Genomic DNA, 71101 nt, shown 5'->3' on the forward strand with positions numbered 1-71101 from the left:
TCTCTGGCCACCAGAAGACCCACATTTCAGAGAAATGGGCTTTACCAAGTTAAATGAAGATAAATTCGATAATATGACGGATGACATGTGGCTTATCCCCAATGGCTACAGGATTAAATATATCCCCAGTTGTTATCCCTTGCACAAGTGTTAGGCCCTGCATTTGAGAAGGCACCTCCAGCAACCCTATCCTTTATAACCCTTACCACCAGTAAGCCCTACTTCCTGTCCACCTAAAATAACTATAGCAATAATGATAGTAATACAAAGCACCAGGGCTATTTGATCTAAAAATGCTGCTGGCTAATCTTTCTAAGCTCAACTCCTCTCTCTGAAAGGCAAGGATGAGAATAGCTATTTCTGATACTTCAAGGTGGTGAAGTAACAAAATGAGCAGGGACCGGCAGCAGACTGGTTATCCCAGATTCTCTGGAGGCTGAGGCCGGAGGAGCATAAACGTTCAAGGCCACCCTGGGCAACTTAGTGCCAGACACAGACTTGAAATAACAAGGGGAAAGAGTTTGCTGGGATGTAACTCAGCTACAGAACTTGCCTAGTATTCAAGAGTCTCTTTTTCAATAACCTCAACCAGGAAGAAAAGTGAACGGCAAGGGTAGGGTGAATTATTTATTTAAAGATAAGTAAAATAAAAATCCCTGGAGGCTTCGACGGCAGTGAAGTTGCTGTGGCCTTTTTAAATCTATCCTTAAGTCAGAGAAGGCTTGTCCTCCAGCACCAGGGAGGCTTGAGTCTCTCTTTCCCTCATTCATCATCTTCCCCTGGGGATGTGGAGGGCAGGGAACGGAGTATGACCAGGGAGAAAGGAATGCCATTTCTGTCTGGTCTCAGACTCTGTGAGTCTCAGCGGGAATGTGCACTCTGTCCATTTCAATGACAACATCACCAATCACGATACTTTGCAGGAATTTGTTAGCTCAACGAGTATTTGTTGGATGCTAATCCCTCATCCTTCCTCTCTCCCTCTGTCTTTACCATCTGCCATTTTTTTCCCAGCCAAAATCTGAATATCCCCAATCTGGGCATGTCGAAAGTCAAACAAGGAAAACTCTGTGAACAACACTTAGTTTTGAGCCCAATCCCGTTGATGTCACCATCCTTCAGAAACCAAGTTCACACCTTGTCTGTTTCTTCCTTCTCATTACTATTCCCACCTCAAAGAGCAGCGGGTCTCAACCTGGGGGTCAAATGACCCTTTCACAGGGGTCGCCTAAGACTGTCAGAAAACACAGATATTTACATTACGATTCATAACACTAGCAAAAGTTACAGTTATGAAGTAGCAACAAAAATAATTTTGTGGTTGGGGGTCACCACTACATGAGGAACTGTATTAAAGGGTCACAGCATTCGGAAGATTGAGAACCACTGCTTTAGAGAGACAAAAGGACCTATGGGAAGACCAGAATCTTCTAGGAACACAAATTCCTATATGGAACTTCTTGAACTTCTTGTACCACTGGACTTGGATGCTACGTAGTGATTGTGTGACCTGTATCATGTCAACTGGGGTGTGGGCTCTTGAAGATAATGCATACTTTTAATTACTCAGTGAGTAACCTACAGAAGGCCTCACAGACCCTTGTTAGTCTGGAAGCAAAGATCCAGTTTTACGGCTAGTGTCCTTCCCCTCCCCTCTCAGAACACACACACACACACACACACACACACACACACACACCACACACACACACACACACACACACACACACACACACACACCACACCTTACATACAATGACCACTGCAGGTTTCACAGGACTTAGTTACAACAGAGAGGTCACTGTTGAAAGCTATAAAGGCATAAGTATGTTGAAAAAGAAACTTTCCTAAAACAATGAACTAGCTACATTGGAAACAAACAGAGAAGGGGCAGGTGTGATATGGTGTGGTGGAGGTAATGAGTCAAGTTTCAGCATCATCAACAAAAGTGAGAAAAGTAGGAGAGAGCGCTGTCAGAGCAAGGGGAACAAATAGCTTTGGTAAGGGGAGAGTAGCCAGTGTTCAGTGCCGCTGGCAAGCCTACCACTTTCTCAGGCTGAGCACTGCAAGGCTACCTCCGTGATGTGATGAATGACTATGAGCTCTTCCTTAGGGGGAGGAGAGTGGGAAGCTTTTTTTCCCCCACTGGAACGGTCCAAGGGTACAAATGTGAAGGGGCAGCATTTTGTGCAACTAATTTAGATGGATAGTCAACAGATCCACCAGGACTCCTGGGAAGTAAACAACCTATTGGTTTGTCAGCAGCTCTACCCCTCAAACTGAACCAGCCATCCTATCCCTGTGACTAAAGGGCTCTAGAGGAAGGATTACAGTGTTCTTAGAAGAGAACAGTTCTTTACCCAGACTAAAGCCCTCACTCAAATGTCCCTACTTATGCAGGTTTGAAATGTGAGATGACAAATGGAATGATTGTGTGTGTATGTGCGTATTACCTATGGACAGGGTCTTGCTAGGTAGCCCACATTGGCTTTGAACTCCGCACGCTCCTGCCCCAGCCTCCTGGGTGGTGCTACTGACAGATTAGTTTTCAAGTTGTCTAAGGAGAACCCTTAGGACTTGTCCTTTCCTGGACTGATTCACCATCCCCTTCATACCATCCTTTGGAAAGTGCAGCTTTTCCCCACTCAGTTTTATGTTGCCCTACCTCTACTTTCCCGCAGGGTTCCGAGCCCCACAAATCTATGGGAACACAGGGAAGACTCATAGACCTTGCCAGGCTGGAAGTGGAGTCCCTTTCTGGCCACCACTGTCCTTCCCTGCCCAAACACACATTCCATGGGATGTGTCACTGGACTGAGAAAGCTGAATTCTAACGTTGAGTGAGGGTAAGACAGAAAGTCCAGAATGTTCCTAATTCAGGGTTTCACATATCTAATTCATGAAGTTTATTTTGTATCTCTCAATTCAATTAATTTTCTTGAAAAGAAGCCTGGGCGGAGGCCAACAGTGGAGGAAAGGGATGTCACCGGGCTAGGATCTGGGAATGATCAGCTCCTTATGGTTTTAGGGACAAGATGCCAAGACTTTAAGGATCCAGACTTTAGGAAAGCAGTCCAGTTCTTTTCTTTAACGTGCCCCGGCTGAATCCTGACTGGGTAGCACAGTGGTTCTCAACCTTCTTAATGTTGTGACCCTTAAATACAGTTTCATGTTGTAGCGACCCCCAACAACGAAATTATTTTCGTTTGTACCACATAACTGTAGCTTTGCTCTGTTTTCCGATGGTCTTAGGTGACCCCCGTGAAAAGGTCGTTCGACCTCCGAAGGGATCAGACTCACAGGTTGAGAACCTCTGGGTTAGAGAGGGGAGGGGGAAAAGTTGGTAGATCGACTAGAGTACTTGCCTAGCATGTAGGGAGGCTTTATGGCAGAGCCTTGACACACTAGAGAGACAATCAAAACAACAAACTCGGTTTGGTACACGCCTGAAGCTGAGGAATGAGAATCACCGTGAGTGGTCCAGGTGAGTTCCAGGCCACGCTGGGTGTCAGAGTGTGTCCCCATCTCAATCTCCCCTCATGGAAGACCATCTACTAGAGGGGGGGGGGAGTCTACTTAAAGAGAACCCATCACAAACTTAATTTCTAAAGAAAAGGCCGCTCGCACCGCGCTCACAGGACAGTGAGCCGGTGCATGCAGCACACATCTGCAGGACCGCGGCTCTGCCACTGGTGCCCGGTGGGTCAGCCATCAGCCACGCACCATTCCCGCCCAGCAGTGTCCAGGGACGCAGAGAGCACGCCTCCTCCAGTCCTGGGGTCTGAGTAGGGGCCCCTGCTGCTGCTCCGGTGGCAGGAAGTCCCCGTGAACTACAAATCGAGGCATGCTGGGAACATTCTCCCGCTCCTCCCAGGAAATGTCCTTTGTCCAGCCCCACAGGAAGCCCCAGCGAGGAGGCAGCGGGCAGCTAGCCCGAGTGCCAGCCCGCGGCCGCACCGCCGCTGCACCCGGCAGACGCGCGGGCGCCAGGCTCCGGCATTGCGCTCGGAGCCGCCCGGCGCATCGCAGGTAGGAGCGCCGCTAGGCTGGGCGCGCCCCTTCGGGGATGGGGAGCTGGGCACTGGAACTGACCACCTTGGGGTTGGGGTGTATGCTGTGGCTGAGCTGCCGCGCGAAGCTGTGTCCCACACATCAGGTCGTGGTCTGCCATCCCGTGGGCTCAGGAACCGTGGACGCGTGGGGAGCCCTCGCGTCCCTGAAGCAGAGCAGAGCTCCCTTTGGGCTCAGGGATGAGGGGCGGGGAGGAAGAAGCTGAGACTGCGCTGCTAGAGCGAGTCGGACCGTCCCACGGACCACCGAAGGGGGCATCAGAGACCCTAGGAGACCAAACCCAGGGAGGAGCTTCCAAGGCGAGCAGAAGGTGAAGGGCTTTGTGTGCAGCGGGGCACAAGCTTCGATCACGCTCCCTTTGCCTGCTCAGTCAGCGCCCCTAACCCCACCATGAGGAAAAGGGATGGGGGGTGGGACTTTGCGAGGAGCAGCAGGTTAATTTGGGTCCTCGGGAAATGTGTGTCTGTTCCTCCCCTCTCATCTGTCTGCCCGACTCGGATTACCGTTTAGGGGCTGCGACCACACGGGGCAAAAGGCACAATAAGGACCTGCGGATGGAAGAAGGCTGGGCTAGGCAGCGGCTGGTGGCCCAAGAGGGGTCGTTGTCTGGCGTTGCTAGAATTCCCATTCACAAATGTCCACGTTGGCTTGTCCCAGCCAGAGGGCTTATTGAGACTCAGGTGGCCTGGGGTGAGGCTTATGTTGGGATAAGGGAGGGTGAAGAGGAGCCTTGCCACAGGGGCCCTGGGTCTATCTTACAGCCAGAGTAAACAATAGCAGGACTCTCGAATGGTTACGACTTCCTCTGGGACTTTCCATGATTAACCATTTTCTTACCCCACCTCCCATCCCCCAGTGAATCGGCTGCCCCTCCACATGAGTCTGAGGCATACTTTAATTTGGTGGTGCTGTAACCCTGCCTGTTGAGTCAGGCATAGTTAGTTGGCTGTCAGCATTCCCATACACTGGGTCTCTTCCCAAGAGACTGCTGTGGTAAATGCGGTGAGGCAAAGGCTAGCAAGCTGGTGGTCTTGGAGAGCTGTGGTGGACAAATGGGCAAGTTTGAACACAGCTGGAGTGTGACTCTGTTGCCTTTCTGCTCTTCCACGTCTATCCAAATGTATCCCTTCCCTTAAGGAAACGCATGGTTGTTACTTAATGTACAACACACTTTAAAGCCAAGTGAATGTCTCTTGTGTAAGAGAAGGGTTTACCTAAAGTTCACAGGAGGAAGGATGCTCTGGACCCCAGGTAAATGGCTTGGAGGGGGAGAAAGGTTTTCCACTGGAGCTGCTAGTTAGATGAAACATGCGGACTAAGTTGGAGTGAACTAACTGGCGTTGTCCAGGCAGCTAGTATTAGAATACGAAATGAAGAAAATGTTCAAATGGAATGCATTGAAAAAAAGTCTCCAGTTGCACACACTGGCTGTGTGTGTAGGAGGTAGGGTCCTTGGAGGAAATTGATGGCCTGAGAGACAGCGAGATAATCTGAGATTGAACCAAGGGAAAGTCAGGCTGCCTTCTAGGTCATGCAGGAGACACACGATGGTGTTCAAAAGCTACAGGAACGAAGGAGTGAGTGACAAGAAATCAGAAAACTCAGAGGATGCAGCTAGATGGAAGGAACCAGGCTGACCTCACTGGAGGCTGCCTGTCTGAGGCTGATGGATTTGCATAACATTTCCTCTTCCTTCTTCTGCCAAAAGCTCTTTGGATTTCTCCAGAACCTACTTATCTGCCTAATTTTTTAGTGTCCTGGGAAAGGAAGGAGAAAGTGTAAAAGTTGGTTACTAAAAAGGATGCAGTCAGACAAGAAAGAACTCGTCTACTTCCAAAGCAAGAACACAGAAAGCCTCATGAAGAAGTCCAGATGGCAGCTGTGTGGGTGCCTAGAGCACCGTTTGAGAAGTTCTCTCTAGGACATTGTTTGTCCTTTCTTTGCCTCTTGGCAGCTTTCTGAGTATACCACGTGCTATTTAGTGTTAATGTAATTGACAAAGGTTAAAAACTTAAATTTGACATTCAGAGTTCTTGACATAGTCTCTATTGTATCTACGTTATCTACTGGGCCTTGCGACAAACAGCTTTCATCCCAAGATACAACACACATTCTTGAGCATTGGTTACTTAGGTCACACAACATGCCTGTAGCACATTCCTGTGCTGCCTCTCATTATTGTTGTTCCAATCCATAACTCCCTCATGGGAGCCTTTCAAGAATTCCTAGTTGGTATTCGTCTTATCCTCATGGCACGTTGTATTTTGGTGACATTTCTCCCAGTCTGTCATGAGAGCTGTTCATCTTGTTCTCCCTCTAAATTGCAAACCCTTCGAGGACAATGATTTTTTCCCCCTGCCTGATGCTTTATAACTAACTAGCAGATGCACAAAGGATGTTTGATTTGAAGTTCATAAATAAATGAAAACAATGATTAATTACACGCATCTTGTATTTATTTATAGATCAGGTCTCATGTAGCCCAGGCTGGCTTCCACCTCACTGTGTAGCCAAGGATGCCTGAACAGCTCCGTGGCTCCCATCCCTTTTGCCTCCATCTCCTGAATGCTGCAGACAGAGGTGTGTTTCAGGACACCTAATTTTATGCTGTCCTGGGGATCCAACCCAGGCCTTGGTGAAAACTTGGCAAACACTTTACCAACTGAGCTCCATCCCCAGCCCACGTACAGATTATTTTATCTCTTACTTGGTTTCTATAGTAAAGCCATGGAATCTTTCTCATAGACTTGGGAGAACTCATTGCGGTGGAAAATAAAGCCTCTAGTTCATGGCATACCGAAACTTTTCCTTTTTCCGGTTTTACAAGACCTTAAAAGCATTTGTAACGGTGTCTAGTAAAAGACGTTCATGGGAACCATGTTACTGAGCCTCTTTGCCAACCTGGATTTCAAACTCTAGCAACATATGGGATGGATTAATGCAAGTGCATAGTCAGTTATTTTATAGGTCTACACTGAAGAAGGTGATTTCCTTCTCAGTAGTAAAGTGTTTATGAGAAGGCAAGACGCCAAGGACTATCCTGCTCTTTGCAACCAAGTCGGGCATCGAACATGCCTCTTCCTTTTTACAGACTAAGCTGACTACTAGGGCCAAAATATAGCAGTAGAAGAACAGGGTAGATGAACTCCTCAAACTTTTGTTTCCTTCCAATTCAGTTTTTGTCCCCACTGGTAAATAATTGAATATTTTTCTTGCTTTCTTTTTATGTGATTTATAACCATTACCATTTACTGAATACATTATTGAATATATCAGTGATGACATTTGGGGCTGGGGACACACGTGCCTTACCTGGTATAGTGCTTGCTTTGCAGGTACAAGGACATTTGATCCCCAGAACCCATGTTAAAAAAGCCAGGCATGGTGGCAATGTGCCTTGGGGATACAGAGACAGGAGGATCCCTGAAGCCAGCCAGCCTAGCCTACTTGGTGAGTTTCAGTTTACTGAGAGATTTGGCTCATAAAAAGATGGGTAGCACCTGGGTAATGACACCCAAGGCTGTCCTGTGGCCTCCATATTCACCTGTGTCCATGTGTACCTCTGCACGTACACAGAATAAATTAGACAGTTTACATGAGTTGCCTCATTTCATCTGATAACTGAATTCTCTCCATTCTAAAATGAGGAAACCAGAGGTCAGAGAGACGTCAAGAAACTTGCCTGGAGCCCCAGATTCTGAACTGGAGATGCATTGGAATGTAGGTCTGTTGATTGGCACAACTTCAGAACTGCTTTCTGTGGGATGGACGTGTTCCATATTTGCAGGTTTCCTGCCAGGAGCATCATTGGGCTTCTAAAATCATCCGACTGGTCCTCATTCTGAGAAGTGAAGTTTTTTCTTTACAAACAAAACAACAACAATAATAAACCACATTTTTTCAAGCCTTTAATTTCCTATGGCCATCAGTCAGAAAGACCAAATTTAGAATCCGTAAGGCCTTTGGGTACAGAACTTTGCCCCGAATTCTTCTTCTTCTTCTTCTTTTTTTTTTTATGTTTACTTCCAGCCTATCTGATTTTTTTTTTTTTTTTTTTTTTCTGTTCTCCCCAGGCTAAGTCTCTTTCTTTCTGGGTTGTCTTGGTCATGCCAGGCCATCCTTAGCCTCCCTCTCCTTCAGTCTCTGGCATTGCCTGAAATACCTGGGTTTCATTGACTTCTTCATGAAAATTCAACTGCACACATGGCAAGGACTGCCTGTCCAGAACACAGCATGGCATTTGGTGGACTTTCAGAACTCTGTTCATGATGAATCATTAGTCATGGGTAAATGCAGACGTGGAGGCATGAAACATCTTAATGCTGACAATTGGCTTCTATTGTAGAAGGAAGACAAGAAAGAAACTGGTTTTCTTAGTATTGTTCACGTTTTTTCAGTGGGACTGACTGCTAAGCTCCAGCTGGAAGATGCAGAGCTGCACCTCGGTGCTTTCCTGTATTTGTGCTAGCATCCTTGCTGAATGGTGGTGGAGGGTAATGACTTCAGGTTGTGTGGGTGGGGCCACTGCCTCAGCTATGTCCTTGCTGGCCTGTCCACCCTCACTGGAACAAGAGAAAGCCTCTTTAATGTACGTCTAAGAAAATCATAGAGGTTTATTGGTGAAATTATTAAGGCCACTCCACGTAGTTAAAAGGGAGGTTTATTTTGTGGGGTAACTTACAAATGAAGGGGTAGGTTGCAGGGTCTGGCAAAGGTATAGCGCAGTTCAGCGGTGTTCTCTGGAGAACTCTGCTCGGTCTACCTCCAGCGTCCAGCGTCCCAGAACCAAGAGAGAGACCTCCTCTCGATCCTCGGTCTTCCGCTCCCTCCTCTGTCCCGCCTTGTGGGCGTGATCATTACCGAAGCCTCAATGGGGGTTGGAACTTCCAGGCCAATGCTGGGATGGCTACCCACTACAGAGGTTCCCTGAGTGTCAGTAGGGAGGGGAAAAAAAAAAGAGAAAGTCTGGGATGAGGAAGCATTTCTGCTAAAACCCCTGAGAGGGTTAAGAGGGCTTTGGGCTTTACTTCAGCAAGTATGGAGGGCGGAGCAGCCTCTCCTTGAGTGGACAGGACTGTCAGCTGTCTTGAGGTCGAACCTGTCTTCCGACAGGCCGTTTATGGGATAGCTGTGTGTATCTACACAGCAGGTCATGTTCTGTGCATCTGTCTCCCAAGCTAGGCATGGGCATTCTTCAAGGAGGCATATTATATCCCTGTGGCCTTCTGAGACCTTTATCAGGATCCTGCCATAAATTACAAGGCAGCAACTGTTACTTCTGGGTCTTATTTCTAGGAAATGTCGCAGTTCGGGTTCATTGCCGTACACTGCCGTGTGGTTAGCACATTTTGCTTGATGCTTGATGAAGGGCATTACTGAAAAGTTTCCCCTTCCCAATAGACTGTTTTGCTTTTCTGTCGTACTTGGGATCCTTCTCTCTACGCCTTTGGTAACCCCTCAGCAGATATGAATAAAGATTTTTGACAATGGTAGGTGGTTTTGAAAACTGAACTGAAATATAAATCCGTTAGACATCATCTCTAGCAACACAGAACCTAGACGAATGGTAGCTTATGGCACGTTTAATAGATATTTTTGATTGTACGTTTATTAAACACACAGCATATTTTTAAATATTTCATTTTTCTTCTTGCCTAGTATGACGGTCCTACCAACTTTCTACAAGGCAATGTGGGGAAGAACAAATGATTTATAACCTGAGCTAGAATATAGCCATATATGCAACCATACAGAGTTAAAAACTGGACATTTGTAGAGCAGTTTCTAGGTCCGTGGGAGAGTAGAGCAGAAGGTACGGAATCTCCGTGTGCCTCCTTCTCCACCACTCACAACGTCCTGTACCAGCATGGCGCGTTTGTTACGTTTGGGAAGCCCCTGTTACTGCCTCATCACCTAAGGTCTCCTGTTCACTTCTGGCTTCCTCTTGGTGGTGTGCACTCTATGAACAGACACGTGTATAATGACTTGTGTACCACTGTGGTAGTGTACAGAACAGTGTGACGCTCCTGACATCTCCGGCGCTCTAATCATTTGCCCATCGCTCCCTTGAAATCCTTGGCAACCACTGGTTTGTTTTTTGGTTTGTTCCAACTCTCCCCGTAGTTTTGCCTTTCCCAGACTCATAGAGATGGAACTGAAGTGTGTAGTCGTTTTCATATTGTCTTCTTTCAGTAATATACATGCTTTTTTTTTTTTTTATAGATTGGTAGATGTGTTTGTGTGAGTGTGTATGTGTGCCTGTGTACTTGCATGTGTGTGTAACATTTCACTGGAATGTCACAGTTTATCTATTCACTTCTTGAAAGACATTTTAGTTGTTTCCAAGTTTAAGATCAAAGCTGCTGTAAGGGATTTATGTGCAGTTTTTTTTGTTTGTTTTTGTTTTTTGACAGGCTTTCATCTGGTTTGGATAAATACCAAGGCGTGTAAATGCGGATCTTATGGTAAGACTATGCTTAGTTTTGTAAAGAATGTACTGTGTTTTCCCCCAGAATGCAGTTCTCTGCTGCTCTGTTTACATCAGCACCAGGTGCAGGGACTTATAGGTTTGAACATCCCTGAAGGTGGGAGCAGTGTTTTATAGCTGGGTTGCCATTTCCCAAAGCCTATGATATTGAACATTTTTTTTATATGTACATCTGGCATCAGCTTGGTTTTTTTTTTTTTTTTTTTGATAGATGTCTCTTCAGATATTTTGTCCATTTTTAATCCATGTTGGTAATTGAGTGTGTGTGTGTGTGTGTGTGTGTGTGTGTGTGTGTGTGTACACTTGTGCAGAGGCCAGAGGTGGATGCTGGGTGTCTTCCTTAATTGTTCTCTATCTGATTTATTTTCTTAAACAAATGTCAGTGATGGCTTAAAATTTATTTATTGATTTTATGTGTATGGATATTTTATCTGTATGTCTGAGGCCTTAGGACTGGACTTGCAAATGATTGTGAGCCACCATGTGGGTGTTGGGAATAGAACCTAGGTCCCCTGAAAGAGCAACCACTGAGCAGTCTCCCTTGTCTCTTCCACCTTAATTTTTGAGACAGGATCTTTCACTGGAGCTCACTGATCTGGCTAGGGTGGCTGGCCAGAGTCCCAGGGATCCTTCTGTCTGTTAGATTATCTAAAAGATTATTCTGCTGGACAGAGACAGAAGGCAAAAAAGGAGGCTTGGTCTTACCTTAGGTGGGACCATGTTTACTTAGGGCAAGTGGGTGTCTTTGTCATCCCTATGTGAAGATGGCCAAAATGCCCTCAGGGGAAGATGGGATGCGGGCAGAAAGACTTCAGTAGTCCATAAGGGGAGCTGGGAAGTGCATTTCTTCAGCAGAAAACTAGCATTCCTGGCTCTGAGAGGATATAAACAAAATACAGGGTAGGGATACTACAGTTGTGTTCTGCTGAGGAGGGTCTTTGTTGGAGGGGTAGTTCTGGGTCCATCCACTGCACTGCATCATGCTGTTGTTGACCTGCATTCCCGTAGAGATGCAGGAAATAATTACTAGAGGGCTGGAAACAGATGGTTTGGTTACAGAGTAAAACTGAGAGATTTTTCTGGAAAGGCTAAGGGATAGGGAGGAGTAGAGGTGGGTCAGTGAGAGAAAGTGGGCAGAGAGTTGATTCAGGGTGACAGTGACGAGCCCCATTGTCACCAAAAGGAGCCAGCAAGAAGGAGCATCAAAGGAAGGGAACAGGAGGAAGTAGAAGAGTCATGTAACAAATAGTATCTGGCTTGGGGTGAAAGGATGAAGGGCCCTTTTACCCAGAGTTTCTCCACAGCATTTAAAAGGTCTTTTTGCAGACGTACCAGAACAAATGGAGCTGTTGTAGGGAGAGAGCTATTGTGAGAGCTTATGTAGGACATTTTGTTTGGGTAGAGGATGAGGTCCCATAAGTAAAACATTTTAGAGACAGTGTAAAAACATAAGTATGGGGTTAATAGGAGGGAAAGAAGTGATCAGGGGAGGAGCCAGGGTGGGAGGGGACCAGGAGCCCTTACATAGGAGGGAGTTTGTGGTTGATTTTTTTTCTGGTTCCCAGCTCTCTGCTCATCTCAGACCAGTTAGGATTTGTTGGTGTGGAAGCAACATCTTTTGTGGAGATGGCACAGATGGCACCTCAGTGGTCAGATCTAGTCCTTTTTAATCTTAAGAGTACTGCAGCAGGCATGGAGTCAGCTGGTCCTGAAGGCTCCTAAGCTGATCTGAGCTGGTGAGACTGGGGGGCTCATTGATGAAGGGAGGCTCCAGTCCAGCCGCTTTAGTTCTGAGTTCCCCAAACAATGTCCAGAGTGGCAAGAAGAGAAATGAGTTGGGTGGCCCATGGCCTATTAGCCCCCTTTTAGAGGTCACCTAAACTGCTTTTACGGATTTGGGGGTGTCGATCTCTAAGTAAGGCTGATGGAAGGGCATCGAGGGGAAGAGCAGTTAGAGTGTCCATCCAAGGGGCCATGAGAAAACTTTAACAGTTGGCAAAGATCCAGAACGTAAGCCGGGAGGTAGTAACTGTGCAACTTTGTGGGAGAACATTAAGAGACAAAGTTACCTGAGGAAAACTTTTGCATCAGGAGTTAAAAGGCATTTGTATAACTGGCCGGGCCATGCACCAGAGCTCTACCGAAGGACAAGGCGACTGTAATCAGCTGTTTGTCATGTCTGACTTCTGCCTAAGCAACAAGCACTTGGAAGATGTGTATAAGAAGTCAGTTAGCCAGGAGGTGGTGGAGCACGCCTTTAATCCCAGCACTCAGGAGGCAGAGCCAGGCGGATCTCTGTGAGTTTGAGGCCAGCCTGGGCTACAGAGCGAGAATCCAGGAAAGGCGCAAAGCTACACAGAGAAACCCTGTCTCGAAAAAAGAAAAAAAAAACAAAAACAAAAAACAACCAAACAAAAAAGAAGTCAGTTAAAGTCGGCATCCAAGGAATGAATCTGAACAGAATGTGTCTAAGAGATATTCCTTGCTTTTTTTTTTTATACATATTATAAACTTGGTATATTTGTTTTCAGTATTAACAATACCAGCCATTATTTAATGAACAAAAATAGTATCTTAAGTAAAACAAGTTTTGGTTAGAAACAATTTGATAAAGGTAAAATTTTTAAGAATTGGGACTGTTACCTTAAGTGGCCCTAGCTAGTATCTGAAACCATGATGATACATATCTTTGTTAACATCAGATTGTGAGACCTAGAGATAATTTAATTGTAATTTGTATTTCCCCCAAAGAAATGATTTTTAATTTCCAATTTAAACATACTTTCAGAGACAATGACTGCCTTGCTCTATCCTCAGCAGGCACTTCTTTAGAACAGTCGTTCTCAACCTTCCTAATGCTATGACCCTTTAGTACATTCCTCATGTTGTGGTGACCAGCGACCATTAATATTTTTTTTTGTTGCTCCTTCATAACTGTAAGTCTGTTATTGTTCTGAATCATAATGTGACTATCTGATATGCAGGATATCTTATATGTGACCCCCAAAGGGGTCGGGACCTACAGTTGAGAACCACTCTTGTAGAAAGCATCCTAAGTTACCACCCAAGTAGTGACTGCTGGGTCAGTAAATGATTCACTTTACAAAGTTTTCTAAAACTAACCCTATTAACAGAACAGTTAAAAACTCTACCTTCTCATTCCATACACTCAACCAGCAGATGAAAGATGAAAGCAGTCAGTCATGTCAAATCTGTAAGAAATAATTTACATCATAGACTGAATTAGCCATGAAGGCTAAAGCCAGCTCTTTGCTCCTTCTCCAGGTCACCACACACTGACCGCAGTAAGCATATTTCTTAACACAATTCTATTTAAAAATAGATTGGTTATTTAGAGGTATAATTTATAAAGCCAGATAACCAAATTAAATGAGCTATAGTAGATACTGGCTTTGGGAATTTCTTAGAAAACATCCACAGGCTTCACTGTCAAAGCCTGTGTGTGCCCTGTAGGCTTCAGGTTGCAGGCACTGGCTGTGGAGTTCTCTGTGTAGAGACTGGATTATAGTCTCAAAGCACCACAGATGAGCCCAGGTTGGAGCGAATCCACTCATCTAAATTATCTCCTCCTGAAGAATCTAAAGGCTTGGAATATCATTCACTAGAATCATTTGTTGACTCTACAGCTATAAAACCACTGTCAAAGACTCTGCCAGAATATTCTGAATAACTTTCCAAAGTTGTGAGTTTGATAACAGAGTATCTGGCAGCTTCTTTTAATGAGGGAACATGAGTGCTTAGGGTGTAGATGCTGGAATTAGCTTTTGCTAAGAATTAAATGCCAGGGTAAATGGTATGACCAGCTGAATTAGCACACAGGTGCTTGCCGGATAGTAGACTTAGGTACAAAGTTCTCCTGTTCACAGCATCCTCGTAAGTCAGTTTGGGAGATGTTGAAGGCAGAGCGATCATTATTTGCCTCTCTGAGACATTTTGGATGTAGGTGCTGACTCTAAGATCCTGAGCCCTTTACAATGTACTGCACCATATGTTAAATTATCAAGAGGTAGCTGTAGAGGGATGGAAAGGGGAAGAAAGAGAGGCTTGATTTGACCTTAGGCTTGACCATATTTATTCACAGCAAGGGGGTAACTTTGTCACCCATGTGTGCTGATGGCCAAAATGTATACAGAGAAATATGGGGTGCGGCCCCTTATGGGGTGGAAATGGCTTATGTAGTCCACAGGGAAGCTGGGAAATGTAGTCTTTCAGCGGGAAACTATCTGGGCTCTGCCTCTACAGAGTGGTTATGGGAGCATTCCAGCCTCTGGCTTTCATATGTTGTGCTGGGTACTAAACACAAGCCCTTGTGTTTGTGGAGCAAGGATGTTACTGACTGAGCTGTCTCCTCAGACCTACAGTTGAGAACTCTGTATATTTTGGGTGATGGTCCTTTATCAGGTACATCTTTGCAAATATTCTCTCCAAGTATAAAGCTTATCTTCTCTTTGTTTTGATACATCTGTACCTGCATCTATATTTGTATCTGAACGTTCCTCATCTTTTTCTTCTCTGAGGGTGTAGGTGTGCCCGATACCAAACCTGCTTTATTCTAGAAACAAGAGACAAAAAACTATGAGCTAGATATTGGTGAAATTATTAAGGCCACTCCACGTAGTTAAAAGGGAGGTTTATTTTGTAGGGTAACTTACAAATGAAGGGGTAGGTTGCAGGGTCTGGCAAAGGTATAGCACAGTCCGGCGGTGTTCTCTGGAGAACTCTGCTCGGTCTGCCTCCTGCGTCCAGCGTCCCCGAACCAAGAGAGCGACCTCCTCTTGATCCTCGGTCTTCCGCTCCCTCCTCTGCCCCGCCTTGTGGGCGTGATCATTACTGAAGCCTCAATGGGGGTTGGAACTTCCAGGCCAATGCTGGGATGGCTATCCACTACAGCTAGACTTGGAGAAATACCTGCTCCTTACTCATTTTTGGTTTTTTAATGATGGTCTGGAAGGATGACTCAGCAATTAAGAGCAGTTAGTGCTCTTGCAGAATACCCAGATTCAATTCTTGTTGGCTCACAACCACTTGTAACTCCAGTTCGGGGAGATCCAGTACCCTCCTCTGGCCTTCCAGGGCACCATGCAAGCACATGGTGCACATACATATATGCAGACAAAATGCTCAGACATGTAAAATAAAATAAGAAAGAACAATACCAGTGGATTGTAACCAGCCAGTGGTTACCATAGGAACCTTTTGTTTCCATGTCCCTACTTCCTAAGTGGCCCTTGGGCTTATTGATTGAGTCTGTAGTTTGTTGGCTATTTCCAGTCACCACCTCCTCTGTGGCATGTAATCTTTTCACACTTTGAGAGCTTGTGGTTGCTGCCCCATCCCTGCTATCATCAACATCAGTGAGACTCCGAGCATCTGCATCGCCACGGGCACGTCTGGCGTCAGCTTAATTCTAGACTCTTGGGAAAAGGATGTTCTTGGTTGGCAATTGGTCATAGGAATGTGAGAAATTAGGACATCCATACCTTTCTAATTGTAGTAAGACGAACAAAACAGAACTGTCAGAGAATTGCTTCCCTTCACACAGACACTCCACATGAAACACGGGTGCCTCCTGGTGTTTGCATGGTGCCTGGTCCTCTTCCTTGCCCAGCAACTTTTTACTTTCACTGTTACTCCGGAATGGTTGTGTGTTGGTCTTTTCTCACTCATCATCTCATTGCTGCTGTTGCTTGTCCTACCTGTTGATGAGAGAGAAGCAGCTGAGTTGTCAGGCCTGGGGAGTATTTGGGTGCTTTGCATGATGAGCAGAGGAAGTACCTATGCTGGGCCATTTGATATAGGCAAGAGTTGATGATACTGGACCAATGATGCAGAATTCCTTTTAGAGATAATTCTGTCATTTTTTTTTTTTTAAGTTTAGACTACCAATCTCTGTAGTGACTGCCTCCATAGTGGGTAATTTGGAATGTTTGGCTCCTGGTGCTGATGGGTTATTGGATCTGGTTAAGAATACCAAGTTAGCTGGGCATAGTGGCACACACCTTTAATCTCAACACTTGGGAGGCAGAGGCAGGTGGATCTCTGTGAGTCTGAGGCCAGCCTGGTTTATATAATCAGTTCGAGGACAGCCAGAGCTACATAGTGAGACTCTGTCTCAAAAAACAAACATAAAGAGCTTTTGGAAAGAAAAAGAAAGAAAGAAAAACAGTTGTTTTCATGGTTCTAGCTTACTTGATGTGATCTTGGTGAGGTCACTGGATTTCCTAGCTTTTTTTTTTTTTTTTCTTTTCTTAATTTTTCCTTTTAAGGCAGAGGCAATGAAATAATTATACCAAATTTTATATGTTTCAACAAACACTTGTGAACTCCTGTGGAGGAATCACCAAAGTGAATAAAACCAAACTTGTTTACCCAAAGAACTTAGAGCCAGTTGAAAAGTGGTAGGGAAAGGAAGAGCCAGCAGGTGGATATGAATCATTATACATTCATTATATATACACATTCACATATATTTGCTGTTTTGTAGTGGCACTGAGTGTCAGTCCCCAGTGCCCCTTGCCTGCTAGCCAACTGTGCTGCTACTAAACTACATCCCTAGTCAATTACAAATATGACCATGATTAACAACAAATGTTAGGCAGAAAAGACGAGGAAAGGGGCCTCAAAGAGCTGGGGTCTACGATGTGAAGTTAGCATTCTACAGAAATTAGCAGCCATGCTGGTCTAGAAACATTAAACATTGTTTTCTATTTGTACAGTGGTAACGCCACTTTATGCAAGGTCTTAACTACGTGGGTTTGGTTACAGAAATAATAAGGTCTTCCCTAAATAAAACAAGAATTAGTCATGTGAAATAATTCTGTCTGAACCATTACCAATAATCCTATAGGGTAAGTTAAATTTATTTTTCCTGATTTATAAATGAAACAAACAGAGACTCAGAGAGCTCCAGCAGGGCTGGCTGGAGATGCGGCTCAGTGGTTGAGTGCCTGCCTACCAACCTGCCTAAGACTGGCATTAGAGGCCAGATTCCCGCGAGCAGTCTGGCTGCAGAGGTGGAGCTCTGACCACTACAGGTGGGAAGAAAGAGAGAGACATCTCTGTGTTTCCTGCAAAGGACAGCATGTGCCAGCACACAGTGAGTACCTTTTGTGGGATTCTGAGCAGGGGTAGAGTCTTGAGTTCATTCACTGAGCCCTAGAGTCTGTGCTCTGCTACGCCGTTTAGGGGTTTCTGAGCCAGAGAATAAACAGTGGCAAGTGTCTTTCGGATTGATTCTGCAGACTTGTTGGCGTGTGTATCTAGCGGGAGTGTCCCTTGCCATGACAGTGGCACCAAAAAAGAGGAGAAAGGTCAAAGAAAGGAAATGGCAACTGATTTGATTGAAAGGCGTTAGGGATGGTGAGAGTTGGCTCCAGGTTTTGAGGTAGCCTGGTGAGAACAAAGGCAGCTTTAACAGAACTAGCTCTGTCAGGAGGAGCCGGCTACCAAGGCTTCCAGAAGTGCTTTCTGATACGACCCAGCCTAGATATGTGAATTACAAAATGGAAATTAATTTAGTCTTTATAACCACTTTTCAAGGTGACTATTTTTCATTAAAACATTTATACAATATATTTTGATTACAATCTTTCTTTCTCTTCCCCCAAATCTGCCCAGCTCCTCTCTACCTCCCTAGTTTCTTTTCTTTTCTTTCTTTCTTTTTTTTTTTTTTTTTTGTTTTTCGAGACAGGGTTTCTCTGTAGCTTTGGAGCCTGTCTTGGACTAGCTCTGTAGACCAGGCTGGCCTCGAACTCACAGAGATCCACCTGCTTCTGCCTCCCAAGTGCTGGGATTACAGGTGTGTGCCACCACCGCCTGGCCCTCCCTAGTCTCTTAACTTCTTTCCCTCAAAAGAAAAACAAAAAACAAAAACAAAAACCTATGGAAAAAAACCAAAAACCCCAACAAACCATAACAACCACACACATATATATGCACACACAAAAGAAAAAAAAAAAGCACATAGGAAAAAAGTCTGTTTTGTGTTGGTTATCTACTTCTGGGCAAGGGGGCCTGCCTTGGACTATGGTCAACATATCCAGTAGATATGTCCATTTGAGAAAACTGGGTTTCCCTTTCCCAGTAGGTATCAATTTCAAATGACTTCTTGGTTAGGGATGGGAATTTGTAGCACCTCTCCTTCTCAGTGCTGGGATTTTGTCTGGTTTCAACCTATGCAGGTCTTGTGCATGCCATCACTGTCTCTGTGACTTCATGTTTATTGGCACTGTTGTATCTAGAGACACCATTTCATTGGAGTAATCCACCACCCCTGGCTCATACACACTTTCTAACTCTGCTTCTCAATAGATCACTGAGCCTTGAGGGGAGGCATTTGATAAAGACATCCCATTTAGAGCTGAGTGCTCACTCTGCACATTGCTCAGTTATGGGTTTCTGTGTTAATGCTCATCTACTGCAAGAAGAACCTTCTCTAATAAGCACCAAGTGATACCCTGATCAATGTGTATAGCAGTATGTCATTAAGAGTCATTTTATTGCTATGTTCCTTTAGCAGAATAATAGTATGTTTTTCCCTAGGGCCCATGACCTATCTAGTCTCATGTTCTTGGTCTCCACAAACCAAGAGTCAGATGATATTAATAGAATCAGATGTGTATCCCATCTCATAGAGTGGGCCTTAAATTCAATTTTTAGAAAAGTGGCTGGTGACTCCCATATCGTTTGCACCACTATTACAGCAGTATGTCTTGCAGACAGGTCCCTATTGTAAGTCATGAGATTCATACAGCTGGGTGAGTTTGATGGTTACTTTTCTCCTTTGGTAACTTGTATAGTACGTCCTAGCATGCTGAATACTAGTCAGTAGGGGTGAAGCTTCTAATATGGCACCAGCTCAATTTCTTCATGTTTGATGACTTAAGTAGTGGTGCCTACAGGTGTTGGAGCATCTCCAGTAGCATTGGTAATAGCTTTATTTGGTTTGTTTGGTGGGTTTATGAGACCCCTTTACCAACAACTCAACAAGATATAACCAGTTCCTGAAGCTGGGGTTTTTATGTCATATGATAGGACATTTAGTAGGGGCATTGTCTCCCCCATTATATGGTAACTCCATAACTCCATTTAAATTCTTCCTTGCACATGTGTAGAAGAGGTGACTGAGTCTGAAAGGCACGAAATAGTAACTGTCCCACTGTCCCAGGGCTTACAGTGTGAACCCAGGCCTGTTGATTCCTCAGCCTGTGCTTTCTCCAACATGTGGGCCATGTTTGGCAGCACTTCTGGACTGGAAGATGCTTCAGGTCCCTTAGCTATACCCAGGATCATGGTTAGGGCATGGCTGTGTAGGGCAGGACAGGGTTTGGAGTAAAAGGCCCATGTCTGTGCCATCTGTGGTTTACACCTGGGGGAAGAAATGAAATGACTGGGCTGAGTGACTGTAGAAAACATAGGAAAGACCATCAAAGGTTGCTATGGCATTTTAGGAATTAAGACGAGCAGGTGGGGTGGAGAGTGAGGCGTGGGAACAGTGAGGACAGTTCAGGTTCACAGATGCCACAAAGGGAGAATTTCCAGGTAGAATCGAGCAGGAACCCAGAGGCCGGCTGTTGAATCCTGGTTCCGAGGCAAGCACTTAGTGTTGCTGGTGAGATGGAAGGGGAAGACACCACTGTATCTGGAGGCAGAGGAAGAACAAAGGTGCTATCCATGTGAGCCTGCCCACTCAGTGCTAGCAATTGCTGCCATGTGCCAAGCCGGCTCACGCCTGGATACCCAAGTTCTGTCTGGGCAACTAGGGTGTGTGGTAGAGATGCTAGCTGTAAACACGTGCCTTGGTAATGTTTCATCTCCCAGTAAGTAGTGTGCAAGATTTGTTTTTGGCAAAAAAGAAGATGCTTTAGGAAGATGTGCAGTAAAGTTTGATGACTGGTTTTTGGTAAGTGATATTGCAGAATTAAGAAGTTCCCAGCCCCCTTCTAATGAGAAGAGTTCATAGTTTGAATGGAAGAATGGTTTAATGGTTCTTTTGGATAGGGCTGTGTGTGTAGTTCAGTGTTGGGGGCACTTGCTAAGCATGGATGAAGCCGTGGATTCAATCGCCAGTATTGAAGTGGGCGGGGTGGGGGGGGGGGGAGAGATGGTCTAAGATGGCCTAGCCAGCACTGTCTACAGATCTATTCTCTCTATGGTTATATTCCAGCCCCCAACTTTTCTTTCACACATTACACAAAGGACTTAGAGTTTACCATAATACTTTTTTAAGTCAATGTCAATTCAAATAGCTTAAAAGTCAACAAGACTTGTTTCTTGAGTGTTGATAATCCAAAACCTAAGGGTTTGTCAGAGATCGTTTTAGAGGTTCTCATGAGACACTTAAAATTATTTCCTGTTTTAATAAATAGGAAGTTAAGCTGGGTGGTGGTGGTGGTGGCGCACACCTTTAATCCCAGCACTCGGGAGGCAGAAGCAGGTGGATCTTTATGAGTTCGAGGCCAGCTGGTCTACAAAATGAGATCCAGGAGAGGCACCAGAACTATACAGAGAAACCCTGTCTCAAAAAAGCAAAAAAAAAAAAAAAAGAAAAAAGTTAATCATGATTATAATAGGAACATAAAAATAGAAGTTGGCAGAAGTCTGGAAGAGATCATGAAAATAGAAAGAAGAAAGGTGTCACCCACAAAACGTGGTTACTGCAGCTAGAGTACAAAACTGTGGAGATGACTGAGGGAGGTCAGCAGATTGTGAAAACACCAGGTGATTCTGGGTGGCTGTCTCAGTGCCCCACAAAATCACACACCGCCTTTGTGTGTTCAAACCAAGAAGTTATATTTGTTGGGCCTCATTTTTCTTCCCTGGGAAATAATGTTTTTCTTTCTCTTTTAAATGTATGAAATGTGGCAGACTTTCTCATTATCAATGAGTATAGTCTCCTCAGCAAACTTTAGTTTGTGGCCATCTGCCCGTGCCTACTTGCTTACTTCTCTGGAAACTCCCAGATAGGGAGGAGCTTGGTGTTAAAACAGAAACAAAAAGATGCCACCAATCTAAGGTGAATCCGAGGACTTGTTCATTGTAGATTGGATGACCTGGATTCTTTTTGTTTTTTTGTTTTTTGAGACAGGGTTTCTCTGTGTAGCTTTGCACCTTTCCTGGATTTCACTCTGTAGACCAGGCTGGCCTCGAACTCACAGGGATCCGCCTGGCTCTGCTTCCCCAGTGCTGGGATTAAAGGCATGCACCACCACTGCCTGGCAAAAATTCAGTTTCTTTTTTTTTTCCTTTTCTTCTCTTCTCTTCTCTTCTCTTCTCTTCTCTTCTCTTCTCTTCTCTTCTCTTCTCTTCTCTTCCTCTCTCTCTCTCTCTCTCTCTCTCTCTCTCTCTCTCTCTCTCTCTCTGTCTCTCTCTCTCTCTCTTTTGGTTTTTCGAGACAGGGTTTCTCTGTGTAGCTTTGCACCTTTCCTGGCTTTGTAGACCAGGCTGGCCTCAAACTCATAGAGATCCGCCTGCCTCTCCCTCCCGAGTGCTGGCATTAAAGGCATGTGCCACCACTGCCTGGCCGAACTGGATTCTTGATCTGGTGTATTTTTTAGAGTATGGTCTTGCTATCTTGAAGGGTTTTGTGTAGTTCTTAGAACCCCCCTCTTGGGGCTGGAGTGATTGCTCAGTGGTTAAGAGTTCTTACAGTTCTTGCAGAAAACCTGAGTTGGGTACCCAGCATCCTCCTCACTGGGTGGCTGACAGCTGCCTGTAACTTCAGCTTTAGGGGATCCGCCTCCTTCTTCTGGATCCCATGGGCACCTGTATTTACCCACCCCCAGACACACATATGTACATAATTAAAGAGTAAAAATAAGTATTTAAAAAACAATCAACCTCTTCACCAGGTATCTCAGGATGTCATTTGCAGATAAGATGATTTGTGAGGAATGAGTTGGTGGCATTGGCAAGACTTTAATTCTTTTTTCTATGACAAGGATGGAGATTACCTATCTAAGGCATCTATGTGCTGGGTAGACTATGAGTTGATTAACGTTATCTGACTCACTGTCAGCAGCTAACAGAAGCTACACATGCCAGGGCCACATTTGTACATTCGGTATATCCCAGAGAGGTAGTCAGTTAGAGACGTGGGGGGCAGCTTTCTTCTTGGAGGGCACCTGTTATGCAAAAGTGATTAGGAGGTGAAAAGCAGGCACGTCAGTGGTGCTGGAAGCCCACTTCACCTCTGCGATTAGCCAAGGAACACTGGTGGCATTGGTGGAGATTCTAGGGTGATCGGAGCCAAAGTTGATATGCCAGGCATTTAGGCTCCTGCCTGCTAGTTGGTTGTGTGCTCCTGGACAATTCACTCAGCCTCTGGCTCTCCATTGTCTGACTGAGACACTAGGCTGCTAGCTGAGGTTTCTGGGAGTGCTCAGACAGTTCACATTTCTGACTCTTCTTTCTCTAGTCCATTTGAATCTGCTGGTATTTTTGGCTGTTACTGTCTGGATTTGGATTAGCTGCTATGATTTTCTCTTTTCCTGTAGCCCAACCAAACATCTTGCTGAACATAATGGTAAAATAGTTCTCCCTCTTCTCCAAACCACTCTTGCCCATTTCTGAAATATTATAAAGATAAGAAATGTAGTAGGAGGCTTTTGGAGTAATGGTGGTGGCTTATAAGAGGGCTTTATTTTTGTTTTGGTTTTGTTCCATGCATCCTTTCAGAGTCCCAGGAAAAGCTGTGGGCCTTTTCACTAGATGAAAGTATCTATAGGGGACTTGTGGACTCTGGTGGACTTGGAGGGTTTCCAAACAATGCCCAAGAATAAAAGCCGTTACCATGTTTATGAGTTTGTGTAGTACTGTTGCTTTTTTTCTGGAACACAAAGAGCCAGGGTAGTAGAACCCGAGGAACCCAAGGAGACAGAGTGTGCTGAATGAATTAGTAACTGTGGCGTTTGAGTGGTAAATGAGCCCTGAACATTCCAAAACTGATGCATCACAGGAGGAGAGCCGAGTCCTGTGAGCGCATCTTTGCACCAGAAACTATGAGCTTTCGCTCTCTGAAGTGGGGACATACTTTCTAGCTGCTTTGTTTGTGACACAGAAGGATTCAGTCTGGTTCATAGTTCCTAAGTGTCTCCAAGGAGGACACCATCTACATTTAAAAGTCCTCAGGAGTCAAGCATGGTGCTGCTGCACACCTCTAATTCTGGCACCAGAGAGGCAGAATCAGGAGAGTCAAGAGTTTGAGGCTAGCCTGGGCTACATAGTGAGACTGAGTCTCAGACAAGACCAACAGAACCCCCAGGTTTAGCTAGTAAAGTAAATCTGCCCCATTGGGGTTTGTCTCATGGAGATCCTGTTTTCACAAGCTGCTTCTGTAAATTTCCTTTTCTTCTATGTATGCCTTTATCATCCACTTAGAAGACCATTCTGGAGATGATCAATTATTGACGGACCTCCTCTGTTGGACACTCACATCAGATCGTCAGTTTGACAGTCTCAGGGCTAAAGCAGTCTCTTTGAAGAACTGTCGCCTACACTCATCACCCATTCTTCTCCGGATGGTTGAACGATGTAAATGTTGCTGAAGGTAGGAACAGCGTCCCAATTCTCTTCTGTACATAATAGCTATTAAGATCTTTGTTTAGTTTTTAAATTTTTTTTAATTTGTGTATCTATGTGTATGCCTTTGTGGATGTATGCTGTGTGTCTGGATGCCTGTAGAGGTCAGAAGTGGGTGCTGGTTCCATTGGTGCTGATGTTACAAGTGGTTGTGAGCAGCCGGACATGGGTGCTGGGAACTGAAGTAGGGTCCTCGGAAAGAGCAATGAGTGCCGATAACCTCGGAGCCATCTCTCCAGCCCAACAATACCAATTTCTTTATCTCATGGAAAAGGTCAAAAAGCATCAAACTTTTTTTCCTCCTAGTCTCTTTCCTTCACTGTTCCCATGCCTCAGTTCCCAGGAGCTCTGTTCAATAGCCAGCATAATGATCACTACTGATTTGCCACAATGTTTAGAAACAGACCATTCCTTTTGTGGAAATCTCTGACATTTTATTAAGTTTGGCTCTTTATTTGAATGACTATGACCCTATCTCAGTGTCAGAAAAAACGGTCTGTTTCCTTTTATGATAGAATGTCTTTTATTTATTTTTTGAAAATTTCATACATGTAAAGAAAATGCATCTTGATCATAGGCACCCCAACTTCCCCTTCCACCCCTCCAGGAACCTCCACCTCTTTCCTCTCCAATTCTTGTCCTCTCTCTTTGGTTAATAGCCAACTGGGTCCACTTAGTACTGCCCATTGGGGATGCTGACTCATCTTGTTAACTTGATCTTGTACAAGTAACTGTAACTGCAGTGGGTTCATGAGTGCAAGGACTATGCCATGACCTGAGACAGCATGTCACAGCCCTCCCCAACATCCTCTGGTTCTTGTTTTCCACCCTTCTTCAATGTTCCCTGAGCCTTGATGGCTGCAGACACTCAGTAGACACCTGCTCAGCACTATGGTCAATTATGAGTCTGTATTAACTGTTGCCCACTGGAGAGAGAAGCTTCCCTGGCCACAGTCAGCAGCAGCACTAACCTATGGGTATAAGCAGGTCTTCTATCTAACAAATACAAAGGTGCATAGAATAGGATAACACACTTAGATAAGATTTTAGTAGTGGCTGATATTTGGCCTATCCTGTCTAGTCTGTACCCCTGTCTGATTCTCTTTGCCTTGGAACTGTGTGGAAGCAAATTCCAGATGCATTATCTCATCTGTAAATATTTCATATATTGAAGATAAAGAACTCTGTAAATGTATCCAAATACCAGCATTGTAAAAAAAAAAAAAAAAAAAAAAAAAAAAAAAAAAGAACAGTTCTTGATATCAAATACCTAATGAGTTCCTTAGTTGTCTTGGTTTTGGTTATTGAGAGTGTCTCACGGTAGAGCTCAGGCTGGCCTTGAATTTTTGTTTTTGTTTTTCAAGACAGGGTTTCTCTGTGTAGCCCTAGCTGCCTGGAACTAGCTCTGTAGACCAGGCTGGCCTAGAACTCACAGAGATCCACCTGCCTCTGCCCCCTCCGCCCAGTGCTGGAATTAAAGGTGTGCACCACCACCCACTGGCCTTGAATTTTTAATGCCCCTGTCTCTCATGTACCTCACCCAACCACTTAGAACTTGCTTTTGTAGCTTGCTAATTGAGTTGGGGTTCTGTAAGGAATGTTGAGAATGGTTGATATATTACTTAAGTTTTCGACCTTTGGAATCCTTCCTTTCTGCTTTTTATTATCTTTTTCTTGCTGTTTTGTCACTGTTTTCTTGGTAAAGAAACTGGATCATGTGTCTTATGTAGTTTCTTTTCTTTTCTTTCGTTCTCTCTCTCTCTCTCTCTCTCTCTCTTTTTTTTTTTTTTTTTTTCCGAGACAGGGTTTCTCTGTGTAGCTTTGCGCCTTTCCTCGATCTCACTCTGTAGCTCTGGCTGGCCTCGAACTCACAGAGATCCACCTACCTCTGCCTCCCGGGTGCTGGCATTAAAGGCATGCGCCACCACTGCCCAGCTTATGTATGGGTTTTGTGGACTCTGATAATTTTAAGGAAATAAGAGTAAAAGTGAATCATGTTTTTAAAAGTATTTTCCAGTGTATGTTTTGACTTTGAGTTTAAATAGCCTAGCTGTGGAGTTTTAAGACTTGATGAGGTAGGAGCATTTAGGCATCATGGAGCTTTGTGTTTTCTGTTTCCCATGGGTTGGACACTCCCCTGGCTGATTATACGCAGAGGTGTCACTGACCCAGCTGAAAGGCACCCAGCTGGAAAATGACAGCCATTCCTCATCAGCGGCACCACGCAGTTATTTTGGGCAGTGGAGTGGAATGGCAGTTTTTCCTGTTGAATCTGCATGGGAAGCTGAGTGGCAGCATGTCTACCCACCTCTCCTTCTTTGCTGTGAAGAACATTTCTCTGATAACTGCTCATTCCAGGAGAAACAGGATCACAGAATCACCTGGAATGGGAAAGACTTGCTGAGATCACCTGACCTCACCCAGAAACCTTACCATGGCACCCCAGCACTTCAGAACAAGGCTGTGGATGAGCAAGCCTCATCGGACACACACCTGCATTCCAAGGCTGTTGTGCCTTGAGCAAAGTTATTTATTAAACTGTGCCTCTTTCTGCTTTGGACACCATGCATGTCTAGGAAGCTGGCCCCTCCTTTGAGGATTTTTGTTAGTTTTGCAACAAAGTCTTGCTCCTTGGTCCTGCCTAGCCTGGCTCTTGCTATGTAACCCAGGTTGGCCATGTTCTTTTACCTCAGCCTCTCTCATGTTGGGCTAACAGGCCTGTACTACCAGGACTGTCTGAGGATCTTTAAGATTAATCATGAGTCTCCTGCCCTGTCCTCTTTATCACATGACACACAAACTACATCCAAGTGTGTATTGTAGTTTTCATGAAAAAACAAGGCTTTTATAGGTAGATTAGAAGTGTGAAGGGATTATTTCAGATTGCTTTTTAGCTAGGGCCTATGGTAGTTAACCATATGTGTCAGTTTGTCTGGGCCACAGGGTGTCCAAGATACATTATCACACGGTTCTATGGATATTTCTGTGAGGATGGTCTTTTAGGGGCTGTTGAGATGGCTCAGTGGGTGCTTGCTGCCAAGGAGGATGCTTTCTGCCAAGTTGGATGACCTGAGTTCCATCCTCATGGTTGGAAGGAGAGAACCCACTCCCACAATCTCACAAGTTTTCCTCTGACCACACACACAGTGCACACAGACACAGACACAGACACACACACAGAGAGAGAGGGGGGGGGGATAAAGAAATGCATGCAATTTTTAAGTTTTCTTTTTTAGGTTAGCCTACAAAGTTTCATCATGACATCTTCATACATGAATGCTGTTAGACTCTGTTTGCAGTCACTCCATGTGGGTGGTTTGGGATGCTGTTAACATTTAGGTCAGTAGACTTTGGGCAAAGTAGACTAGCATCTACCATGGAGTCGGGCCTCCTGCCAGTGAAAGGTCTTAGTAGATCAAAAGCCTGATCTTCAGGAGCAAGGAGGATATTCCTAGTCCCTTGCTTTTGGTGTCTGCTCTCCAGGGCAGATTTTTGAATCTGTCAGCCTCCAGAGCTGCATAAGCTAATTCTTTATCATAAATCTCCTTCTAAATATACATACAGCCTACTGCTTCTGTTTCCCCCTGGAAAAACCCTGACTAACATAGCGTGGGATTTTGGAGGGCCAGAGCATGTCATAGATTTATATTGAATCTTCTTTTTTTGGTAGATGGGGGTGTCTTGCTATGTAGGCAGGCCTTAAAATCTCAACCCTCCTGCCTCGCCTCTCTATGACAAGACCATTGGAGTGTGCTGCTGCACCTGGTCTCAGCTGTCTGTTTTTTAATCAGTATTTTGTATTACAGAGATGTCAAGATTATTGGAGGGACCATCAGAAAACTGAGGTTTGGGACACATCTTTTCTAACCATCTGCTTGCTAGTCTCTAACCCAGGCATTTGCTCTTTCTCAACCTCAGTTTGTTTTCATAAAAGTTCAAGAGATTTTGAAGATCCACGAGTCTATGAAAAATATATTGAATAGATGCTGAGCAGGCATGAGAAGACGAGTCTGCTGAGGACAGCCCAGGGTTTCTGTTACTAAAAACGAAATGGGAAACAAACAAACAAACAAACAAACAAACAAAAAACCAAAACAAAACCCAAAAAGCAGATAGTAAAGTGCCAATCACCAGGGAGGAAAATTACAAACATTATATATGCCCATACAACAGGGAGACTATTCTAATCAGTAAAACAGAACATGGATAGGTTGCCTGCATGACCATCTTGAACTTTTATGACTGTTTTATTTTAAATCAGGGTCTCACTATGTAGTCCAGACTGGCCTCCTGCCTCAGCCTTTCAAATGCTGGAATTACTTTGTGCACGTCCAGCTTGTGACTTCTCATCTGAAGGTAGAAAATCTAATTTTCACTTAGGATCTGTCTTTGTATTACAATAATTCTCGTTTACAAGGAGTTGGATAATAGTCACAGGGTAGAGACTTGACAGGTGTGTCAAGTGGTGCAAACTGAGGGGCCTGCCCTAGACAACAGACAAGAAAACCTGGTCCCAAGGACAGTTCTCTCTCTCTCTCTCTCTCTCTCTCTCTCTCTCTCTCTCTCTCTCTCTCTCTCTCTCGTGTGTGTGTGTGTGTGTGTGTGTGTGTGTGTCTGTCTGTCTGTCTGTCTGTTTAGAGACTGAACTCAGGGCCTCCCACTAGCTGTGTTCTTCTTTGGGCTTCCCTCTCCAGGAGAAACGGCAGGAACCACGGAGCAGAGACCGAATCACTCTGCCTCCTGTCTGGAGAACGGTCCGCGCTTGGTTGCGGCCATCTTTTGCTGTTGTTCTCTGTCTGGAACTCAGGTTCACCTTGCACAGCAGCCTGCCACTTGGGAGGCTGGCATTGGGGAATTGTGTGGTCCATGTCTGTGCAAGCCAGCCAAGGGGAGGGTCAGGCAGCCTCTTTGGATGTGACATATAGGAGGAGGGTGATAAAGCGTTTGCTCCTTGCTCACCGGAGACAGCCCGTCCAGTGAGGTGACCCTTTGCCCTGGGTCCTGACTGTGAGCTCTGAGACCACAGCGCCCAGAGGCAATTCGACTACTTACTCTTTTACTTGGTTGCTGCTGAAGACGGACAAATGATTCACCCCTGCACTCCCTAGCTGGGTCTTGCTGACTGTCCTGAATTCAACCTTTTGAACTGGAGTTGTTTTACCAGCTTCTTTCAAATCAGGCATCTCACTATCTTCTGGGGAGAGACTGGCCAGAGTAGTGGGAAGCAGCAGGAAGAAGGTTCTAGATGCTGCTGCCGCTTCCCTGCCCCCCCCCCCCCCAACCCCCAGGAGGTAAGGAAGGGGCCCTGAGATGAGTAGGAGACAGGAAAGGTGCTTCAGTCTGGAGGCTGCTGAATGGAGCCACTCCTGGCCCTCTGCCCAGCAACCACTTCCTGTCCCTGACAAGACCGCTCTCTGCTGGCCTGGCTGCCTGCCACCTGGCAGTGGCCTCAGCACATGACTCCTGTCCACCCAAGGTCTCAGGGAGTGGGCAGGAGGTTCCAGGTTTAGCCTGTCTCTTCTGAGTCGCAAGGCTGTCTTGCAGCCGCCTCCATTTGCCATGAGACAGGTGAGTCCTAACTCTATCTAGGGGATGAACCACATGCTTAGTGTTCCTGACACATAAAATGAGTCACCCACTTTCCTGATAGTTGCTAGGGTCAATGGAAAGGGACTGGACCAACTGTGCCATATGTTGCATAGGTCTGTTCAAAGGGGACACCGCCCTCCAGCCTGGGACTGTCATAGCTAGTCTCCGATCTCTACCAAGCCCATGCCGTCCCAGGGTGGGGCCCTGGATGCCACTGGAGGGTGGGAGTTGCTAGGCTTTGTCACTCAGTGCTATTTCTGGCTTTGGTTTCTCTCTGGAAAATCCAGAAAGGTGGGAGCGTTGGATGGGTCTGACTGCCCATCCATAGGAAGTTAGATCTGATCTAAATAGCAGGGGGGCGGGCACTTGATCAAAGGGAATAATTTGCAGAAATTCTGGACGGGGCTAAATATGTCAGTGAACCCAGGTCCAAGTCTGATTTCCGCCTTGCTCCTGGCTTCCTCTCCCTTTTGCTCCATCTTCTCCTCTTTCTTTTCTTAAGGGATACTTTGTGGGCAGAGGATGCACCTCAGTCAACTGAGGGCTTGCAAAGCATGCTTGAGCTCTTGGGTTTGGTCTTCAGCACTGTATACCAGCACTGTATACGCTTGGCGTGTTAGTGCCTGTAATCTCAGGATCAGAAATCCAGGGATTTTTTTTTTTTTCTTTTTTTTTTTTTTGCTATCCAGGAAGTTCAAGGCCAGCCTGGGCTAGAGACCATATTGTTAACTAATAACAACAGCACACCCAAAAGTTACCGGCTTACATTCTCCTCTGTTCTGCGGCAGAGTCTCCCAGGTGCACTGACTGGACATTTCAGACATCTGTGAGCTGAAGTTGGGTTTGTCTCGAAGATCTTGATCATTTTTTCTGGTTACTTTAAGGATATAAACATTCCTTTTGAGTTGGGGCCATGGCAGAGGAACAAAGGACATGAACATGTATACATTCCAGAAACTTGGATCTGAGCAGTGTTAGAGACGTGCCCAGCCCCTCCTCGGTCTTTCAGAGAAAGGCAGTATGAAGGTGGGGGTGGAGACATATTTGGGGTGCTGTGATGTGACTTAGTGCCTTCTGGATCAACTCAATTGTTTATCAAGGACTCAGGCACATTCAATTTCCTTTAAAAAATGATTTATTTATTTTTATGGCATGTAAGTCTGTGTGTGAGGGTGTCGGATCCCCTGGAACTGAAGTTACAGACAGTTGTGAGCTGCCATGTGGGTGCTGAGAATGGAACCTATGTCTTCTAGAAGAGCAGCCAGTGCTCTTAATTGCTGAGCCATCTCTCCACCTTCACCAACCCCCAACCCAAACATTCAACTTCTTATTGAGAAGAAGCCAGGAGAGGACACTGAGCACAGTGGTGGTACTGGCTGCACCTTGGACCCTGACCCACCAGCACTTGCTGCTCCTTTGCCTCTGTGAGCCGCCAGAACTAAACGTGGAATTAATAGTTCCTGCTAGACCATTCCCCTTACTCTGTTCCTTTCCCTTATTAGACTTCTATCTGTTCTTACAGGGGAGGGGGGCAGGCTCCCTTAGACATGGTGTGAACTGGGGTTTGCTAAGCCACATGCTCACTCCTCCCTCAGATTTAGACCCATGTTCTGTGCTTACAATGGGTTTTTAGCAACTATCAACTTTTTACCCAGCCTCCAGCTCCCTTAAGCCACCGCCCCCTCCTTGATTCTTGTCTTAACATGGTGAGTTATTAACAGCAGCAAGGCTGAGGGAAGTTTTACTCGAAGCTAAAAAAGGCTTTTCCCAGGGAACATAGCTGTGGATAGCGACCTTAGTTTACTGTGCAGTTGTTGAAGTCAAGATGTTGACCTGGAACTTCATAATAAAGTGATTATAAAGTCTATTCACTCTGCACCTAGTGTGTCATCAGTGTTAACAAATGTAATTTTACAGGCTCTCAGCCTGTATGTAAGTGTTTTCGTGGATGCAGAATTAGAGCTCCTACAAGGTCATGTGGCTCACACAAAGTCAAGTAGCTGGTTAAGAGCAGACAATTCAAGCATGGGTCAGTCTGGCTTTAAAGCCATCACTCTGCCACGCTGCTGCCTACTCATTATCCAACCCTGGCTGAGCCTAAAAGCAATGTTGCTAGTTTTTTTGAGAATGAGTAGGAAAGGTGTTGAAGCAAAATGTGTCTGAATAGACACTTTGGTTGCCCCACAGTGAGTAGACAGCACTTCTGAAAATCAAGTCTTTGGGATGACGGAATCACAACTGCTCTGCTTGTCTTTCTGTTGCTTCTAGAATAATGGCAGGATTTTCTTTAACATATTTGATCATACCGAAAATAAAGGTAGCTGTCTTTCCTTGTTCCAAAAAGAATACATGTTTACTGTAGGAAATGCAGACATATACAAAGTTGTCCCACATGTCCCAAAGCACCAGAAGCTGTCTGAGAAGGTCCAGCCAGCCCTGTGCTGCTGTTTGCCGTGTGAAGGATCTTGGTGTAATCTCTTCCGTTCTTGTTTCTGGTCTGTGAAGTTGGCAATAGCCTACATCATTGGATTTTGGTAAGATAAGAGTTAAAAGCCAGAAGCCTCCAAGAAGTGACCCAGAAATAGTTGACATTTTAATAATGATCTTCTGGCCTTCCTTTCTGAGCCTGAGCGTATGTGTTAAGGTATATATATGCTACTGTGTCTATATTAATGAAAATAAGATATTTTAAAACCAGTTGTGGCCTTTTAATCGATTAACATATCCTGACCACCTATTCTGACCTCTACATAGCTTCTACCATTGCCTACAATCTAGGATGAGCTGGTGCCAGTGGAATGAAATCTGTGTTATTGCAGGTGTGTGTGTGTTGGGGGTGGAGGGGCAGCAGGCACAGACTTCTAGTCTCCTGATAACAGGCATTTTAAAACAAATATGTGAACATGGCCACTTTGGGTCATAGGGGCTCTCTTCCTTTCCAGAGCATTCCTAAACCTCCCTCCCTGTGAGGTAAGGATCAGGAAGGATTCCTTTCGGAGCTCAGAGCCTGTCTTGCTTCAGTGTGCCAGTACTGTGAATCCAGATGCCAGCCCTCAGTGGGGGAACTTGGCTTCTGGCCCTCTTTAAAGTTAGAAAGACGGTGCTACTGCATTTGATCTGTTCTCTGGGCGTCCAGGAAGTCACCAGTCAGAGAGCCTGCCTTCGGGTTCTAAGAAGCTGCCACTTAAAGGGTTTGGAGGTAAAACTGTACCCTTGCTTCCCAGGCTGGACTGCCATGCTCCAGCCTTCAGGGAGGCAGACTGCAGTCACTGGCCTTTAGTTGGGGGAGTTTCTGGTGATGTGCTTACTGATTGATACCTTTCCTCTTGCTGCCTTCAAACTGTTAGAAAACATTGATCCAATCTCTTTTTAGACACTTCCCCTCTAGCAAACCAACAAGTCACATTTGCAAGCCTCCTCTTGCCTCTCCACGCCCAACCTTCAGCTGCAGACTCTAGAGATGCCCTTGTCCATTCAGTCCGACCTTCAGGAGGCTGAAGAGGGCTGTGCTTCTGCGGACAGAAGCCTTGAGTGGAATACGCTTCTGAGAAGGTTCATGGCTGTAACAATATCCCTTTCTTCTATCCTAAAACATCTGTTTGAGATTTGGCAGCTCAGCTGAGCTCCCTTCCAAAGGAACCCACCTTTCCTGCAGGATACTGTGGACTGAGTTCAGACACAGCGGCTTCCCCAGGACATTTAAGGGAAGGGCTCGCTCTTTATGCTCTCATCGCTATTGAGAAAGATCTAAGATGCTGTTTGATGTGCCTACCAAAATTATAGAGCAGCCGCTGTGTCTGTGAGAGGTATGCGGAGATGGCCGAGAGGAACAGTGCACATATTTCCCTGCAGTGAAACTCAAAGCATTAATGACTCTCTCCAGTGTTTTCCAAAGTGCCTTTTAATTAGTTTCCTTCTGACACCCTCCCTGTGAAAAGGTTAAGTAGCGATACCCTCTTTCCACTGATAAGACTCTGAAACTAGGAGAGGTTAATTGACTTGCTTTGGGCTAGCCTGACCCAGTGGAGGGACTTCCTCTCCCCATAACTCCTGCTTTTCATGCCAAAAACCAGGGTTGCCTGGGAAGGGCCTCGGTAGAGAAGGGAAGGATCCTTGCCAAGGTTGGAATATCCTTGCTCATCATACCTTTTTTTGCTCTTTATATTTTATCCCCCCCCCCCCCCTTTTTTTTTTGAGGCAGGGTCTCTCATGTAGCCCAGCTGCCCTCTGACTCACTGTATGAACTTCTGATTCTCCTGCCTCCAACTTATAAGTGACACATGAGCACATCAGGTTTTATGTGCCTGGGACTGAACTCAGGGTTTGTGTTGTGTATGATAGGCAAGTACTCAATAAACTGTACCACATCTCCAGCCACCGCTTCGTCCACTTCTTCTGATGCAAGGGAGCCACTCGATCTGCTTTATTCTTGCAGTCCTGTTTGGGATTGCTGAGGCAGCGGTTGAAGTGGTATCCTTCAAATCACAGACCCGGATCCTTGACCTGGATGTGGCTTTGCTTTCTTGAGCCAAGCTGCAAGCGTGATGGATAGCAGAAAAGAATTATTACTGGCTCAATTGCCTAGTCTTGACAGGCGGCCCTTTGGGTTTGAGATGCAAACCTGATATCCACAGAGGGCTTCAAAATCTGATGTTGTTTTCTCCCTGTAACTCATTTGTTGGGCTTTTTGGTAGAAGGGCTGCCAGGTTGTCCCTGGTACACATTCCTTTTAAAGTTCTATAACTGACACATTGCAATGTATGTAGCTAGACTCTGGAGATGGCTTGTGACACAGCAGGCCCTAACATCTCACCCTCTTGCTTCCAACAAACCTGCTACAGCTTGAATCCTCTTGGCTTACTTCTCGTAGAGGTCCAGCTGATCCTTGCCACAAAGCCAGGCTGTGTGTGCCTTTGAGGACACAGTCTTAGATAAGAAGTTGCCATATGTTTGTCATTCTTGAAGACTGAGTGTACTTTCCTTCTGGCTCCATAAAGGCCTTCCGATAATTAGCTAACTACTTGGAGGAATGTTACAGGCTTGTGTAGGGCAGGCTTCACGAAAAGGAGGAAAGCACGGGAGTTTGCAAAATGGGCTTCCTGTCTATACCAGAGTTTTCATAGACTACGATTGTTATTAGGGCTTTTCTTTCCATTTCAGCTTTAACTTTTTTCCTCCCCAGCTGTAAAGTGTTTTGTTTTTGTTTTTTCCTCCTCTGGGGACAGTGTCTAGAACTATCCAGAGTGGTATAGGGTTTAATATGCCATCATAGCCTTTTCTACCCCCAAAACCCCTAGCAGGAGAATTGCTTACCTTTATACCAAGGAGGTTGTAAAAAACATTCAGTGTGTGCTCAGGTGGATAGGGCCTGTGGTGATTCCATGTGTGCTAAATGTGTCAGCTGTGGACCAAGCTTGTTTTCCTCATGGTGAAAGTGTGGCAAATGCATGAAAAGAGCCAGAGAGATAAGTAAACACGAAAGGTTTTAAAACAGTGAAAAGAGATGTCACAGTCCTAGAACCCCAGCCACTCAGGAGACTGATGCAGAGGTTAGGAGTTCAAGGCCAGCCTGGGTAACAACTAAGTAGCTGGAGAGTTCACTCAGTGGTAGAGTGCTTTCAGTCCCAGGTTCAATCCCCTGCACTGCAGAAATAAAATAAATGAAGCAGAAGTGGACAAAAGCAATGCTTACCTCGATGTTAAGGTGTAAACTCACACCCAGACTTTTACTTCATAGACACTTCTCAGACTGACCTGATCTAGTTTTGGTCCCAGGACTGTTGGTGTGTGGTCTCAGGATGTGGCCACTGTTCCTCCTCCACCCAAATGTCCCCCTTCACACTGCTGTCTAGCCTAAGTGTCCACGAGGTAGTAGGGAGTGAGTAGATTTGTTCTTGTGCTTGCAATTCTAGCTGTTTAATTGGATGGGAAAATCAAGACCATGTGGAGTGAAGGCTTAGATCCAGGTTGATGGGACCTTTCTCCATGTTTTGTCTGAGCAGGAATCCTTGGTTACCTCACCCCTTTCTTGCTGGATGGAACAGGAAGATAATCAAGGTGTGTGTGAACCCCAGAATTCCGAAGACAGAGGTATGGGTTCTGACTTTGAGAACTCCGAGGACAGAGAAGGGGACCCAGAAGAAAGAGGAATGGGCTCCAATCCACGCGACACAGAAGAGAGGGGCCAGCTGGAGCAGGAGATGGACTCCAACCCACGGGATGACAATCTAAAAGGGGACTCACAAGGGAGGGAAATGGTGTCCACTGTCTGTCCAGGTGAGGAGACTGGAGTTTCCATGGAAGTTACCACACTCACATTGACACTTGGTGTCTCCGTCATACAACCAGGGCCAGCACCCTGGGAGTCTAGTGGGGAGGGCTCTCTAGAGACAGACCATTGAGCAGGATTCTCAGCCGACTTGGCTCTCCTAATGTTGGTCCTCTGAGCATCTTTTTCTTTAATATCATCCACCTTTGAGTCCACACTGGTAAGTGAAGGGTCACTCATGGGTGCTGCCCTGTGCTATAGTAACTTTACAGTGGAATCACAGGCAATACTGGGAGGGGTCTACCTCACAGATGTTGGGGAGTGACATGACATGTTGGATTTAAAGAGTGACTTGGGAGCCTAGAGAGATGGCTTAGTGGTTCAGAGCACTTACTACTCTTGCAGAAGACCTGAGTTTGGTTCTAAGCACCCATGTCAGTCGGCTCACAACCACCTGGAATCAGTTCCAGGGAATCCAACGTCCTCTTCTGGTCTCTGCATGCACCTGCAGGAATGTGGTACACACAAACTCACATACATACATAATAGATGAAGACATGTTTTTTCAAAAAATTTCAAAAGTGACAGCACAGTGCTTGGCAAAGTATATGGATGTTTCTAGTTAAATCATGATTCCCTCCTCTCGATAAGCAAATTCAGTGGTTAAATGACCTACCTTCATGAGGCTGGTTACCCACGGGCCTTAAGTTCCTGGTTACTACCCTTGCTATTTCTGACCGGAAAGCAAATGATGGGTCTCTAGCCACTCCCTTGTTTCTGTCTTTGGACACTGGTTACTTTGTCTTGTTCAGGGTATACAGCAGGGACAGAAAAGAGCTGAAACACTTTATGGCCAGGACTGTGTGGTTACATTTTTTTCCCTATGACAAAGTCCCAGGTCCTCTGCGCCCTCCTCCACAGTGCATATAAGCCTGTGGCCTTCACTTTCCAGTAACTTCTTCAAGTGCCCTCTGTTTGAGGAGGAAGCAGCTAGAGACTGACAGGTATATATTCTCTACCAGTTTATAACTTGGTCCTACCAGTTTATAACTTGGTCTTACCAGTTCTGGGCTGTCTGCCATCCCTTACCTATTTTCCAATGCTGAGTTCAGTTTGCTCCTGAGTGTGACCAATCTGTTGCTGAGGACAGCTGTGAATGCTACCCCTCGTGAAATTGTAAGTGTAATTAAAACTGGAAAGTGTGTGTGTGTGTGTGTGTGTGTGTGTGTGTGTGTACACATCTACAGGTTGTTATATGTGTCAGCCTGAGGTCAACCTCAGGCATTCTTCCCTAGGAGCCATCTAACTTGAGTTTTTAGGTGGGGGTCTCTGTGGCCTAGAGCTCACCAAGGTAGTCTAGGCTGGCTGGCCAGCAAGCGCCAGGGAGATCTGCCTATCTGTCTCCCCACTAGAACTGCAAGCACCATGTATTCCACTTGGCTTTTTTTTTTTTTTTTTTTTTAGTGGCATGGGGAGGTATCAAAATCAGGTCCTCATGCTTGCACAGCACTTTAGAAATAACTTATCTTTCCTGATTCCCCTCCCCCCCTTAATACTTGACTGTTTGCTTCTTGAGCACAGACTTTATAGTAGGTGTTGCAATGTCAAAGGTTGGAAATGCTCTCAAGCTGTTCCAGATTGACCAAATGTTTTTTTTTTTTTTGTTTGTTTGTTTTTTTGTTTTGTTTTTGTTTTAAAATCAGTTCTGGACCTCATGCATCCAAGTGGTCTCTTTCACTTTTCATGATTAACCAGATTTGTGTTTCGAGGCTCTAATTTTACAACGTATGGTTGAGCAAATAAAGTTTTTTTCTTCCTTTTCTGGAGACAGAACTCTATCTTCTTAGTTCCCATATGGTATAAACCTGGCTATCTGCAGACGGCCAGTGGTTCAGCTAAACAAAGCCTGGGGTATATAGTAGATGCGGTCTGCCAAAAGACTGGTTGGCACTTGCGCAGAGTGCACTCACTGTCCTTTAGGTCTTACCTGGGGGAGGCCGGTGGGAAAGAGGCTGGAGTGTAAGGAGGCTAGGGGACTGGGGTGGAATGGTTTTGGGGAGTACCTGGGACGAGCTTTACTCCTTTGGCTCACAATCTTTGAAGGGCAGTTCTAGAATACCTACGCACACCAGGTCTAGCTGACCCCCATTGCCAACTTGTCTGTTGCAGAGGGGCTGCTGAGTGAGGAAGAAGGGGCTGTCCTCCGTGAGGAAGAGGACGACCAGCCTGGTGTGGCTGACATGGCACTGTTCCCAGGCCTGTCAGAATCTGACAGTATATCCCGGAGTCCCGGGGGAGAAGAGGAGGAGGAAGAGGAAGAGGAGGAAAACGTTGCGGGGAACCGGCTGATGGAGGAAGATGAGCAGTTGCCTCCTCCGGTGCTTCCCTGGAGGCGTCACCTCTCCCTGGGGGGTCGACACCGAGGTGACAAACCGGCCCACCGCCGCTTCCACCGGCTCCATCACCCCATGACCATGGACCTCGGGGAACTCGACAGCCTGATGGCCAGCATCATGGACGCGCCCACCATCTGCCCGGACTGCGGGGAGAGCTTCAGTCCGGGCGCCGCCTTTCTGCAGCACCAGCGCATCCACCGCCTGGCTGAGGCCGCTGCCGTGGCCAGCCTGGAGCCCTTCGGCTTGGCCGCCGAGTGCGGTGGGGTGGTGGGGATGATGGGCATGGGCGTGGCCGGCGGCTTCGGGGCGGGGCCCGCGCTGGCCCGGCCCCCTCGCGAGAAGCCCTTCCGCTGCGGGGAGTGCGGCAAAGGCTTCAGCCGCAACACCTACCTGACCAACCACTTGCGGCTGCACACGGGCGAGCGGCCCAACCTGTGCGCGGACTGCGGCAAGAGCTTCAGCTGGCGCGCCGACCTGCTCAAGCACCGGCGCCTGCACACGGGCGAGAAGCCCTACCCGTGCCCGGAGTGCGGCGAGGCCTTCAGCCTCAGCTCGCACTTGCTCAGCCACCGGCGCGCGCACGCGGCGGCCAGCGGCGCGGGCTCGGCGGCGCTGCGGCCCTTCGCGTGCGGCGAGTGCGGGAAGGGTTTCGTGCGCCGCTCGCACCTGGCCAACCACCAGCGCATCCACACGGGCGAGAAGCCGCACGGCTGCGGCGAGTGCGGCAAGCGCTTCAGCTGGCGCTCGGACCTGGTGAAGCACCAGCGCGTGCACACGGGCGAGAAGCCCTACATGTGCTCCGAGTGCGGCGAGACCTTCAGCGTGAGCTCGCACCTCTTCACGCACAAGCGCACGCACTCGGGCGAGCGGCCCTACGTGTGCCGCGAGTGTGGCAAGGGCTTCGGCCGCAACTCGCACCTCGTCAACCACCTGCGCGTGCACACCGGCGAGAAGCCGTTCCGCTGCGGCCAGTGCGAGAAGCGCTTCAGCGACTTCTCCACGCTCACGCAGCACCAGCGCACGCACACGGGCGAGAAGCCCTACACGTGCATCGAGTGCGGCAAGAGCTTCATCCAGAGCTCGCACCTCATCCGCCACCGCCGCATCCACACCGGCAACAAGCCCCACAAGTGTGCGGGCTGCGGCAAGGGCTTCCGCTACAAGACGCACCTTGCGCAGCACCAGAAGTTGCACGTGTGCTAGGGCGGGGGTCCCAAACGAGGCCGCGCTGGGAGGAGTGGATGGCTTGGTTACTGATGCTGTAGATGTGGGGGAAGGGACGGGAGGGACAGCCCGAGAGTGTGTGTGTGTGTGGGGGTGCTTTTAATGTTTGCCCCCTGCTCCCCCACAAGAGCACGGTTAATAAGAGTTGTTATTTTCGAGGTGCCTACCTCCTCCATGAAGTTAACTCTTAGGAGATGTGCTTGAGTTGATGCTTACTGAAACACACACTGTAAGGAGTGAAGAGCTTGGGTGAACAGATGCTTGGAGGACCCCCGAGGAAGGGGATGTGGGTGAAGAGGGTTGGGCTGCCATGTTTGTGGGAACCGGGAGAGGTGGCTGGTTTAGAGTTATGGGGGGTACAGTAAAGCGTGGGTAGGAATAAGCCTGTGGCACCTCTCACCCTCAGCTCTAGCCAGACCCTTCACATCCCTATAGAAGAGGGTGCTTCTATCCACTTCCCTTCCCACGAGCCACAGTTAGCTGCTATGTTGAGACATCCAGGGAAAGTCGAGCAGAGAAACTGCACAATTACTTCAAGGAGCAACCTCAGTTTAGAAATCCACTAATAACTGGTTCCCGGATTTCTTAGGAAATCCTGCACTTGGTTCTTCCTGTTGGGTCTCGGGTGCCTAGGTGGATGGATGACCCTGACCCATGTGTAAGTCAGGACTTGCCCTGTCTTAGTCCGGCTTCAGGAGGACTGAAGACCACCATCAGCAGCGGCCTCAGAAACCTGTTCACAAAAGTCAGCCAGCTCACTTTTGCTGGCTTTGTGGGGAAAACGCAAGAAAGCTGAGTTCCCAGGATGGGATGCCTTCATTTGCATGTGTGTGCCCTGACCCCAAGAACCCCAACTTCTGCACAAATTAATGAGGGATCTAGTCCAGACAGGGTTTTCCTTTTTCCCTTCCTCATGAGAGGCATGGATTTACACGTGGAGGGTACAGACAGGGAGAGGTGGGAATGCAAAATTGCCAAATAGCACAAACAATGAATGTTTTCTAGTTAGATGCCAAAATAGCACTTTTGTATTTACAAAGTGTTTTATGCTTTCTAATGATTGCTAGTGTTTCTCACCTGTTTGTGAGGTAAATCAGTATTACAGACTATGTCTTGGGGAAAGTCTGGGGTAGGAGTGTGGCAAGCCTCTTGAATGAAGGCTGAGGACTTCGGATGGTAAAGCCTGACCTTTTGTGTTCTCCAGCTCCGTTGCTAGGATGAGTTATGTCCTCTGATTTATATAATACAGTAAGACCACTGAGCATTCTTGTGCTTGACGGGAGACATAAAGCCTAGAAGGACCAAAGATGTCCTTATTGACAAAGCTGGCCTTTGTCACCTGATTACAGTGTCCTCACTATGTTCTGTTTCTAGGAGGGAGCTGTAGTCAAATGACTTGTATAGATTTTGGTTACACTGAAAATCCCTCCCCTAGATTAGCCTGTAAAAGTTAGTGTTGTGGCAGGCGGTGAAAGTGTATTGCCCTAGACTGTTCATGGGAGTCTCAAACCATTGGACACAGTTGAAGGGGGGGAAACTATACAATTGTTTCTACAGTTTTAGTGAAGTTTCTGTGAATGCTAGTGATTTATACTTGATCATTTATATTTTAGTAATAATCTTTCTTTGCGGGGCTGTAGGAAAGCATGTTTTTTTGTCATTCTAAGTACACTTAAAAAAATCTTGAGAACATCCAGGCTTGTATATTGCCTGCTGATCTTGACCGCTAAATCTGTTTACTGTTGTTCACAGATGGAAATCAGACATTCACACTATGGATAGTTTTGTAGAACTCTAATTCTCTTCCAGTTTTCTTTTAGTGAAGTTAACACGTGCAAAGTCTGTGCCCATTATTTATTCTGACTCTTGCAAGTCTGCACGCCAAGTGTATGAGACCTACTTAAAACAACACAACCAATCTGTAAGTGATCTTGAATTTTTTTTCTTTTGAGACAGGGTCTCTCTGCATACCCCTGGCTGTCCTAGAACTCACTATGTAGGCCAGGCTGACCTTGGACTCAGATCTACCTGCCTCTGCCCCCCAAGTGCCAGGATTAGAGGCAAGTGCCACTATGACCGGCTTATTATCATTATTTTTTGTACACATCTACCTCTTCTGGCTGTTTTTTAAGTTCTCTCAAGTGTGTGCCAATGAAATTGCATCCAATTTGTGATTCCTTATATATTTTCTGGCCACTTGATGGGCTTTGTTTTGTGGTTTTTCCTCCTGTCGTTACCATTACACACAGTCTAGCCATTATCACGTTGCATTTCAGCCACGTTAGAGAGTGGGTTCAGTGGGGAGTAGATCTTCAAGCTGGTGTGAAGCCGTGGCAGTGGAAATCTCTGGCTGTCTCCTCCTCGTTCTGTCGCCTCGAGTCATAGACTCAGCCTCTTGGTTATCCCTTGGCTGAGCAAACCCTTCAGCACTGACCGCGCACTCCTCCAAGGGTGTGTTTAAGATGTGATTCCCTTTCTCTTTCTTCTTCAGGGAATATGCCCGCAGTAAGAGAGATTGCATGCACCCCGGTGGTTAGTTCTCGTCTTCCGACCTAGGATAATAGTGTTTCTTCAGGATACCCTGGTGACTGCGGGTTCATGCTTGAAAGGATTCCTCTCTCCAACTCACTACTGATGTTGGAGGCCTTTGTACTGGTTATTTCCTGGAGAGTTTGGTCAAAAGCAGGTTCCCCCTTTGCTGTCCTTTACTAAGCAAACCTTGGTGCAGTTGACGGGCTTAAATGACGTAGTTCTGAGATGGAAGAAGATGAGCAACCCTTTGAGCCACGTGGGGTCTTCACAGTCTCGAGGCTGTATGTATATGTGAAAAGTAAAAAATGAAAACAAAACAAAACAATGTTCATAGACAATCCTGAACTGTGTTTCTGGAGTTGGTGCACACATTTCATTGTAGTGCTATTTTACATTTGTTTGTTAGAGTAGTAATTTAATGATCCTAAGAGTACCAGATTCTGTGTGAGTGTGCTTGCATATGTGAGAATTGCCTCGTTTTCAGGCTGTTTTATTTAATGATGGTCCCTTGGACAGCATCCTGGTGTTCAGCAATGAATATGGGGTATTTGTCATTAAATTCCTATCAGTCTTTTATCATTCTTTATTATCTGTCTCACATACGACTCTTTGTGAATGAAATTTTGCTGGAATACAGTTACACCCAGGCATCCATGCTTACAAACTATCTACGGTGACTTTCATGCAAAGCTGAGTAATTGTGACAGAAAACACAAGGGCCACAGTCCTCAAATATTGACTATCCTACCTTTAAGCGCACAGTTTAGTGGGGTGCAGTGGGGTAGTGGGGTGTAGGGGGCATTCAACAAGAGGCTGCAACAGGATGCGTGCTGGTGTGAGGCCAGCCTCATCCAGGTAGTAAGACACTGACTCTGAATTGTTTTCTGTGAATTTGTATATGTATTTATGCACACATATGTCCTAGCTTGCTTTCTATGGCTGTGATAAAATACTGTGACCAAAACCAGTGTGGGCAGGAAAGAGTTTACATGACTTCTTCCAATCACAGTCCATCATGAAAGGAGGGCAGGGCAGGAACCTAGAGGTGGGAACTGAAGCAGAGGCCCTGAAGGAACATTGCTTACTGGCTTGCTCGCTGTTGCTGGCTCTGCTTGTCCTGAATTGCTTTTTAACTCAGGACCACCTGCCCTGGGGTGGCACCAAGCACAGTAGGTTGCTCCCTCCCACCATCAATCATTATTAAGGAAATGCCTAGGGAGACTTGCCCACCAGCCAGTCTTGTGGAGGCCTTTTTCTCAGGCAAGGTTTCCTCTTCCCAGATGACTCTGTCTTGTGTCAAACTGAAACAACCTAACCAGCACAATTGGCCCCTTGTTCTTGACACACCGCTATTAAATCAACCTGGCGTCTTTTGCTTGTCACCAAGATCTTGTTAATGTCATTATATGAAACAGTATAACTTTAAAAGCCCCACCATCTGTAAAATATTCAAACACTTTGAAATCTCAGCTCTTTAAAATATCCAAAGCCTCTCAACTGTGGGCTCCTGTAAAACAAAAAATAAGGTCCATGGCGATGGTAGTGGTGGTGGTGGTTTGAATGGAAGGTTCAAGAAATATTAGTTATTGAGAAGGGAAGAGATAATAATATGTATTCCTGAATCTCATAACAATTTCTCTTGCTTTGATTATCAATAATTCAAATTGATAATACCCAAGGGACCTCACCAGCTAGACTGAACTTTTGCTAAAAATGGCTTAGTTCAGTGGTTCTCAATCTGTGGGTCATGACACCCTTGGAGGTTGAATAACCCTTTCACAGGGTCACCCCAAAACATCGGAAAACACAGATATTTGTGATTCCTAACAGCAGCAAAATTACAGTTACAAAGTAGTGATGAAAATAATTTTCTGGTTGGGGGTCACCACAGCGTGAAGAACTACATTAAAGGGTTGCAGCATTAGGAACATTAAGAATCATTGTCTTGGGCTGGGGATGGCTTAGTGGTAGAGCGCTTGCCTGGCAAGCACAAGGCCCTGGGTTCGATCCTCAGCTCAAAAAACAAACAAACAAACAAACAAAAAAACAAAAAAACAAAAACAAAACCAAAAACCATTGCCTTAGCTTGTCTGGGCCTAGCCACCTGAAAACACTGACTTAGTAGCTCCTAGGGAAGATGCCTTGAAAGCAGAAAAAGAAGAATTATGATAATTTATCACTGTTTCACAGTGACCTTGTTTAGATGATTTCCCTACTCAACAGGGCCTTGGGAAGGCAAAGAGAGCTAGGTTTCTTACCAAGCCTGACTTGCCTTGAAGCATTACCAGAGCAGCTACTGGGCCACAAGCATCTCAGGAAAAGGAAATCAAACCCAGAGCTTTGGCATGGGTGAGCCTAGTAAAGGATGGCCTTGCACTTCTGTTTCTTCTGGCCTCTAGCTCCCAAGTACTGAGATTACAGCTGTATACTATCACATCTGATTTTATGCTCTGCTAGTGATTGAACCCAGGGTTTCATATAGGCTAAACAAACACTATACCAACTGAACTAATCCTCAACCTACAGTTAAACCTCTCAATGGAGGGCAGAAGAGCCAGTGAGTATGGTGGCATAAACTTGTGATCCTATCACTCAGGTGTAGAGTTGCCCAGGTTGATGCGGCAATCTCTGCACGGTGCAGAATTACTTTGCACACCTTGGAATTCTCGAGTTTGATAAATTGAGGCTGGACATGCTTTAACTAAACTTGGAGAGTTTGTGACTTCATTTTCTAAATCTGGATATCAGTTAATTGAGGTGAGCAGGGCAGGTTTTTGCCATCAAGTAGCAGGTGTCTCGAGCAAGACTCTGGCCTTCTACGAGCCTGTTTGATGAGCAGATATCACCATTATTGGCTATCCCCTTTGTGACAGTCTAGTGACTGTCAAAGGGCTGCAGTCTCACCCAGGAAAGACCAGAGCTCATGACCTGCTGACATGAGCAGTCAGTACCACAATTTAGGAGGCTGGGTATCAGACAATGGACTGGCTTTCCTGAGCTCCTCCTTGCCCCAGGCCCTTCACAGTCCTTGGAGGAGTATGATGCCCTTTACTAACAGGTGTGAATGCCAATGGGGTGGAGAAGTGGGAAACTCTATTCTCACGCCACTTTGCTTTCATGCAACACTCCAACTTAAAGATTCAGGGCTTAAGAAAGGAAACCAAGCTTCACTATTTTGGAGGAGGTGGAACATGTAAACCGTCTATTTTAGTCGCCCAGTGCCTCCGAGGCCCCCAGGAAGCAAGGCCTCACCTACTGTCTTCGCTGGCAAAGTAGCGTTCTAGGTGGGGTCAGAGCCCATTGTGGAGCGTCACACCTGTTCATCCTGTCCCTCAGGTCTCCTTCCTTCCCTCCAATCTTATTCTGGGATAGATTTGAGAAATGGCTGACATGGGTTGTCAGTGTGGGGTTCCTGTGGTGCCTCTCCAGAATCCTCAGACTAGGAAGTTGATAGACCAGTCAGAGTAACCATACAGTCTTGTGACAGGTGACTGGCAGAGAGACGCCTCATCCTTCCTTGGAACCTGATGACTCTTGGGGGCAGGGGAGCTCAAAGCAGAATGACATAGGGGCAGGTGGATAAAGAAATGGGGTGTGTTCAGGCAGCCCTGGTGGAGGCATGGCGTGTCTGGTGCACGTTCCAATGTTGGCAAAAGGCAGAAATGTGACGCAATGCCCCAGCTTCTGGCTGCATTCCATCCTCCAAATGTGTGTTCTCCTAGCCCTGTGCTCACTGGTCTATACTCTCCCCTTTTCATCTGCAGCCATGCTAGCCTTTTCTTTGTTTTCAAATGAGTAGAGAAATTGGGGTTCAGCCCAACTCTGCTGCTGATGGCTTAGTGTCTTAGTTAGGGGTTCTGTTGCTGTGAAGAGACACCATGACCACAGCAACTCTTATAAAGGAAATCATTTAATTGGGGCTGGCTTACAGTTCAGAGGTTGAGTTCATTATCATCATGGTGGGAAGCATGGCGGCATGCAGGCAGACATGCTGCTGGAGATGTAGCTGAGAGGTCTACATCTGGATCTACAGGCAGCAGGAAGAAAGAGACACTGGGCCTGCCTTGAGCATTTGAAACCTCAAAGCCCACTCCCCATAGTGACACACTTCCTCCCATAAGTGCACATCTCCTAATAAGAGCACTACTCCTTGTGAGCTTATGGGAGCCATTTTCATTTAAACCACTATACCTGAGAAGTCTGTTCCTTCACCTCAAAAGCCTGAAAGAGCCCATTGTGTCAGGCTGGAAGAAAGATGATCACAGTCAGCATTGGTAGAACATTTTGGCCACTAAATGTAAAGTTATGTCTGGGGCCCCATACAGACCGGGTCTTCCGGAGGCAAAGGCCAGCAGATCTCTGTGAGTTTGAGGCCAGCTTGGTCTACAAAGTGAATTCCAGGACAGCCAGGGCTGTAGTGAAAGAGCCTAACTTGCTAGGGGTTGGAGGGCAGCTTCCTCCCAATGTCAATGTTGTGTAAAGTATTTCCCTTTAGAGGGATTGACTCCTACTTCCCCGGAAGTGTCCATGAGTTGAAGAGGCTTTAAGATTTGTCAACTTTTGAAGTCAGACTCTACCCCCTGCCTTTTTTTTTTTTTTTAAATAGTATAGCAATGCCCTAGACATTATTTTAGAACTTTATTGATTTTCCACCTTGTTATAACCTTTTTAGCTGGTGTTTGCCTTCATGGAAGTCTTCTCTATTTTCTTTTCAGGTCTGTCTACATCCCACCCACCCCCTCCTCTCCTTTTCCATTATCGTGGCCCTCACTCCATTACAGTTAATGTCAGTGACTACTTATTCCTCCTGTGCACCCCAGTTCCCAAAATGATGACTTGGTAAGGTGCACTGAAATGTTGAGGTCACTTTGGTTAAGGTCACATTCTCCTTTGTCATCGAGAACATTCTGCTCCCTCCCCATCCTTTCATCCCTCTTCCGTTTCCCTCAGCTGCCTTTGCTCCAGCTCACCGTCTCTATCCATTTCTGCATCTGTTCTCCCTCCTCCCCATCCTTCCCTTTCGCTCCCTCCCCTCCGTCCACTTCCTGTCCTTCCTTTCTTTCCTCTCACCCCTTCCCACCGTTCCTTTCCTTCCCACCCACCCCCTTCCCTCTCCTCCTTTCTTTTCCTTCTTCTGGGCCCTCTTGTGCCAAGCATTTGTGGCACACATGATTTAGGACACACACACACACACCACACACACACACACACACACACACACATCACATATAATGAGTTTACCCTCAGAATGTGGCTATTCAGAGGAGCAGGCAGAATACATGAATTAATAAGGGCAATGTAATTAGCTGTGCAGGATACAGGCAGTGAAAAGAGTTCTAGCAGGTGAGTGAGTTGAGTCAGGCCAGCGGGGCACCTTCTAAACAGAAGGAATACTGCCTCCTGCGTGGCCATATGGAAAAACATGGTGTGTGTGGGAAGCTTCAAGTTTCAGAAATTGTTGAACCATCGAGGTGAGTGATAGAGGAATCAGATAAGGAGGTATGGATGACTATCCAGGCAGTAAGACCTGAATGGGAGAAATGCTGATAACTGCAGCAAAGCTAGGCTGCCAGAGAGAGGAGAAAGCATGCAGGGTTTGGAGTTCCAGCAGAAGGGACTGAATGCTTGGATTCTGCCTTCACTTCTGTCACTGTGACAAATTCCCTGGCCGGAAGCTGAATAAGGGGGAAAGAGTTTGGTGTACTATCACAGGTTAGGATCTGTGATCCTGGGGAAGTCGAGGCAGGGACTTGTCACATCACATACACATTCAGGAGCAGAAAGATGCAACTGAGTCCATGCTGCCTGCTTGCTGCTTCTGGACCTGGTAGTTTTCTTCACTCTCACATCTTCTCACGTTGATGAAGAACAGCCATGCACTCGGGCCAACCTGGCCTACATAATTCCTTGTAAAGACTGCCTTCCCAGGTGATTCTAGGTCCTGTCAAGACGATGATTAAAACTAACCAGCAGAGGGCACTGTGTGACATCAGATTGTATCTGGGGCAAATGTGCCCATGAGTTTGCAGTGAGGACACTTAATCCTCCCTGGTGTCTCTTCCCAAGCTTGCCTACTAGACCTGAATTCCACTTTGCTGCAGTCACATGCATCAGGCCTCCACTTTGCTGTTAGAATCTTGGGGTGTCCTCTCATCTTTTCTCATCCATCTGCCCCAGGATGCTGTCCAGGAAGCTGAAGTTAAATACCTACTGCTTTCCATAGCGTATTGAATGGGGCCTGGGGCCTGTCTCCTGACTGCCATTGTTCATTGACAAAGCTGACAGTATATACTTCCCTCATCCAGGAAGAAAACCACCTCACATAGCACCCGACCTTTTGAGGACACTGTGCACCTTCCTGTCTAGAACCCCTACCAAATGTTGCATTTTTCTCTCTCTACTAGACTGTCATCTTGATCAGGAATGGAGTACTGGGACAGGACCCTGGGTTCACCATCAAATACATTTTCTCAGATTTCACACTTCTTTTCCATCACATTTCATCTCTTTACAATTGAAGCTCATATCAAGTATTCGGAAGGTTTAAATTTCAAATGAAGTGTGTACACAGGACTCACACTAAGGGGAAACAGTGGAGTCACTGGAGCCTCCCACCACCTGGTTAAGAAACAGGATCCACACCCAGCTGAGGAGCAGGGGTCACTCCCCCTCTTCCTTGAGCTGTGTGTTCTCACTCTGCTGCCCAAAGCTCACACTCCAGTATCTGGGGTCAAGGAACAAGCATTGTCTCTGGACAGTCTCCTGCAGGCAGCCTCATAAACAGACCATCTACTGAACACTCTGCTGGGTCCCAGAGGCCACTCTTGCCTAGTGCTCATCTCTGGACATGAACTGTCTCTCAGCAAACCATGCTAAGGGATGTCCAGCCTCCTTACTCACTGGCCTTCCTCCTCCCTCCCCAGCACACTCCTCCTCTGCACCATCTCTCAGGCTGTCCTCCCTGCATGGACCCACCTGGCGCTCCTTTAGAGTCCCACCGTGTTTGTGAAGCTTTCCTGGACACCTTCTGTTCAACTCCATTCTCTTCAGTCATTTGTACATCACACTTAAACCTGTGGGCAAGCACTTCTCTGTGCTTCCCTTATTCCTTGGTCACAGACTGCAGAATCCAATGGAAAAAGAAGAGGAGGCTCACAGGCTGGGGCTGCTGCCAACTTTCCTGTGCCTTTCCTGCCTCCTTCTGGTAGATTGCATGCAGTACATGGCTCCTGTGTGTGGGAGCTGTAACTGCCACCAGCAACTTTGTTATCCAAAAGATTCTAATCCATTATGCTTCTCAGGAGAGATGCACACCCTTGTTAGACCTTGGGAGACTACTTTCCCCTGAGAAAATGGACCAGTGAATTCAGTGAGGGATTTAAATTGGTTGAAATCAAGAATGAAGATCCTTTCTCCTACCCCACCATCTTTTCCTTCTGAGCTAATGGAACAGGCTTGTGGAGGTGTTCTGTTTACCCGGGGCTCATGGACACTCACTCTGGACAAGACGCCTGGGATGTATGAGCTGCAGTCCTCAGCTGCCCACAACCCTGGAGCCAGGTGAGAGCTCTTAGGTGTGTCCTTGTGAGTGGTGCCTGAGCATCTCCCCTCCCTCTTACAGAGTGAATGCTGAAGGTACATCCTTCGTGAGTGTCCTCCCAAAGAACTGATGATGAGGAGTCAAAACAGAAACATGCAGTCAATTGTGGCTAGAAATCATCCTTGGAATTTACTTTTGTTCTCAGAAACAGGTGACTCTTCCTTTTATACCATACAACACTGTCCAGTGAGCCAGACTGGTGCTCTCTCGGCCTGGCATGGCAAAGGAAGCAGAACTGGCTGACAAAGGCAGAGCATCTACTTCCAGATGACCCCTTGCTGATGTGAAACCAAGTGGGCTTCCTGGGCTATCAATGGCCTGCTTGAAAATGGTGCTTGTTTTTCTCTCCTAATATTGTAGTAACCAGGAAAACACTCTTAGGTTTGGTTGGCTGTATAGAACTTCAGCATGGTCTTGTCTCCTGATGCTGTACAGGAGCTCAGTCCCAATCAATGTCATCCTACAAACATTAATTAATGTGGGGTGAGAAGGACGTATTGATGCTGGATGTGACTTTCCTGTTGCCTGTAATACCAAAAGGCAGGTGAGTTACTATGCAGTTGTGACAAGATACAGTTTTCTTTCCTCTGTACTGTGTCTCCACAGCTCCCTCGGGTTTATGATGTCTGGTTGAGTAGAAAAGGCCTCTTTCAACTGTGGGTTCTCCAGTTATTGACTATGTTACTGAATCAGAGTAAGATGCTGTCTGTGACCTGGTGATGCTGAACTGGGGCACTCCAGGTCAGTCATCTAGTCCGTGCTTGGGTCCACCTCTGTGGGAGTGACATTCTGTTTGTTCTGACTATGGCCTTAACTGGATATAGAAAGAAAAGCTGGAATTAAGACTGATCACAACAATTAGGCGTTCACCAGATTAGGCATGAAACCTTTTTTATTGTTCTTTTATGAGCTTCATGATGCAATGGGAATTTTCTCAGACAAACAATGCTTTGGGACTGTGAGAGGGGAAATGGAAACACTGATGAAATTCTAAGTTAAAGGAGGCAATGGGTAGTTCAGTCCCAGAAACTGAACCTTTGTTCATAGCAGCTGAAGCACAGCCTGTGTCTCTGGGCAAGTACTCAGGGCAAAAGTTTGGGACTGGCCAGTGACTGGTAAGGCTTTGTGACCTGAAGACAAGTTGGCCAGTATGTAAAAGGGAAGTGTAAAAGTTGGGTTGTGTCTTAGACCTTTTTTGGAGGATCTGACAACTTCAGTGTCAGGTCCCTGCCATGGTCACATCACTGAGACTTTGTGTTCAGTGTCCCCTTGTGCTGCTCCACTAGTGACCCAATCCACTGAGAAGTTTTCTCTCTGGCTTCCTCCCAGCTGACAAGTGGCTCATAGTCCAGATCTCGCTGAGCTTTCTTGTAGGAGAAGGTGAACACATTATTTGACATTGTGACCAAGCAGCGGTTAAAAGGAGGCCGGTAATTGTAGATTGGACGCAGCAGGAAGCTCACAGTTTCCAGCAGGAAGGCAAGCCAGTAGAGCATGGGCAGAGGAAGGCTCCAACTGGAATCAAGGCGGAGGCCCCAGTCCTTGCTCAGGGTGTAATGTAAATCAACAAAGCTTTGGTGAGGGGTTTCATCTGAGATGTAGTGGAACTGACCTTGGATGTTTGGTGCCTTGTTGGGGTCTTGTAGGCCCCTGGCTGCCAGAATGTGTGCCCAGGCTGCATTACTCACAAATACTGGGTTGATCACAGAGAATTTGGCAAAACTGTCAAGTATGCCATTATTCTTGAGTGCTCTATTCACTACATATGAAATGTGTTGGCTCCCTTCCCCATAGATGAATGGGAGTCTTAAGGCACAAGTATGCAAAGTGCCCCCATCTCTCAGGCTCCTCCCACTGGCTGCCAGCACTGCCTTCTCAGCCATCTTTTTGCTGTATGGGTATGGATGAGACCATCTGCTCTCATGATTCTCTTCCTCACATCCATTCTGGATGATCTCCTTGTAGGTGTTTGGTCCAGCCACAGCCACTGAGCTGCTGTAGATGAAGACTGGGACACTGGCATCCACACAAGCATCCAACAGGAGCTGAGTACCTGAGTATGGGAAGTTCACCATTACTGTTAGGAGAGAAGCTCAAGGGTCCACAGTTGAGTCAGATTCATTCCAACCTCAACCTCAATGGAAGGACTACTACAGATCTAAATACATTCTTACCTGATCTTGACACAAATTGCCATTCTATAGCCACAGAATAAGCCCTGAATTAAAAGAGGTGACATTTAGATTCTGGAAAACCAGGGATTTCTAGGATTTTGAGTTTATAGAGCTATCTCTCTCTTTTTCTGTTTCTCTCTCTCTCTCTCTGTCTCTCTGTCTCTGTTTGAATATAATTATTTCTCTTTTCAGTATCGGGATCACACCTAGGCTCCTCCACATGGTAGACTAGGCCCCTCTCACTGAGCCACTGCCCTGGTTAGCTTTCTGTTGCTGTGATAAACACATGACCAAAGCCACTTGGGGAGGGGACAGTTTCTATGGTTTCTATGTTCCCATGTCAGTGTGTCACTGAGGAAAGTCACCCAGGAACAAAGGCAGAGACCATGGAGGATGCTCTTTTTTTTTTTTTTTTTTTTTTTTGGTTTTTGGTTTTTCGAGACAGGGTTTCTCTGTGCAGCTTTGGGCCTTTCCTGGAACTGTCTGTGTAGACCACGCTGGTCTCGAACTCACAGATATCTGCCTGCCTGTGCCTCCTGAGTGCTGGGATTAAAGGCATGCACCACCACAGCCAAGCCCTCTTTACTTCTTTGCCTACCATGTGCTCATCTTATTTACCTGTATAACTAAGGACCACTGCTTAGGGGTGGCACATCCCACAATGAGTCAGGCCCTCCCATATCAATCACTGATCAAGAAAATAACCCATAGGTATAACCACTGGCCAATCTGATGGGAGTCATTCCTTAGATGAAGTTCCCTCTTTTCAAGTGACTACTATGAATCAAGCTGACAAAAATTAAAACCAGTATTTTTTATTCTGGAAAGTACTTCCCTAGATTTTTATTCTGGGAAATTATTCTTTTATGCTGTCTAGAAACTGACATCAATAAATTCCCATTATTTGAGTATGTTGCTCAGTGATTGAGCCTTAGCTTTTTGTGTAGGTTTGATCCCTGAATCAACAACAACAACAAATTCAAAATGTTCCTCCCCCAAATAAAAGCAAAGAGTCACTTATTTTAATGCATTTCTTTTCATTAAAGGAGGGCCAGTTTTTAATCCAAAAATTCAAGATACCATAGTCTCAGAAGTAGTTCAGAATTTACAGCATGCCAACTCAGTTATAGTATAGAGGCATGATGTACTTTCCTCATTTTACTTCATTTTATCTTTTTTTTTTAGAATGGAGTCTTGTTTCTATAGATTGGGCTCTAAGGTCTGATCTTCCTGACTCAGCCTCCTGAATGCTAGGATTACAGATGGGCACCACTATGTCTAGGCATGCAGTATACACTCATAATTAGACATTAAAGGCTGATTTTTTTTTTCTCGTTTAGTAAAGACTAATACAAAACTGAGAATCTGAGTATCCAAGTACCAACCTGCAAGGCAGGGTATGAGGGAAGTAACCATGTAGAACTAATAGGGATCCTTTGGAATTGGTAATGGCCATCCCCAAATAATTAGTTGATTTGGAAAAGGAGCCCAAGTCCCTAAATTTGGAGGTCACATGGAGGATACATGCCAGACCGGACCTTGGAAAACAGTGATACTAAGAAGACTCACTTTTGTTTAGGTGGGGGTCAGAGTGATCATATTTTGTGATAATGTCCTTTATTAAAGTATATTGCAAACCTACTTTTCTGAGTCACTAACCATTTAGGGATGGGGATCTCAGGAAGAGACTCTGTACCCTGCCTATGACCAGTCTTCAAGAGTGGACTAACACTGATCTGTAGAAATGACTTTTAGAAATTGGAAAACCATTGCTTTTAAGAAAACAAGTGCTGGATCATTCCTCCTGGCAGGCCCCTGTAGAATGGCTTTGATAGCTCTCTACAGAGGAAAGGTCAAGGTCTGGTACAGAGAGGCAGTGTGTGGGAGCCCAGCTAGGAGATAGAACACAGACAGAAACACAGGATAGCCTCAGGTGGGCCTGGATCATTATTCACCCCCCCTCCTGTCTCTTCTAAGGGGCTATTTATAGGAGTACCAAGGGGTGGAGCAAAACACCTCCTCCTAGCTCAGCCAAGTACAGACCCTTTCCAATCACCTGGTAACCACGCACATGGTCAAGCAATCCTCTAGAGCAGCTCTGTTGGGAAAAGCATGCTCAGATCTCACTAGAAAACCTTGTTGAGCTTCCACAACTCTCCATTATTTATAGAATAATGGGCCTGCCAGGTCCCTCAGATACACTGTCTTAGGTCGTTCCTGATTAATTTGATATACACACATTCAGGAAGCTGTCAGAAAGAAAGTGGCCCATCTTTGGTTACCAGCCCCGGCAGAAGCGGGTACAGAGCCTAACTTAACTCTAACCCAGGTCCCTATTAAGATCTTGCAAACATCCACAGAGATCTCCATAGCTGCCACACCTCCCAGTAAAGGAGTAGAGGATAAAAAGAGGGAATATCCATTTTGGAATAGGTCTAAGGTGATGACAGTAGTCTTAGCTGCACCAAGCATCTTTTCTAAATCAATACTCTTTCCTAACAGATGTCCAACAAAATTTTCATGAGATTATTTTCATTCTCTCCTGAGATACTGTACCTTTCAGGTTGATATCCAGGATGGTCTGTCTGGGAATGGCACCCAAGATGTCAAGGGAGGCAGCAGTGTGGATGACAACAGAGATGCCCTGGCAGGCTCTCCTCAGGCACTGGGCATCCAGAATGTCTCCCTTTAGCACTGCCACCTTGGCTTTTGTCTGCAGCTCTGAGGAACACAAAGCAGGTCATTGGGAAGCTCTCTGCACAGGATGGAAGTTTCCTGACACAGTATCAATGACCTAGGCCTTCAAGGGCAGCCAGAGTGAAGAGATCCTGGGGAGGAGGCCTTTCTACTGAAGGAACAGTAAATGCTCAACAATCAGAATGTTTCATTTGTAGGGAAGGAGGAAGCCTCAGTGTCCACTCCTCTCTTTGTAGAAAATGAATGTAAGCAGTGAGATGTGATTTGTGCTTTGTACATGAAAACAGGTTATGAGATTTCATACAGTGATTAAAGCAACCAGAGAGGTGATGGTAGTTAAATGTAAAAAGGGAGAATTAGGATTTAATTGATAGAGCATGGGGAATCACTTGCAGATTGAGACTGAAGGAGAAACAGGCAGAGTCCTGCCCTGGGAAGCTGTAACAGTGATGTCAGGTTGCTAATGGACAGGCATGAAGTCATAAGAGTAACCTGGGCAAGCAACAGGTTAATCAAATTGTGTCCTCCAGAGTTGCAGTGAGGAGGATCCAGAAGAGTGGGACACAAAGATGGAAAATTCAGCCCTGCCCCTGACAGGTCTTGATACTTTCTGAGTCTGGGATGAGCACAAATGAAGAACGAGCTCAATTACAGAGAGGAAACTGGAGCCCCAGTGAGAGAACTCAGAATGGGCTCCTATGATGGGTTTAGGTGAGCATTTCTTATTGGGTAGATACAGTGTAAATTAGACCACCTCCAAGGGACCATACTATATCCAGGGACAATAAATAGCTTCAGGTTCCTCTCAAATTTATAGGATGACACTAAAATCACAATGTCACCTAAATTAGTTCAGAAAACTGATTGTGTGGCACATGCAACCAGTATCTATACCCCACACTGGCTCGACATTCATAATTTACACATGACTTTATTGGTTTGCTATCTCCTTCCTCAACTATCTCATGAAGTTAGGATTCCTGTGTCCTTGGTATTGTTGGAGAAAGTGCAGAAAGCTCCAGGGACATGTCTAAGGACAAACATCTTCTAGTGAAGGCTCTATTGTCCCTCTGCCTCCATCCAATCCATTCCCACTTCTCTATGCACTCTAAGAGCAAGACTCATTCAGAATCAACTCCTTTGAGACATCATGTCAACTAAATTTGCAATGAATGCCAAAGAATACTTTGATAGAGGCAGAAGTAGAAATCCAGAGCTGGAGAAATCCTTCTTAGGACAGATTACAACCTCTCCTGAATATGTCTACTGTAGCCCCTCCTCTCCCCTGTCAGGGACCCCAAGAAGGCCTTGATGTAGACGATGATGGGGAAAGGCCTTCTGGGAAGGAGGCTGGTACCAGCATGTGAGTCTCTTTCTGTGTGATTTCTCCTCCACTCTTCTTAGTGGCTGGCTTTAGACAGACATGGTCAGAAGATTTGCTGTGACAGGGCAGGAGGAGCCCAGATGCAGGACCAAGTAGACTCACTCATCAGTTCTTTGTTGGATCCTGACATACCAGGAGGTGCCATCTTGGGTGCTTTGTGGTTGAACCATATCTCTCACCTTGTCCAAGACACCATGGACTTGGCAATTGTTCTTCACTGCCACATCATAGAGCTGTGAGCTGCAGCAGGAGATCCAGAGAGAAGCTACCACCCTCCAGCCTTTAAAAGGACAGAGGTTACCACCAGAACCCCCTGGACCCCTACCCTACTTTGTCTTATTTTAGTTGTAAGATCTTGAGGAAGTCAGTTAACATTGTTGCACCCAAAGTTCTATGATTCCAAAGACCATCAAGAGACCAATCTGAATGCAAAAACAAAGAGTCTTTTTTAATTCATGAGTTCAAACCCAGGTCCCTTTTCCATCCACTCAGCAGTGGAGTCAGAGGGACCTTAAGCAGTAACAGGATATGATTTTTATAGTGGTTAGCGTTGGGGGTCTAGGGGAGTTCCAAGTCTGTAGAGTCACAAGCTCAGGATTGGTGCTTACACCTGGTTGGAGATGCTTGGTTTGAACCGATTGCAGAGTTGCAGCTGCCAGGAAATTGCCATATTCTCTAGCAGTTTATGTCATGCATCTATAACATTTGCAGACCTACTTTCTTTGACCATTAGACATTCCATTTCTTATCTGCCGGAAACTTGCTCCCTCTGACAGCTATGGTATATAATCTGTCCTAACCTTTAGGTTATGGTAGGAAATGTCTGGAACTCATTTTTTTAAGTGACTCTTAATTGTCTGGGTCTAAGAGCAGCACATCATCTGATGAGTTTCCTGCTGGCCCCAGCCTAATCTTCTGGCAGGTTTCCCATGGCTTGCTGGCCCCTGTCTGATCCTTCTCTGAGATGGCTGCACCTGTCATCCTCTCAAACATCTGTGATGTCTCTTTGTCTATAAAGTCAGACACAAAATTTCTTTTGTTTTGGGATCTCATGAGGGTGGAGAAATAAGAAGTTTCCACCATTAAGATGTCTTTGAAAAAATAGGACACCAGGATTCTCTCCTCTTACTGAGAAAAGGGAGATTCAATTGAGAAAAATGCCTCCATATGATGAGGGTGTAAGGAGAGCCTGTAGGGCATTTTCATCATTAATGATTCATGTGGGAGGGCACAGCCCTTTGTGGGTGGTGCCATCTCTATGTTGTATAAGAAAGCAGGCTGAGCAAGCCATGAGAGCAAACCACTGAACCACATCCTTTCATGGCCCCTGCTTCAGCTCCTGCCTCCAAGTTCCTGCCCTGTTTAAGTCCCTGTCCTGATACCCTTTGGGTGATTACGAGTGATATGGAAGCATAAGCCAAATAAACACTTTCCTCACCAAGTTGTTTTTACTCATAGAGCTTCCTCACATCAACAGTAATAATTACTAAGATTCTTTAGGTTATTTATTTCTTCGTTTGCTCCGTTGGTGACAAGGTGTCTAAACTATTTGTAAGGAAGTTAAAATTATAAAACATGAGGCAGAAACTTTAGGTTTATGTATTTTGGCATTTTGTCGTATGTAGCAAAGGGAAATAAACTGAGTACGGAAGGGAAGTGTGACATGCTTTATACAGATTTATGAATATATATATATATATATAATGTGTCCAGCAGAAGGTAGAGATAGTTTTTTCTTTTTTATTTGTGTGTTTGTATCTCTAAAGATAATGATGGTTTCAAATTATAAAAGAGAGATAAGACCCAGAATGAAGGAGACAGTTGGACTAGTAGTGAATGGATAGAGAAAGCTGGAAAAGAATTTCAGAAAGGCACAGGACTTCTTTTAGGAGGCAGAGAGGTCCTCATGCCCACAGATGAGTGCTAGGGGAACCTGGAATGTTAGCACACAATGTTGTTCCTTCAAGGGAAGGAATGCATAACCAGTTGTCTGTCCAGAAGGCTGGGAGCAGATGTGCTTTCTAGTCTGGTCAACTTTGCACAGCCTGTGTGTCTGGAAATCACACTCAATCCTACCCCAGACCCATATCAAAGGTTGATTTTTCCAATATGTAGAACCCATCTTCAAGGAAGGCATCCCATATACTTTATGAAGAGTTTCCATGTTATCATGTCTGATACTTATTTAGCTTACTTTTTTCCTTAACATTTATGCATGTATGCTTTATTGTGCACATGAGACTGAGTTAATTATCACCAGGAAAATATTTCCTAAATTGTGCTGTGCTTAAATACACCAAAATTAAACCATTCAGTGTCAGACTCCAGAAACTGGAACAAACACCAGCTACTTAGTGGTATTGAACTGCCTTCTTGCCTCCCAGGGACCTTTACCCTGTAGGCATTGGTGCTCAAAGAGCCCCCTGATTTCTGGGACAGAGGCACATGAGATCAAACAGTATTGACTCTTGTAGATATAAACAGATATCAAAGAGTATTACCACCTGCATAACCTTTGATTCTCCATGTTCATATTGGGTAGTTTCCCCAATAAACAAAAAGCATAGGGTTCAATAATCAATACAGGGAAGAGCAAACCCAACAGAGGTTTCTTGCATCTGATCTTAATAGAGAACTGTGGGCCCTCCTGTACTTCTTCAGTAAAGCTGGGCCATCTAGATTCTGACATCTCCTGTGTCTTTAATTGTTTTGGTGATTTTTTTTGTCGTTTTGTAGTTTTTACCAAATACTTTAACATTTCATTTATTTTACAAACTAAAAATGTAATAGTTTTGATGTACTACTCACTTTAGGATTTCAGAAGCTCCTGGAAGTCCAAGGGCTCTACATGTTAGATCTGTATTTTCAAATATGCATTTATATATGTCTCAAGGTTATGTAAGATCTCCAGAGATCAACATGTTTGAATGTATGTTTTATTCTCAGTGTTCTTATAATATAACATTACTACATGTTCAAAAAATAAACAAATTAGTCTTTTTCTAATGCCTTTAGGGAAAAAAATGGAATTATATTTAAAATGTTATTCTGCCTCAAAACTATTATGCAAATGGAATTTTTTTTGTTCTTACTAGGTTTCTGTGTGTGTGTATGTGTGTGTGTGTGTGTGTGTGTGTGTGTGTGTGTGTGTGTGTGTGTGTGTTTTACTTTTAAAAGTGCTCTATTTCATTTACAAAAAACAGCCAAGGGAATTGTGTCTGGGTAAGGATCTGTGTGAGTTTACTATGTTCTGTGTATCTTGGTGATATCTCAGCTGTTACTGTTGCAACGATCTGCCTGGGCTGAGAATTTGCCTCTAGAATTTCTGTCCACTGAATCTGGTGTAATAATAGATATTAATAAGTCATTTTGTTATAAATAATATTAAAGTTTGTTTATGATATTAATGCTTCATTAAAAAACAGCTGGGAGTTGAGGATTTAGCTCAGTGGTAGAGCACTTGCCTAGCAAGTACACGGCCCTGGGTTCGATCCTCAGCTCAAAAAAAAACCAAACAGCTGAGGGTATTGAGCATGTTTAAAAATCTGTAACAAAAATTAAATTAAAACTTGTAATGCTAAATTAGAGCTGTTTAGGGAAACAACACATGGTTCTCCACCATCTTAACTAAACTAAGTGTAGTCAAGAGGCTGGCAGCCATCTTTGCTAGGGTTGGAGAAGAGTGAGGTCATATGACTTCATTGCCATCTTAACTAAAGGTGACTACTTGGAGTAGGTCTACCAAGGAGGCAACAACAGGTGTCCCAGATATTTTATATTAGGATGTATTTTTGTATGTTAATTCATGTCCTATCCTGAGAACAAGGTTTATGAAGGATAGATGTAAAACAATGCTAACTTAATGAGGCATTAAAGCAAGGAGTCATTCTTAAATCTGTCTGTGTTGGCCTGAACAGAACTTAGGTAGAGACCCATTACCAGACTCCTTACATTTTTCTCTTAGTAGCATATCTTGGCAGGGCCCACCAAATGTATGCACATCACACTTTTTGTTGGTTTGTTTGAAGACTTTCTGAATGGGCAAGGTTTGGAGTGAGAGACAGGAATGGGGTTTCTCAGACCATGCAGGGACCAGTTGGAAGTCCCAACTGAACAAGTCCCTTGCAAATGTTGCTTGTCAAAACTCTGAACACTGTTACTTTTAACACAACAATACTGGCCCAGTATCTTAAGATGCTAATCATTCCAAAAAAAATAGATAAAATTTAATTTGATGATGAATTCCAGGTAAGTGTAGCCCAAGAACTAACTTCTCAACCCCTTTGTACTCTAGTGCGTCTTAAAGTGCACAGACACTGAGTTGTGGTGGTTTGAATGAGAACAGGTCATATAATTGAATACTTGGGCCCAGTTGGTGGAAGGGTTAGGGCGTGTTGTCTTTTTGCAGACAGTGTGTCCCTGGAAATAGCCTCTGAGGATTAAAAAGACTTGCATCATTCCCAGTTAGTTCTCTCTCTTGGCTTGTGGGTCAAGACATGAGCTCTCAGCCATTGCTACAGTGCCATGCTGCCTGCTGGCTGTCCTGATCCCTGCCATGATAGTCATCAGCTCTAACTCTCTGAAAACTCTAAGTCCCCAACAATCTCTTTCTTCTATAAGTTGTTTTGGTCATGGTGTCTTATCCCAGCAATAGGAAAGTAACTAAGACTGGCCTCAATCACCTTCCTTCTTCATAGGACTGTATCAGACCACCCCCAGGTATTGGTTCATCTTGGGAAGGAAGCAACAATCAAAATCAAACTATAGGGTATCTGATAAGAGATTTTTATACAGGCCCTATCTGACAAAGCCAAGGGATGGATGGGTGAGATCCAAGCAAAGGGGTTGAATGAACTCTGGTGAGTATGGAGGAAGAGATGCATTCATAATGGCCTCACACTAGGAGCAAGGGTCCTTCACAAGCTACATCCACACAAGGATGTGAGAATGGAGCAGCTGGGAAATGACTACCAACCCAGTGCTTGCACTTAGCCTGGGTTTGGGGAGAGACAGCAGAAAAGCAGAAAGTACCTGTCCAGTAAGTCTGTAGACACTTCCTTTGAGGATGAAGGACAGAGAGGAGGAATGATGGGAAAGACATTGGAGGAATCCCCATGACACATATGAAGTGCACCTGGCCCTCAGTCTGCTTCTATCCTGTGTATACGCTCTCTAGTCCCCCTCTTCCTCTCCCTCTCTCTGCCTCCCTACCTGCTTCAGCAATTTACCTCTACATTGTAATCCCTTCCTGCTGTGAACTTCACTCTTCCCTAGTCTTAAATAAAAAGAATCTACAAAGCTGATTGGGAAGGTTCAAAGGAGGCAGGTTCCCACTGCTCAGGTTTCTAGTTTAATAATCTTTTGTTAGTGTTGGACAATATTGCTATGTCCAGAACATTTAAGACACAAAGGCTTCCAGCAAGGAGAAATCTGATCTGCAATGTCTAAATAAGAGAGTGGCATGAAAGCCCACTGTCTCCTCAAGGCCATATTCTCTAGTTCTGGGTCATCTAGAATCTACTTTTTCCAACTCTGCAGTACCTTTTTTGCTGTCTCAACTGTGATTACTCCTGCTGAGTTTCTTCAATGATCTATCTGTTTCTTACTTGGTGATAAGAAAGCCCTAACCACATCCAGTCTGTGTTCACCAGTTTCCAGATCACTTACTGGATAATTCCTCCCTGTGTTTTGGAGTGAAAGACCTGAACAAGGCCCTGATCTCCTGCAGCTCCTTCTCCTGAGCCAACAAGCGGATGATCCTCTGGCCTAGAAACCCTCCTGCTCCTGTCACCAGGCAGCTCCACTCCGGCATGGTCAACACAGGAAACAGATTTCTGTGGCCTCAGGTGTGATGTAATGTCACCCTGGGGAGGGATAGAAAGAGAGGTGCAATGGGTACAGAGTCATTGTGTTCTTACTCCAATGATATAGAAAAAGATGTCCTCAAAGTGGTTCTTGAACATTTCTCTCATAACATCACTTCCATGATTCCAAAATGTCTGGATCTTATTCAACAAACAAGCAAAAGTTCAGTTCTGCAGCAGGCACCAGATGTGCGACCTCTAAGTAAGGTCAGCTCTGACACTGAGACACTGTTAGATCCCACAGTGTCAGGCTGTGCCCCATGGTGTCCCTCTCACATGAGATGCCACTTCCAAGCCTCAGACTGTCTTACCTGTGTTTCTGAGAAAACGTGCACACTGAGGTCCTACAACCCCTCACTGCATATGGTTAGTTCCTGCAGCTCCTCTTGGATTTCAGGGAGCAAAGCTTACATCCATTAGTTTCTGTAGCACAAATCTTAAAAGATCTTATAATTAAAACAAACCCAGAGCCAGTATTGGGGTGAATGCTTAAAGTTCAAGAAGCAGAACAAGCCACAGCTAACCTCACCTTGCCAACTTCTCAGCTGATCCTGTTTGCTCAACTAGAAGCCTCTGAGTCCTCATCTGAATGGATCTTAGCTGAACTGCTGCTAAAAGCTTAAAAGATTAAAAAGAGCTCTAGTTTATGGTCCTCACGCCTTGTATACCATGGGCCTGGACTAATCCCTCTGGATACGGAAGATGGTTGTTTGGCTCTAAATGTTTGGGGGAAACCAATGCAGGGGATTGGAATCTGTCCCTGGTGCATGGGCAGGCTTTTGGGAGCCCAGTGCCTGTGATGTGATGCCTTGTGAAGCCTTGGTGCAGTGGGAAGTGGTTTGGACCTGCCTAGTGTCAGTGTGCTGGGCTCTTCTGACTCCCCATGGGAGAACTTTATATGGGGGATGTGGGGATGTGAAATGGCTTGGGAGGCAGGGCTGGGGGGTAGGAGGAAGGAAGAGATGGGATCTGTGGGTGGTATGTAGAGTGAGTAGAAAATTTCTTTTTTTCATTTTTCTTTATTAAGAAATGGTTCAGTGGTTGAGAGCACTTGTTACTCTTGCAGAGCACCCAGATTCAGTTCCCAGAGCCTACACAGAAGCTCTTCACTATCTGTAACTTCAGTTCCAAGGAATCTGAAAACCCTTTCTGACCTCTCTGCAGGCACCATGCAAGCATGTGCTATATATACATGTATGTGGGCAAAACATTCACATGCACTAAATAAATCTTAGAAAACTGTGATAAAACACCATGACCAAAGCTATTTACAGAAGGAGGGGTTCATTGGAGTTTATGATTCCAGAAGTTTGAGTCCATCACCATCATGATGGGGAAGTGTTGCAGCAAATCCAAGGACCAGCTGAGAGCTCACATCTAGAGATCTGAACAGGAAGTGCAGTGAGTACACTGAAAATAACACATGGCTTTTGAAAGTTCCAAGCCCTCCCCCAGTGACATAGTTAACATTTCTAAACCTACACAAACAGTATCACTACCTGGGAGCCAAGTATTCAGATGCCTAAGAATATGAGGGATGAGATTTGGGTGGGGCTCTAATTCAAACTACCACATTCTGCCTCTTCCTCTCTGGCCTCTCCAAAGTCTTATGGCTGTATCATAATGAAAACAAGGGCATTTAGTATCACTTCAAAAGTCCCCATAGACACTCACAGTCTTGGTCTGTTTTTAAACCTCAAAGTCCAAAGACTCTTGTCAGACAAATGGCAATATCTTACCTACAAACTCCCGTAAAAGCAAATTATATACTTCTCATACACAATGGCAAGAACATACATTACTATTACAATTGGGAGGAATAGGGGCATAGTGATGAAATGATGGACCAAATCCTTACCCAGCAGTACAAACTCCAAATCTTATATGTAGCTCCATGTGTGATGTTAAAAGGTTTAGAGGCTCCAACCCTCCAATTGGCCTATTGATTATTTTTCTATGGCTGCAATTAAACACAATGATCAAGGCAACTTATAGAATGAATGTGTGACTTGGGTTATGTTTCCTATGGGATAAGAGACTACTGCCATCTTGGTGGGTAAGAGTGGAGGCAGGCAGGCATGGCAGCTGGAACAGCAGCTGAGAGCTCATGTCTTTAACTGCAATCAGGAAGCAGAGAGAACAAATGGGGAATGGTGTGAGTTTTTGAACTCTCAAAGTCCTTCTCTAGAGACACACTTCGTTTAGCAAGTCCACTCTCCAAATAGTGACACCAGCCAAGTATTAATTGCCCAAGAATGTGAGGTCCCCTCCAACCACCATAAACCATTCCCTAAGTGTAGTTCTCCTTTGGAAACTTTTGGCTTGAAGCATCACCAAGACCAGGTATTGATCAGCAGTCATTTTCTGAGAACACAAAATCAAACCTGGGTGTTCATAAACAAGCCTAAATTGAAGAGACAGCAGGTGTTGCTCAAGGGATGAGAGCCCTTTTGGAGCACAAATAATTTCTTCATGAGTCTATATCAGATATAGGACTCCAGGACTCCATGTGTGCCCTGCTATGATTCAGGTTTCATCTGCTCTGGTCATGCCCAAATCCCCTTTCGCAAAGAAAATGTTTACTCTGTGCCTATCTGTATTGAAGTATGCAAACTCTTTTCTTTCTTTCTTTCTTTCTTTCTTTCTTTCTTTCTTTCTTTCTTTCTTTCTTTCTTTCTTTCTTTCTTTCTTTCTTTCTTTCTTTTTTTTTTTAGCTGAGGTTCAAATTCAGTGCCTTGTGCTTGCTATGCAAGTGCTCTATCACGAGCTAAATCCCCTGCCTGCAAACTCTTATTTTTTTTAAATAGATGTTTACAGTTAAGAGATTGCTTTGGCTTTGGACTTTGGAACATCATTGCTAGTGTTGACACTATGAGAACTTTGGACATAGGGACACATGCATTTTGAAACACATGTAGTTGTATATCAGTTCAAAAGATTAGGTTTGAACAGGAAATATACCTTTTGAGCAGATATGGTTTGAACATGAAATACATCCTGCAGGCGCATGTATTTGAATCATTGGTCCATAGTTGGTTGTGCTGTTTGCAGAAGCTGTGGGAAATGTAGGAAGTCTTGATGGATAGAAGTTGGGGAAGTGCCTGCAGAGAATCCAGACACAAAGGGCACTGATTAAAAGAGATCAATTAAGTATTCTCAATGATTTAAAAAATTATTGGATGATATTTACTGGTTACAGAGAGACAATTAACAGCTGAGGCAGTTAGGGAATTAGCCCAAGTAGAACAAAACTTACAAAATGCCTGTGTGGGTGGATTAGATCTTACAAATGAATGTATTTTCATAATTGTACCTTCTAATCATTTCCCTACTGGGGTCTTTAGGCAGAGGGAGAATAATATTTTTGAATGATTTTCTCTATCTCACAGACAATGTAAAAAGTTAAAGACCTATATAAAAAATGTTTCTTCGTCAATTGTGAATGAATCCAGCTGAGATTGTGATATTGTGTTTTAAAGCTGAAATTGTGCAATTATGTGTGATTAATGATGATTGGCAAAGAGTTTATAGTAATTTCTTAGGAGCAATTAATGACAAATATCCAAAAAGAGAACAACTTCAATTTATTAAACCAACTGGTTAGATTCTTCCCTTCATAACAGAAAGAACACCTGTTTCTGGGATTGTTACATTTTATACTGATGCAAATGAATTAGGAATGGCTGGTTATAAAGCAGGAAGCCAGTAAAGTACTTCAAAATCCATATGATTCAGTTAAAAACCAGAGTTACAGGTCGTTCTGATGGTTTTATTAAACTTTAATAAACGTTCTGATTCTCAATATGCAGAAAGGGTCGTATTGTAGTAAACAATAAAATAAAAGTACTAAACTTATTCCTGGTAATTCTGAATTACCTTTATTATTTGTACAACTATACCTGAAAACTGCAAAAGGAATTGTCCATTTCAAATTACCCATATTTGCTCTCATACTGGGTTGTCTGGGCCATTACCAAAAGAAAATAAAGAGATTAAGCAATTACTGATAGGAAATGTGTTGGAAATTTCAGAATTTCATAAGAAACACCATATTAATAGTAGGGAACTTAAGGAAAAATTTTTCCTATACTTGCAAAGAAGGTAAGGAAATTATAAAAAAAAAAACCTGTTCTGCTTGTTCTTTGTATAAACAAGTTCCTTTATGTGCAGGGAAAAATTCTAAGGGTACATAAAGAAATGAAATATGGCAAATGGATATATTTTGTTTAGCAGATTTTGGAAAATTAAAATATATTCATCATATAATTGATACATACTCTGGATTATAATAGCAATCTGCCTCAAGCCCTAAAAAGGTTGATTCTATAATTACACATTTATTTAAAAAATGGGTATAATTGACATACTGACATTAGTTAAAACTGATAATGCCTCATCTTAGGTTTCCAATAAAATGTAACAATTGTGTTTTGTGCATCATAAAACAAAACACATTACAGGGATACCATGTAATCCTACAGGACAAGTGGTTGTTCAAAGATCTAATTACACTCTAAAGGAGACACTTATTAAACAGAAGAGGGACATGAGGATCCCTAGGGATAGGCTGCATACTGCTTTAGCAATTTAAAAAAATTTTAAATGATAATGAAACAGGGACAACAGCTGCTGAAAGACATTGGATTGTGGAAAAAGCTGCTAAATTGAGTCAGCCCATGTATTATAAAAGTTTTCACATCAAAATAGAAACCAGCAAAAGTGTTATGACAAGGCTAAGGGTATGATTATTTTTTCATAGGAGAAAAAAATTATGGATCCCAACAAAATTGATAAAGATATGCCACGAGCAAGAGGAGTCTCTTGGATGCCTTGGTTGAGATGCCTCTGGCAAATAAAAATTGCAGAAGGCCTTTGGAGCAGACAGCTAATTCTCCCACCAGAGGACAGCTTAAAAATTGGTGTGACAAAGGGGAGGTGATAATTCAAATGCCTCAGAGACCTCTAAATGCTATACAGGTAATGGGGACTGATCATACTTACTGGACCTTTATCCCTAATCCTCCAGTTAACTTAGTAGTAAGTTGGGGAGTTATGAATATTCCTATGATAGTTAGTGAATCTTCTTGGCTACCTGGTCCTTATGACAAGCGAGGTGTTGCTCAGCCAATGGAGGAGGGTAAAAAGATTAAAAATTATACTGTGAGAGTACAAGGAATTCCTATTTGTATGGGGAATGGAATTTGATGTCTAAATATAATCTTTCAAGTGTAGCTATGTATAATCAATTCTACCCAAGATTATCCCAATAAGTTTTATATGCTTCATGCATTTGAATTTAAAGGACAGGAGATTAATGCCACTAGTTCCATAAATTTAGTCTTCTGTGAGATGACGGTTACCACCATGGAATTTGACTGGGTGCATTGAGTGCTAATTAATATCTCCTATAGAGACATAATTGATTCATGGCTCCCCTCAAATAAAATATTCTCACTCAAAGTTAAGATGGTAGCAGTATAGTTTAATGGAACTCCAGAAATTAGTTCTTCTGTTAATGAATCTATTCAATGGTGTGGAGATGGAACGTCAATTCCTTTCCTGCAATTTGGCAATTTCACTCAGACAAAATTGTGGGAATTAGCAAATGCCTTCCACCCTCTTCAAGCACGGGAAGGAAAATTAAACACTGAGGATGATAAATACACTTGGTGATAAGGCTCCACAAAAACCAGTTCCCAAGACCGTTGATAATCAACCAGCCTAAGATGAAACCACAGTAAACCCCAATGATGAAGAGGCTGCTTATAATGAAGCTACAGATGAATTTGCTTCCTACTTCAACAGACAGACATCTCCTAAGATTTTCATCATGACATCAGATAGATCTCATGGGGGAACAGTACGACTCTGTGAAGAGCTCTCAACAGTTATACCAGATTCACTTGTTTATTACAGAAGAGGACTGGCTTTGAAAATATTATTCCACAGTGCATTGCAAGAGATTTTACAGACCTGATGGTTATTAATGAAGATGGCAAAACACCAAATGGTCTTATTGTGAGTGACTTGCCAAATGGTCCAACTGCTCATTTTGAAATGAGTAGTGTTTGTCTCTTAATTTCTTTACGAAGATGAACACAACTCATTTTAAAATGCCTGGTTTATTCCAATAGGCATTTGGTTCTTCAATTACTCTGAGTAGGGGTTTCTTCTATGATGGCAGGAAAGGTCTGAACTGAATTTGCTGTGGGGGGCCTGCATGAGGCCCCTCTGGGAGTTTCCCAAGGACAGAGGCAAAGGATTACTTTGTCTGTCTCTTGTTGATTTACATTCGTTGGTCCAAATGTTTACCCTTACCACATACCTTCTGTATAATCCAGAAAGGAGGGGTGTTGTGTTGCTCTTGTTCCTGGAATAATCATTCTTTTTTGGAATGCCCTGTTTACAGTCCCTTTTCAAATGTCCTTGTTTTCCACACACTAAACATCTGAAATTCCTCAAACATTTTGAAATTGTTTCTCCTATCCACATATCATCATGGTCATGAGACTCAACATTAATTGTGTTCCTGATCCAATCCTCCAAGGGTCCAGATCTTGCCTTTAATGGCCTGATTATTCTTTTGCATGCTGCAATAATCAGTCTAACCATTCGATATGTTCTGCTTAATATTCTATCAGCAATCTTCTGTACCAGGATCATCATAGGTGAGTTTTGCCATGGCCTCAACAACCTCAACAGTATCCGGATTATTGGCCTTGCTTTGATTGACTCTTTGTGGATTTCACATCATGCATTCTATCCCACTCATCACTCTGTGAGCTCTCATCTGCACTCTGCCCTTGTAACATTCCCTCCACAGAGAAAAACAAATATAAAAGAAAAACTGAAAACCAAACAAAGCAAAGAAATACAACAAAACCCAAACACCACATAAAAACAAAAGAAGAAGAAGAATCTCGCTGTCGAACCTGTATTGTCTAACACATGATCAGTGGGAGGTCAGAAGAAGAAAATGCTAAAGATGTGTGCATAGTAGAGTACTATTTCAATATGAACTGTAGCATTTCAAATGTGTACAATTTATCAATCAAGAAACCACTTGTGTTAGGTTTTTGACAAGGGGTTTGTCTCTGTTTCACATGGGTAAAAATTTTGAGTAAAGCTTGACTCTAAAGTAATGAGCTAATTAATCTGGGACAGGAAATTTCAGTGTGACACCATGTTTCTGGATCACAGACTCCATTGTGTGAAACAGCATGCATCTGAAAGTCCTTTCAAAGAGAGAGCTGCAGGGAGCTTACACAAAGGTGGATTCTTATGGATGTGTTTCCTAGATTCAGACACTTAGAGGTCATTGTAGCCTTGGTCCACTACTGCTAGAATTTTCAGCAGAACCTGGCATCATCACATAATGCTACTTTTGCAGGCACAGATAATGCAAGACTTCTCAAATCTTGGAGGCTTTTACCTAGATTTTAAAGAAAGCCTTTGAACTCAGAGTAATGTGTAGCAGGGTTAGATTCCATGTAAGGAGCCTCTGAGAGAGTGATGCATGAGGCTATGATGGTGAAGCATTAGCCACAGTATGAACCCACAGTGTTAGAGGTGTGAAGAACATGGAATACCTGTAGAGGAGACTCCCAGACAACATCTAGAGACAGTGAAGAGTGAGGCCACAGAAGCCACAAATACTAAGGCCATAGGGATAGGGCTGCCCAACCCAGTTAGAACATACTAGATGTGGAGGCCATGGAACTTTCCTTTTTCTTTTTTTTTTAGAGCTGAGGATCGAACCCAGGGCCTTGTGCTTGCTAGGCGAGTGCTCTACCCACTGTGCTAAATCCCCAACCACTAAGGAACTTTCCTTATGTACATTGTGTTCTTTCATTCTTGCCTTCTGTAAGTTCATGCAATCCTTATTTTAGTCTAAATTTAGATATGAGCACAAGTTTGGGTGCAAGGCTCTCAGGTATTCTGCTGGAGTCTAGAGAGACCACTGGCATGAAGGATAAGTTAATGAACAACCACAGTCAACAGTGAGAGGTGTCCTGAACCAGTATGCAACCCTCTTTGGTAGGGTGGAGATTCCCCAGGAAGGGTAGCCTGAGGCAGAAGAAGTAGTTGAGAAAGTACATTACAGGGAGAGGGATGAGCTGCCAGAAGGAACATCCTGGAAGAACCTTGATATAGCTGCTGGGTTTTCAGTTAATGCTAAAGGATGGGTCTCTCCACCACTATTGAAAAAAACAAAAAAACCTTTATTTGTTTCTTTATTTTACATCCCAGCCACAGTTTCCCCTTCCTCCACTCCTCCCAGTCCTTCCCCGTAACCCTCCTCTGTTCCCCTTCCCCATCCACTCCTCCCCGTTTCTGTTTAGGAAAGGGCAGCTATCCCATGAATATCGGCAAAGCATGACATAGGAGTTGCCCTAAGACTCAGCACCTGCCCATATGTTAAGGCTGGGCTAGGAGGAGTAGAGTCCCCAGAGCCAGTGAAGAGTCAGCTTCCCTCTTTCTGTCCCTCTCTTCAGAGGCTCCTCTCTCCCCTTTCCTCTTATATAGTACAGTGATTAATTGTTCCACCATAGACTCCCGGTGGCCTTCTGTTTCTTGATTCTCATCGTGATTATGCAACTCACTCACATTAGGCAGTACCTTCAATTCACATTTACATTTATGTTCAAAGCATTCTGCCTCTTCCCTTATCTTCCCTTCTTGTGCTGGGAATTTGATAAAATCTGTGTCTACTGTACCTCATTTTTCAGTTTATTCACTCAGAATTGCCTCCCTGGTCAGACACTGTTGACATCGAGGTGAATTGCGTCCCCTCAGCACAGAAACCAGGTATTTATAAGTGTATTTATAAGGACAGGACAATTAGCTTTGGATAACACATGGAGGTGGTAAAGGGAGAAGCTTTGTGGAGTGGGTGAGTAAGGAGTTGAGAAGATTGCCTTAGGAGAAGACGCACCTGTCACTTCTTCTGTTGGTAAATTGATTTGCACCATTTACACATATTGGGAGTCAAGTCTGAGAGCATGAGTCCCCCAATTTTAGACTCAAGTGATTGTCTCCAAGGTCCTTCAAGAGCCTTTCCTCTGACAGATGCCCCACTCCCTTACCCCTGTGATGAGGAGAAAGGAGAACAGAAAACAGTTAAAGGTATTCAAGACACGGGGCCCTCCAGAACAGCTGGAAGAACCATTGCCAACAGAGGTTATTGCTTGTCTCATGGTATAAAGATACCTACTG

General features: G+C 44.9%; 2 protein-coding genes and 1 non-coding gene across 8 annotated transcripts; 2 read left to right on the plus strand and 1 right to left on the minus strand.

Annotated features, from left to right (window-relative positions):
• The first annotated feature begins 3902 nt into the window (after positions 1-3902).
• On the plus strand, positions 3903-41610 carry Znf697 (zinc finger protein 697). Of its 5 annotated transcripts, XM_036190906.1 has the most exons (6): positions 3903-4029; positions 10485-10535; positions 17472-17675; positions 23957-24125; positions 35749-36022; positions 38184-41610. In XM_036190906.1, exons 4-6 carry the CDS (start codon positions 24114-24116, stop codon positions 39611-39613), a joined length of 1716 nt encoding a protein of 571 aa, XP_036046799.1. In that variant the 5' UTR covers positions 3903-4029; positions 10485-10535; positions 17472-17675; positions 23957-24113; the 3' UTR covers positions 39614-41610. The 5 variants fall into 5 exon arrangements, with proteins under 5 accessions (XP_036046799.1, XP_036046798.1, XP_036046797.1 ...); XM_036190905.1 differs by lacking the exon at positions 17472-17675; XM_036190904.1 differs by lacking the exons at positions 10485-10535; positions 17472-17675.
• A 2499-nt stretch (positions 41611-44109) lies between these two features.
• On the plus strand, positions 44110-44188 carry Trnaa-ggc. The gene has a single exon. It is a non-coding gene; the product is annotated as a tRNA-Ala (tRNA).
• Positions 44189-51007: 6819 nt separating this feature from the next.
• Positions 51008-61833, minus strand: LOC118585972 (NADPH-dependent 3-keto-steroid reductase HSD3B3-like). Of its 2 annotated transcripts, XM_036191012.1 has the most exons (3): positions 61689-61833; positions 54497-54661; positions 51008-51819 (listed from the first exon to the last, which is right to left on the minus strand). In XM_036191012.1, the coding sequence occupies exons 1-3, from the start codon at positions 61831-61833 to the stop codon at positions 51008-51010; spliced, it is 1122 nt and encodes a 373-aa protein (XP_036046905.1). The 2 variants fall into 2 exon arrangements, with proteins under 2 accessions (XP_036046905.1, XP_036046906.1); XM_036191013.1 differs by lacking the exon at positions 54497-54661.
• Positions 61834-71101: the final 9268 nt, after the last annotated feature.

Source organism: Onychomys torridus, chromosome 6 (genome assembly GCF_903995425.1).
Source record: "Onychomys torridus chromosome 6, mOncTor1.1, whole genome shotgun sequence".
Taxonomy (NCBI): Eukaryota; Metazoa; Chordata; class Mammalia; order Rodentia; family Cricetidae; genus Onychomys; species Onychomys torridus.

Excerpts from the sequence above, each read along its gene's own strand:
- Znf697 (XM_036190906.1), top strand. Across the intron at positions 36,023-38,183 it reads GGTGTCCACTGTCTGTCCAG|AGGGGCTGCTGAGTGAGGAA; the intron begins GTGAGGAGACTG and ends TGTCTGTTGCAG.
- LOC118585972 (XM_036191012.1), bottom strand. The coding sequence starts at position 61,833 with ATGCCGGAGTGGAGCTGCCTGGTGACAGGAGCAGGAGGGTTTCTAGGC. Across the intron at positions 54,662-61,688 it reads ACACAGGGAGGAATTATCCA|AGCTGCAGACAAAAGCCAAG; the intron begins GTAAGTGATCTG and ends TGTGTTCCTCAG. Across the intron at positions 51,820-54,496 it reads CCTGGATATCAACCTGAAAG|GTACTCAGCTCCTGTTGGAT; the intron begins GTACAGTATCTC and ends TCCCATACTCAG.